Below are 71,189 nucleotides of genomic sequence, written 5' to 3'. Positions count from 1 at the left end.
GCGATTACCTTTTCATCCCCTCTTTGTCGAAGTCTTGAACCACTTCGGCGTGACGGTCAACCAGCTGCACCCGAACTCCATTCGAAATTTGGTGGGGACAATCTCTTTATTTTGCGAAGAGAGCTTTCCTTTGGACATGGAGATTTTTTCTTCGATCTTGATGCTTAAGAAGCAAGCAGGTCCCCTCCCCGGGCGTAGGCGGGCATACTACCTGTCTCCTCGCCCGGGCTTTAAGCTTTTACATGAACTCCCCAACAAGGTCCCAGCATAGAAGCGGGACTATTTCGGGGTGCAAAGTGTGCTGGGGTGGCCGTTTCAGACCGCTTGGGGGATGGCCGCTCCTGACTCCGGGGTCACGCTTGACAAAGAGACGGCGAAGGGCCTCCGGAAATGGGCGCGGCTTGGGCTGAAGTGTCAACAGTATCTGACGGAGGCCAAGCTCATTGCAGCCGGCCTGAGCTCGGGTAGGTTCTTCACTTAGAGATTATGTCTTGCTGTTTTTCTTGCTTTTTACTGATGGCGAACTTCTTTTCACAAGTGTGATGGATTCTCGAGGGACCCGGGGTGGGCACTTGTTTCAAGGCATGAAGAGGAGAAAGTGGGTTGCCAAGCGAACTTGTGCCGAGATGCCCCGGGATGCGGAGCCCGAGGTGCCGGACTATCCGCCAGAAGATCTGCCTAGGGAGCCCGAGATGGTTCCTCCAATGCAGGAGCCGGCAGGGGGCCCTTATGCTGAGACTACTTACACAGGGGCTCCTACATACTCCGAGTCTACTCATACGCGAGCTGGGCCTTCGGGCTCGGGGGCCCCGGGGGATTTCAGGAGTGTGTTGTCGCTGACCCATGCTCTTCAAAAGAGTAAGGAGGCAATTTTCCCCGAGGAGGTCGCGGCGTGGACTGATCTCCCTCTGCATCAAGTGGCCTGTCGTGCCATTACCCATGCCATGGTGGTAAGTGTTCTCCCTTTTCTAGTGCTCTTTGGCTTTCGTTTTGTTGGTTCTTTTGATAACTCGGTTCCTTTTGGTAGGTGAATTCTTCTATTCACGCCTTGTCGGCTCAGGTGGAGAGGAGCTCGAGGCGGGCGCGAGCTGTCGAAGAGGCTCGTCGCGCTGCCGAGGAGGCTGCTCATGTTTCCCGGATCAGGCAGGTGAGGTCTCAGAGAGATGCCGAGGCCATGGGAGTGGTGGTGAAACACATGGCGGACTTGAGGCTGGATCTGCAGCATCAGGTCAAGTACCTTCAGGAGGACATCAGGGAGAGGACGCAGATCTTTTCTCAAGGTATCGAAGATGCCAAGAAGAAGGTTGTCGATGAGTACATTACTTCGTCGGGCTTTGATGATCTGATGGTGGATTTATACAGGAGGGGTTTTAAACTAAGCCGGTGGATGATCCAGAATACGTACCCCGAGCTCGACATTAGCGCCATATCCACTTCGCGCATAACTCAGGAGATGGCCAATGCTAGTGACGGTGAGCCAGACTCCGAGGGCGAGGCGGGGCCTTCGAGTATTGTTGAAGTGCCTTCTAATAATGAAGAAATAGCTCTGGGCTTGTAAATTTTTTTTTTTAAAATGTACTACCTTACTTTTGAAATGGAATGACTTTTGGTTAAGTGTTGGTTGTTCTTTCTCCCAAACTGAGCATATTTTGCCGAACTAATCATACGTCGAATCTATTTTCTGTCTGGGCTACCGCACTCGCGCGGCCTGTTTTGGTGGTGATTTTATCCACTTTGCTTGGTGGTCTATAGGTAGTATCGCCTTAGGTTGACGATGCTCCATGCTCGGGGTACCTGCTTACCCTCTAAGGTTTCAAGCTCGTATGCCCCCCCCCCCCGAGTGCTTTCTTTACTCTGTAAGGTCCTTCCCAATTTGGTCCGAGTTTTCCCACGCCGGGTTCGGGTACCATGATCTTACGGAGAACCAGGTCGCTAACACGGAATCTCCTCTTCTTTACTCTGGCGTTATAGTACCGAGCTACCTTTTGCTGGTAGGTCGCAGTTCGGATGTGCACGAGGTCTCTTACCTCATCCAGTAGGTCAAGGTTGGTGCATAACTCGTCTCCGTTTGTCTGCTCGTCGTATGCTTCTAGTCGCAATGTAGGTACTTCGATTTCCGCCGGAATTACCGCTTCGGTGTCGTAGGTGAGGTTAAAGGGGGTCTCTCCCGTAGCAGTTTTTTCCGTGGTTCGGTGAGCCCACAAGACACTTGGTAGCTCGTCCGCTCACAACCCTTTAGCTTGGTCTAGTCGTGCTTTCAGTCCGCGGAGGATGGCTCTGTTCATTACTTCTGTTTGACCGTTTGCCTGCAGGTGTGCGACCGACGTGAAGTTCTGACGAATTCCCATACTTTGGCACCATTCTTAGAACTTGATATCCTCGAACTGTTTGCCGTTGTCGGAGATCAGTACCCGAGGTAGCCCGAAGCGACATACTATGTTCTTCCAAAAGAAGTTCTGTATGTTTCGGGCTGTAACTGTTGCCAAGGGTTCAACTTCTATCCACTTTGTGAAGTAGTCTACTGCCACCACTAGGAACTTTCTCCCACCTGTTGCTGGTGGGAATGGCCCCAGAAGGTCGATGCCCCATTGTGCAAAAGGCCATGGACTGGTGAGGTACTTGAGGTCGGCAGCAAGCTGATGGTGGATATTGGCATGCTTCTGACACTTGTCACATTTTCTGACGAGCTCGATGACCTCTGCCTTCATCGTTGGCCAGTAGTATCCTTGTCGAAGTGCCTTTTGAGCGAGGGCTCTGCCCCCCAGGTGTCCGCTGCACAAGCCTTCATGAGTGTCGCAGAGTACGAGCTCGGCTTCGGCAGGTCGCAAGCAATGCAGGTAGGATCGTCGGTACAACCGTTCGTCTATTATGACGTATTTAGCTGCCTGGCGCTGCACCCTCTTGGCTGCATTGCGGTCCGCAAGGAGGGTTCCATCTAGCAGGAAGCTCACGAGTGGGTCGGTCCAACTCGGCTCTGCTTCAAGAACGGGAGCGACCTCTTCTGCCCCATCGAGAATGCTGGGCCGAGGTAAGTCCTCTATGTACACAGTTCTCATGGCGTTGTGACTCGTGCTGGCTAGCCAGGACAGGGCGTCGACCTCAGTGTTCTCTGACCTCGGGATTTGCCTGATGCAGTGTGACTGGAAGTTGAGCAGAGCTTCCTTTACTTTTGCCAAGTATGCGATCATAGTGAGCTCACGTGCTTCGTACTCGCCTGTAACTTGGTTAACCACGAGCTGGGAATCACTACAGATAACTACGTGCTTTGCTCCGACCTTGTGTGCTAGGTTCAGCCCGGCTATCAGTGCCTCGTACTCCACCTCGTTGTTGGATGCTGCGAACTCAAAGCGTAGTGCGTATTCCAATTTTGTTCCGCTCGGGCCGCATAGCACTATTCCAGCCCCGCTGCCCTGCTGGTTCAAGGAGCCATCTACGTGAAGGATCCAAGGCTCCTCATCCCAGTTCGCGTTTGGCCTAACCAGGAGAGATGCTACATTGGCTGCTACTTCACGGGGTTCGGACTCTATTGGCTTGGGAGCTCCAAGCTCGCTCGAACTAGGGATCTCGTGCTTGACTAGCTTAGGGGCTTCGAGGCTAAACGTGCACTTGGTGATAAAATCTGCCAAGGCTTGGGCCTTAATAGCAGTTCTTGGCTTGTACTGAAGGTCATACTCGCTGAGTTCGATGGCCCATTTCGTCAGTCGACCGAAAACCTCGGGTTTGAGTAAAACTTGCCTTAGAGGTTTGTCAGTCAGGACGATGACGGTGTGAGCCTGGAAGTACGGGCGGAGTTTCTGAGCTGCTACCACCAGTGCGTATGCTAGCTTTTCTATCTGCGGGTACCTTGTCTCTGCTCCTTGCAAAATTTTACTAACATAATAGATGGGTCGCTGGACCCGGTCTGCTTCTTTTATTAGTACCGAACTGACCACCTCGTCGCTTGCCGAGAGGTACAGTTCTAAGACTTCGCCCTCCTCGGGCCGGGCTAAGGTTGGCACACTAGCGAGGTAACTTTTTAGCTCGTCAAACGCGAGTTGGTAGTCTTGGGTCCATTCGAACCCTTTGCCTTTGTTTGCTTTGAAGAAGGGTAGGCAGCGGTCTACTGATTTGGACATGAAGCAGCTTAGGGCGGCTATGCGGCCGTTTAGCCTCTGAACTTCTTTTACTTTCCCGAGTGGTCTCATATCTAGGATGGATTTTATCTTGTCCGGGTTGGCTGCAATACCGCGCCGGTTGACAATGTACCCTAGGAATTTTCCCGAGGTGACACCGAAGACGCATTTGTTAGGGTTCAGCTTCATGCTAAATTGACGCAAGATTTGGAAGACAAAATCTAAGTCTTGTATTAATTCTTGTGAAAATTGTGTCTTGACAACCATGTCGTCTACATAACTTTCTATCTTCGTGCCAATTAAGGGCCGAAACAACCTATTTACAAGTCTTTGGAAGGTTGCCCCGACATTTTTTAATCCGAAGGGCATGACCTTGTAGCAGTACAGGCCGAACTCGGTTATGAAGCTGGTTTTTTCCTCATTGGACTGGTCCATCCTGATTTGGTTGTAGCCTGAGTAGGCGTCTAGGAAGCATAGCAACTCATGTCCCGAGGTCGCGTCCACTAGACGGTCAATCCTGGGGAGGGGGAAGCAATCTTTCGGGCAAGCTCGGTTCAGGTCGGTGTAGTCGACGCACATGCGCCACTTGTCGTTTGCCTTTTTCACCAGCACTGGGTTGGCTACCCAGCTCGGGTAATGGACTTCTCTTATGAAGTCTGCTGCGAGGAGTTTCTCGACCTCCTCATCGACCGCCCTCCAGCGCTCTGGGGCTAAGTTGCATTTCTTCTGTCTAACGGGTCTGACTACAGGGTCAGTATTAAGTTTGTGAGTTATCAAGCCCGGGCTAAAACCGGGCATGTCGGCCGCGGACCAGGCAAAAATATCTAAATTTTGAAGTAAAAAACTCACCAGTTCGGTTCGTAGGGGTTCCTCGACGGAAGCATCGATCTGAAATGTGCGAGCTGGGTCTGTAGCCGAAGTCGGGACTGCGGCCGTTTCCTCTGTGGGCGAAGCTCGTTCCTTGCCTTGTTCCGCAGGCCGCTCCAGTTCGAGGTCGTCGGTCACCTTGGTTTTTCCCTTTAGGGCGGCAACATAACACTTGCGGGACTCGAGCTGGTCGCCCCGCGCTACCCCCACACCGAAGTCTGTAGGGAACTTCATGGCCAAATAGTAGGTGGAGACCTCCGCCCGCAGGATATGCATGATTGGCCACCCAATTATGGCGTTGTATGGGGAGGGGGTCACGACCACCAGGAAATCATGGTTGAGTCTGACCGCACAAGGCCATGTGCCGACTTCCACAGGTACTGTTATTTTTCCGAGGGGCCTGACTTCTTCTCCGTTGAAACCCACCAGAGGAGTGTTCGCGGGCTTCAGCTCGCTCCTTTGTAACTATAGCTGGTCAAATGCTGATTGGAAGAGGATGTCCGCTGAGCTGTCCGAATCTACGAGTACGCGTCTGACCTCGAAGTCGTTAATCCTTAGTTTAATGACGAGCACGTCATCGTGGGGGTAGTGGACCCATCGCGCGTTGTCTTCCGTGAAGAAGATTGGTTCTTCGTTCTTCGGTCTTTTTGGGGGGTTCCATTCCTCGAGGGCTGCTTCGCGAACTGAAGTCCGGGCTGCTGCTGAGGTGCACCCTGCTACTACCGAACCTCCCACAATTACATGGATGGTTCCCCGAACTGGCCTCTCTTCCGGAGGCTGTCGCTGCAACAGTTCGGCAGGTCTGCTGCTAGACTCGGGGGCATCCTTTTCGTGCTCCCCTTGCCGACCTGCCTAATTGTTATTGTTGTTATGCTGTACAAAATTCCTTTAGTATCCGCGACGGATGATCCCCTCTATCTCGTCCCGGAGATTATTACACTGTTCGGTACTATGACCGTGGCCTCTACGGAAACTACAATACAAATTCTTATTTCTCTCGTTCGGATTTCCCTTTCGGCGAGGTGGCCACTTAACGTATGGGGCGTCCTTGATTGTCATTAAGATCTCGGTCCGCCTCGCGTTTAACGGCGTGTAATCTGTCCGAACTGCTAGGGGAGCCCGGAACGATTGGGTCGGCTTTGGCTCTCGGGCCGGGTTTTTTCTATCGACTGGGTTGGAGGGCTCGTCTTCCCTCTTTCTTTTCTCATTCCCGCTCTCGGTTCGTTGGTTGATTTCTTCCTCTGTCCTCATGAACTTGTCCGCGAGCTTGAGGAATTCGGCCACGGTTGTGGGCTGGTTAGCTACCATGTGCCACTTGAACTCTTTGTGCGTTACTCCTCTCTTGGCCGCCGCAAGCTGCACCACGGGGTCTAACCGCGGTATCTGTAAGCATGCTTCATTGAATCACTTGATGTAGCCCCGGATGGATTCTCCTTCCCTCTGGACTACTCCGAAGATGCTTTCCTTTGTTCTAGGGCACCGTTTGCTGGTGACAAAGTGTGCGGTGAAGACCTGCACGAATTGGGCCCAGCATTTTATCGACCCGGGGGCCAGGTTCCTGTACCAAGTGCGGGTTACCCCCCTGAAGGTGGTGGTGAAGGCCACGCACATGCACGATTCACTGGCCCTAGCGAGGTGCATTTGGGACTGGAAAGCGTCAACATGGTCGTTGGGGTCGAAGGACCCATCATACTTGTCCAAAGGTGGGAGCTTGAAATCCCTAGGCAAGGGGACCGCCAGGAGTTCTGATGCGAGGGGGGAAGAAACTGAGAGAATTGGGGCAGCTCCTACCTCGTCCGAGCTTGTCTCTTCCTTGCCTCTGAGCTCTGACCGGACATGGGTGGCAGTTCGTCGACTTCGCCGGCGCCTTCGTTGAGTGGGCCTGGTACTGGCGCTGCTGGCCTCTGTGTTGCCGAGCTCGATGGGCCCGGAATGCTGGTGGTCTGCTGCCAGGATGCCGAATCGGTTTTTCGTGAGCGGGAACTCGGGCTTGGAGCGCCGAGGTGCCGACCTTGCGGGCGAAGTTCCTAACCCGCTTGCGAGCTGCGAGGCGGAGATGATTTTTCTCTCTCTTCGGCCTGGGGACGAGGCCTGGCTGTTAGGGGGGTTCTGGGGCCGGGAGGCCTTTCCCTGGTGGGGGCGTCCATCCTGTGGGGAGGCCTTAACCGGCCTCGGAGTAGGGTGCCGAGGTGGAAGTGGTGGTTGGTTCAGCGATAGTTGGGGGAACTGTTATTGATAGTGATATTGGGAGATGTTGTGCAGTACTTGGTGCTGATAGTGATACCTGCATGCACTGCATCAGGTCGTCCAACCAGTTTTGGCTGGCTGCCAGGGGGACGGCAGTTGGTTCAGAGAAGGTTGTCTGAATAGGGGGAGGAAAGGGGATGCTCATGGCAGGAAGGTTTACGGGTGCCACTGCTTGTGGCGCATTCAAGCTAGGGATCCCATCCACCGAGAGGGGGATGGTGAATTGTCCAACACACACCACGGGGACTTGAAGTTGTTCCTCGGTGGTGTTTGTCTCCGTGCCACGTCCAGCGTTGCTGGAAGAAGCCATGAGTGTTGGGTTTTTTTTTTGAAGGAAAGAGGTTATGAGAGTTTGGAGGGAGGCTTTTTGAAGTGTTCCCACAGATGGCGCCAATTGATGGTGCGCAATCCGGCCGGTCTTAGCTATCAACAACCTTGCCTCTGAACTGAGCAGCAGGGAACCTGAAACGGAGAGGATGAGGAAGCTCCGGGAGGAACTCGGTGTAAAGGCTCCGAAGCTCAAGTTAGAATCCTTCAAAGGCGAGATAAAACCAGATAGCGCAAAGTTTGCATACCTCTTCTTTGGGGGGTGGAGAGCCTTTTATAACCACCTCGCGCACTCACTCCTAGACTTCTGTCAGGTCGGGTATGATTACTTCCGTGCTTCTGCCAGTTCGGGTGTCATCACCTCTGCTGGGGCAGAACCGTCACTGCTCTTTTTGTCGGAGCCGTCTCTGTAACTGGAGATGGCGATGGCAGGTGACGGTGGCAGGTGACCGTTGAAGTGCAGCCGTCAAGCATTAGATCCCAAGTCAGTCAAGTGCGCCGCCCCTGGATACAGACTCCTTCGGTGTCAGGTACGGTGTGGTTTGTCCAGTTCGATGCTTTGGAGGCGAAGTGCTTGGAGCGGTGTGCGAGGCGAAGTCTTGAATTCGAATAGGGGAGTGTCCCGAACTGCCATGAGACGGACCAGTTCGGGTCACTGCTTTGTGTGGCTCGAGGCCAAAGGGAGAGTTTGGGCTCCTCGTAGGGAGTTCGAGCTCTTAGTAGGGAGGTCGGACTCCTCTTAGGGAGTTTGGGCTCCTCGTAGGGAGTTCGGGCTCCTCTTAGGGAGTTCGGGCTCCTCGTAGGGAGTTCGGGCTCCTCGAAGGGAGTTCGGGCTTCTCTTAGAGAGTTCGGGCTCCTCGTAGGGAGTTCGGGCTCCTCGAAGGGAGTTCAGTCTCCTCGAGGGGAGTTTGGACTGCTAGTTTCTTCCCTTTGGTGTTTGCACCCTGGGTACACTGCTTCAAGTGCCGAGCTACTTGTTTTTTGCCACGTGGCGTGATTGCGAGGCCGGGCCAAATCTTCCTTCATCATGACCTATTTTTGTTTTAAATTTTAGCTTATTTTATTTGATTGTAATACAAATGAAGTAAATTAAGACATGAAACAGAATAAAGTAAAACCCAAAACAAAATTAAATGAGAATTTGCATTTTTTTCATTTGCACTCCCATGCATTTGTACTAGTGCAAATAAATTTGCACTACAACCAAACACAACTTAAGTTTTAAATTTTGAATAATCCCACCCACCTTAATAGGAAATTCAAACTTATCTTTAGATATTTTGCTTAACCAAATTTAGGAGAATGGGATAAAGAAAATACAACTAATTATAAGGTGAAAGAAGGGTTATGAATGTTAAGATTGATTGAGATGGGGAACATCTCCCATGAATTACAACATACAAGTACGTGAGATATTTCCAATATGTGGGTGTAATGTCATGTGGGGTTGGTATGGGGAGCCAATCCAAACTGCCAAAAACCTATTACAAGTAATCATACTCCCAAGATGTTTTAAATAACATGCCAAGAACAAATAATGAAAGATTAATTGTTCGTTTGGATCTGGTGTAACGTTTTACATTGAATCGTATAATAGGTGACCGTTACATTTTGAAAATCGTGATAAAAATGTGTAAAGTTTTACATCAATGAAGTCGATGTATTTACATCGATTATCGATGTAAAACTTTATGCTTGATGAGGTTTTACATTGATTCACGATGTAAAACTCCACTCAATCCAAACGCCAACAAATTTAAATCGGAGTGGAGTTTTACATCGATCTTCATTTACACTCCTTCCAAATGCCAACAAAACCGAATCGATGTAAACTTTTACATCATTCTTGATTTACACTGATTCCAAACGCAATCTAAACAATCTTCAGTCTACTTCAACCTCATAGCATGTTATATTGCATCCACATACAAATTAGGGGTGTTCATAAAAAACGAAAAATCACATCAAACCAACAAATGCAATTAGCCGAACCAATCAGTTTAGTGTTTTTGAAAAAAACAATGGACCAATTATATATATAGTTCTTGCCAACTGGGCGGAGCCAAGATGGAATGATGAAGCCACGCAATGAGATCTGAAACCAAGAAGAAAGTCAGAGGACCGAAGAGTTATCCCCGGGTAGGTACTTCGACGCTCAAGTTAGTAGAAAGCAGTAGGTGGTCGAACCGAGCAATTGGAGAGTAGTGCTGGTCCGAGTAGGGTAATGGTATGGGAGTTAAGAGTTGGCCCCCTTACCTTGAGCGAGAGATATTTTTTACAGCCAAAGATCAGTGTCCTGGTCGGATGAGGATTCCAAGATTGTCGGGATGAGGTTAACCGCCGAGGTCTTTGGGATAAGACCTAATCCTAAGCGGAGTTGTCCCCATCCACTCTCCTGTCTTGGTCGCGCTTATCCTCATGACGTGGCGCCGACGTGGTTGAAAGGATAAGGTGGGGCCATGGAGGTGACACGGTGCTCACGTGGCCGAAGAGTTAAGCTAGGCCACGGAGATGACACGGTGCTGACGTGGCCGAGGAGATAAGGCGGCCACGTGGCATTCAGAGCTAGCTCAACCATAACCCGAACACTACTCCCCCAGTTCTGAAGTCGAGGAGTGAAGTGCTCGGCCAAAGTGAAGCGTAGAAGAGTACTTCGGTCCTAGGTTGAGGAACTTGAAGTTGATTTTGGTTGAACCGGCTGATTCAATGCTGGTCCAGTCCCTGAGATGGGTTGTCAAAGGCATCATTTCGCTTCCCGAGATTGTACACGTGTGGAGAGCAGTCGCGTCGATTGGCCTCCCGAGCTTGTTAGAGTGGCGTTTGATCTACGTCGTTGATCTCTCTTTGATTTGGAGTGCTGGGAGCCCTATAAAAGTAGGTAAAGAGCATTTCCCCTTTGTCATTTGCAAAAGAAGTCACCTGGAGAGCTCGGCGAGGTGTAGTTTTCAATGCTCAGTGTTTACTTCAATTCTACAGCTTTCCGTTCTTCGTGCTAGGTAAGATGTCTTCGTCATCCTTTCGTTCTTCTTCCACTTCTTCTGCTTTTTCCTTTGATTACTTTGCTTCTTGTTCTGAGTCCAAGCCGGGGTCTTTCACCAAGGCTGTCGTGCTCGATGTTCTTTAGGCCAAGGGTTGAGAGGCTAAGGCTGAAGACTTCGATGAGGTAGATTATTAGAGGGTTGCCGTGGCGGGACCGTCATCTGTGGAGGTCAAGCTTCTTGCGCAGGCTAGCCGCCAATTTGGGACCATCCCTTGTTGTCTGAACCCTAGGGATATGGCTCGGATCTGAGCTTTATACTACATTCTAGAGGATTACGAGCTTAGGTGTCTGAGGGCTGGTGAGAGACCCATAGATGCTTGGCCAAGCGAGCTTTGTGTGTATGAAAAGAGTCTAGAGTCTGGGATTAGGTACCAATTGCACGAGGGAGTAGTTGAAGTGTTTGAGTGGTACTAAGTACTACCAGTGCAGCTGATGCCAAACTCCTTTAGGTTCCTGATTGGTCTGATGACTTATTGTTTTGTCCACGAAGTCGAGATTACTTTGGGAATGGTTTCCTACTTTCTCCAACTGAAACACCACCAGCAGGGATTCTACTACTTCTCGGCAAGGCAATGCATTAAAGTGCTTGTCGGGGCCTCGTCCTCAGTGAAGCACTGAAAAGAGAAATTCTTCTTTGTGCGTTTCCCTGGAGGTTCACCCCTTCCGCCCACGCTCCAGGTGTTGAGGACTAAGGTGTTGCAACCCGCGTTGGCTCGGCATACCGAGGAGGAGAGGGCGGCTATAGGCATGATTGAAGAGGTCAACGTGATGCACTACACGTCCTTCTCGATGTTGATCCACACCAGGATGATGAGCAGGGAGGCCAATCCGTTCCATTGCTAATTATGAAGGTTGAAAACGTAATTCGATTAATGCTTTTCACCTCATTTAATCCCCTTTCATTAACTCTTTACTCTTGTATTTATTGTATTAACTCCCATTCTCTCTTATTAAATCCTATAGTTAAGTTAATTTTTCACTAATAAATGCTACTAATTAGATCTATGTCCAATACTTTTAAAAATATAAACCCATATATTTTAAAACTTACTCAAAAACAAAATCATTCTTTATCCAAGTGATGACTAAGCAATTCAACTATTCAAAATGTAATTGGCCAACCGATGAAGTCATAGTTAGATAATAAAACTTTTAAATAGAAATAAATATAGAAAATTACAAAAATGTACAGAAAATAAACACATTTATGATATTTTTTATTAATCGAATAAAAAAAGTGTAATAAACAAGAATTATTTTTATTGATGATGAAAATAAAATACATAATCTAAAACTAACAAAAAAAGAAATTATTTTCCTATTTGGTAGAGATCAATAGTTCAACTTTTGGGTCAAATATGTCAACCTTTAATGTCATAATTAAATAATAAAAATTAATAAAATATAAAAAACAAACAAAAATAAAAATACATAAATTTTATAAAAAACATTTGGGCACATGTATAATATCTTATATTTAACATATTAAACAAAAAATAAGTATAAATAATAGTATTATTTTTACATACATGGAACTTTCTTTTGAGGAAAATATTAATAAAATTGTGGAACTTTTTTTTGAGTAAAATATCCATTTTTTTAATTTAATCCTTATTTAATTGTGAGGTTTAAAATATAGTTTAAACTATAATTTTCACCTCATTCAATTCCCCTCTTTAAAGCTTACATTTTCTTTTTTTTATAAATAAACAAAAAAGTATACACTAAGAAGATAAAACATTACAAAGAGAATAGTCCAGCCAAATAGGTAGGTCTACCAATGATACCCAAAACTTTGTAGTCCAATATGAGGTGCATATGTAATCAGATCCAGATTTTGCAGTCTACATCCAATTAATTGTGAAAAATAAAAAATAAAAAAAATAAAAAATACATGAATGTTATAGAAAAATTTGGATATATTATTTCTATTATTATCATCATCTAAAATTGCCATGTGCAAAGCATGTGCACACGTTTACTAGTATATATATATTGCATATTTTGGGGGGTAAAAGAGCCTTTACATTTTACACATGTAAGAGCATTTTTTGGGGTATTTTGGTCAATAAGATTATAATTTGTTGGCAACCAAACACTAGCTTTGTTGTTGACAGTTATTGTTACATGGACCATCCTTCAAAGTGTACAAGGTGGGGTATGTGTTTTAATTTAGTACTAGCCAATTGCCACCCCCTTGGGCAACCACACCCATTATTTTGTTTGGGATCCATTACGAGTACTGATGAATTAGGTTAATTTCCCTTGCTTGTACATAATTTTTTATTTAATTTAGGAGATTCAATCAAGTTTAATTTATAATTAATCTCCCGTTTTATCTAAAAGAGAACCACATAAGTTAATGAAGTGAAAATTTTTTATCATAAATCCTTTATTTGAATTAAGAAATAAAATAAAAAAGGTTGGTCACTACAGGTGTGGTCCCACATCATCTGGAAGTGTGGAGTACAAATACATACAAAATGCAAGATTTTAAACTCTACAAATTTGTATTTATACTCCTTCCGGATTGAGCCATAGGCTTAATTTGGAAGGAGTACAAATGCAAATATGTAGTGTTTTGCACTCTACATATTTGCATTTGTACTCTTTCCAAACTGAACCTTAGGGAATGGAGGTAATTACTCTCTCTTTTTTCGTGAGGGAGATGGACTGTCGGGTGCACTCTGTGGGGAGTCCATCCGAACTTCAAATGTCTTGGGCTTATTGATACATATCTATGTATCCATGTATTAGACTTGCTACCAAAAGTCTAAAACTCTAAATTGTTCACTCTCGACCAAAAAAATGTAGGGTGACCTTGGATGATTCGTTTATGGGCTCATATCTTCTACTAACAAGTTGTTCCCACATCTCTACCCACGAGATATTACAGCTCTGCATTGGGAATATCTCCGTTGCCATTCTTGGGGAGATGTTTCCAATACACAGAGGTAGTAGTCTGTGGGTAGGGATATAGGAACAACTTGTGGGTAGCAGATCCCAAGCACCTGTTTACTAGCAACCTGTCACTTGTTTTGAATAGTCAAAATTTGTTTGTTAGGCTGTGTTTGGTTGCAGTGCAAATTTATTTGCATTGATGCAAAACTATAACAGTGCAAATGTTTTGGGTGTAAATTTTGATTTATTTTTGTTTCAAATTTTGCCTTACTTTGTTTGATTGCAATATAAATGAAGTAAAATAAAACTTAAAACAGAATAAAATAAAATCCAAAATAAAACTAAGCCAGATTTTACTTTTTTTTTTATTTACACTCCCATACATTTGTACTAATACAAATAAAATTACACTGCAACCAAACACAGCCTTAGGAGCATTCAGTTTGGGTCTGGTCATGGTTGATCCGATCGTGGTGATTCAGTGGGGTTAGCGTTAGATTTGGATATATTATGTAAAATGTAGACTGTGTCTGGTCCAGTTCTGTTCCAAACCTACGAATTATTGGACCAGATCAGTTTTAGACTTTTAGTTCCCCCGTCACCGTTGATATCACTTGGTAACACATTGATGTTGGTAGATATTTTTAATATAAATTCTTGTGCACTCGTCTTAAAAGCTGAGGCGCATAAGAAGTAAGAAAGTATGATAATGATAAAGCAAGAAAAGAAAAATTAAGAAGAACGTTTTTGTAAGAAAAAAAAAATGAACGTTAAAGAATGTCGAAGGAATCAGCAATAACATCGGATTGTGATGATTGCTATCCACCATTTATTCCAATCTAACGGATGTTTCTCACGTTAGACTGTTAGAGTTAGACCACCAGTAATTGAGAGCCCCGAAGCATTTATTTATTTTATTTTATTTTTTATACTTTATATATAACACGCGGTTTTCTTGACGTTTGTAGAATGCTATCCTGCGCGGGACCTGGTCTGCGTCCACCTACTTCAGGAGAGAGCAAAAGGGCTTAGGCTAGCCGCTAGCGTGCGCCAAATCAAAATATTTTTGTCAAATCAAATGGCAGATAACGCGTCTTTTGAAGATTTCAAGTTCAACCATTTGTGGATGAATCATCTTCACAAGCAAAGGCAGATTAGGATTTCAAGTTCTTCTCCTTCCCCGAGAGAGAGAGAGAGATATTCAGGAGAGATGATGATCAGACCAATAATTAAATAAAAAACGCAGAAACTAATGCGTGGTCACAATGGAAAGAGACAGTCTGACAGAGAGAAGAATATGAATTCTCGCTACTTCAGAGAATCAGAGGTGCAAGGATCAACTGCAACAGATTGAATCGTCTATAAAAGCCAATCTCTCGCATCCGATTTTTCTTTGTTGACCCCATCTCCTTCAAAAGCCAACTACTCTTCCGTGCATTCCCTAGTAATTACTTTCCGTTACTCCATCAACAATAACCCAAGTAGAAGAAGAAAGAATAAGAAGAAATCTTGGACTTCGACAGACGTTCACGATGATGACGATAGAGGGAACGATGGATAGGGCTGTATTGGACGATATCATACGAAGACTTCTCGAAGGCAGAGGAGGGAAACAAGTCCAGTTATCTGAGGTTGAGATCCGGCAGCTCTGTGTCAACGCCAGACACGTCTTCATCTCTCAGCCTAATCTCCTTCAGTTGCATGCTCCCATCAAGATTTGCGGTTTGTTATTGTCTCTTGTTTCTGTTCCTTTCCTTTCTATTTGGGGAATTCGTGGCAGAATTCAATTTGATCTCTTTGCTTCTTTTATCATTTTTAGTTGCTTTTTTTTTTTACTTTTGAGAATTAAAGGTAACTGGTTTTATTTATCTATCAATAATTGTCTTAAAAACTAGTCCGGATAAGAGTAGATATTTATGGTGGTGGATATAATTTAAACATAGATTTCTTTAAGCCTTTCCCCCAATTTATATTCTTCGGGAAATCAATTTATGTATAGGGCTGCGATGGGGGCTTTGAACAAATTGGGTAAATTTAAGTGACATGCATCCTCAATTCTCCCGTGTTCGTTGGATCAATGAGGCATCTGTCAATGTCAAGGGGTTTCCTGGCTCTTGAGGCGAAGGTTGTTGAATTGGAACTCTGGAAGTGGGTTTGCGTTGTTGGAGATATCATATTGCCAAGTTAGCTGTGTTTGTAACTGGGGCGTTGGGTTGAGTCTGTGTAGAATATGGTGAAGGTTTCTTCCTTTATTTTATTTTATTTGGGTGTGAGCGTATGCACGTACACGGAGAGAGCATTGCTTCTGTCTCCATTACAGCAATGAAGTAGTGGTTATACAGCCAATCATGAATGACCAAATCTATTATAGTGGAATGGTCAAGAACTAGTATGGCGTTCAGTTACATTGTGCTTTTGAAGAGAGCTTTGATCTCTAATATTTTGGCCATATTAATATCTGTTTGACTGTTTATATGAGATAAGAGGGAAAATGGTCTGATTGGTCTCTAAGACCAATCTGCAATTTCCAAAAGAACCCAGATCGATAGTGGCAGGTTTATAAAACTTCCTTTTTAATTTCATTGTCTCCATGCATATATATTATTTTGAAGTCTTTTAACTTTTGAGTGAGGTAAGGGACAAGGGAGAGTGTTATTTCACCCCAGGTCTTAAACAGGACCTTCAACTTGACCTGGGGCAGGGATAAGTGAGAATGCTGTTTGACCCCTTATTGGGTTAAAGGTATTTTACCTTAAATAGGAGTCTTAAATTGCCTATCGAAAGACAGGAGTTTTAATTCTTTTTAGTTCATGCCATATATACCTTAGATCAGGACAAACCATTTTACAGTACCCACCTAGGAAACTGCCTATACAAAGAATCCGCATGATTGAATCATTTTTTCCCATCTGATTCTTGGTGTAGTTTTACAGTTAGTTATATAGAGGATATTTAGTAGGTCATAATCATTTAATCAGTTCGATTTTTGGCCCAAATAATCTCTTGGGTGGATCCTTTCAATGTTAGATTCTGATCATCTGTTAAATATGTAATTACATGGTTTAGTGCTTGAGCTGAAAGTCATTTCTTAGCCTGAGCTTCTTGCAACATTACTCCTATCTATATTTGAAAATCCCTTGTAAATTACCCACACAAATTGTAATAAACTGAACTGACCTGCAAACTGGTTCTTAATGAAAATTCTTAATGAACCAGTTCATTATTCACTGGGTCGTGTAGTGTTTAAGGTAAATATCATCTGGACATTGTTTGAATGCTTGAAATGGTGCTTGACTACCTTGGCCTTTCTTGCAAGATCACCAAGTCTATGCCGTTGGTCTTCTAAGATTTTTCTTTTTATTTGTTGTTGGAGCAACCCTGAGGCAAAGGATGGACTGGCTTGTGGGTCTATTTGATGGATTCATGTCACCATTCTAGACTTATCCCTTGTACTTCATTTAATAACATTTGTTTTGTTAAAAAGATAATTTTTCTAGTAAGTTTTTGAATTTCTAATGATGTGAATGATGTGAAGAATAAACATACTGAAAAACATTTTTATAGATTAAAAGGAAAGAGGAAAACCAACAATGGAGGATCTTGACCAAGGTAATGAATATGTTAAGAGATAGTCATTGCAGTCCTGTCATTGTATTTAGAACATTAGTGAGTGAAGAAATGAATTACACTTGAGATTATTCCAACTGCTCAAGTTTACAACATAATGGGCCAAATACAAGCTTCAAAATTTTCTTAGCATGGTTATGAAAAAAAAACACATTAATGAAAGTTGATAACAAATGAAATGGTATAGGAATGAGAGAGGGATGGTGCACAGAATAAGACACCACAAAATATCTAAATGCTATGTCCCAGTTGAATGTGCATAATTTCATGATTGGGTAACTGAGAACTTAATGTGATTACAGCAACTTTCTTGACCTTTTGCAAATGGATTAGGGTTCTTAGTGCACCTAAGAGTTTTTGGCTTGTTTAGGGTGGTCTTTGCCTAGGTAACTAGAGATTAAACCAAAGAGACATTATTCTAAGGTCATATTTCGACTTGTATCATATTCCACTTTCCACCAAGAAGCACACCTTAAGTGGTCCTCTCAACCATAACATGTATGTACCTTTCTGCTGCTTCTTCCTATTGCAAGCTATTGAGTTTGCTAGCCATTTGGGATGTTCATTATTTATCAGAGAAATTGAACTCAAAACTAGCATATTATGTGTAGTAGCATGCAAACATGGAGATACTAGCTTCATGAATAATAGTAGCAATGATGGTTTATGCATGTACAAACATATTAGGTATAATATCTTTGCTATATTCCTGCATTTCATTACACTTCGTCTCTCTAATACTGCATACCATTCATAGGTGATATACATGGTCAATACCAAGACCTTTTGAGGCTTTTTGATTATGGTGGCTTTCCTCCTGCTTCAACGTATCTTTTTCTTGGGGATTATGTTGATAGAGGCAAGAAAAGCTTGGAGACAATATGTTTGCTTCTGGCATATAAATTAAGGTATCCTGACAAAATCCATCTCTTGAGGGGAAACCACGAAGATGCAAAAATCAATAGGATCTATGGTTTCTATGATGAGTGTAAACGAAGGTTTAATGTACGACTCTGGAAGATATTCACCGATTGCTTTAATTGTTTGCCTGTGGCTGCACTTATTGATGAAAAGATTTTGTGCATGCATGGGGGTCTCTCACCAGAATTACATAATGTCAATCAAATAAATGAAATCTCAAGACCCACAGAGATTCCAGATAATGGTCTCCTTTGTGATTTGCTATGGTCTGATCCTGATCCAAGAATAGAGGGATGGTCAGAAAGTGATCGAGGTGTGTCATGTACCTTTGGAGCTGATAGGGTTGTTGAATTTTTGGAAAAGAATGACATTGACCTCATATGCCGGGGCCATCAGGTAAGCAACCTTTTCTTTTTTTGGATCAATCACAACCTTCTATTAATCTCCTAATCTTTGCTCTATTCTTGGAAAACATAAGATTCTCCTTGAGCAGGCTGTACATATGATTTTCCAATTGTATAACTACACAAAACACTGCCAAATGGTCTCACTTAGGATGTCTCCTGTGTCACAAGATCAATTGAAACAATAGCAGAAGATCAATAGAAACCATAAAATCTTTCCAAACCTTTTTCCAATTTTCTTGCCATTTCATTGCATTCTTTCTAGCTGTTCAAAAAGAATGTGATATCTTGATGACATGAGCATCATACTTTTCCCTTTTTGGTCATAGGAGGATACACATCCAATGCTGATTCTTAGCATGCCTCCTAAATGAAGAATGTAAGCTACACAACATGTGGATAACATTTACCAAATAAGGACTAATTCTTTTTTCCTATTTTTTCCTTAATAACCTGCAGGTGGTAGAGGATGGATATGAATTCTTTGCTAAACGGAAATTGGTTACCATATTTTCAGCTCCAAACTATGGTGGTGAGTTTGATAATGCAGGTGCTCTATTGAGTGTTGATGAAGAGTTGATGTGTTCTTTTGAGATATTAAAACCGTTTGAATATATACTAGCACCAAGCAGTTCTAACAAATCAGGAGTCACTGCTAGGAAGGTACACCATTTGACTTCATTTCTAATACTTGATCAACTATATTCTGTGATGCAAAATGTTTTATTGTTGGCTGCTTTTTTTTTCCGTATTCATCTAAAATTCTGATTTGTACATGTTACTTCTTTGGCTAACAGTTACCTAAAGGTGGAAAAGTTTGAAAATTGATATTCCACATCAGAGTTCTTTCGGTTAAATTGGGGGTTGAGGGTTTAAATGGTTTTGGATCTAAACAAGCCTTACTACCCATCAAGCGGCAACCAGAATTTGTAATGAGATTGAAGCTTGTCAATAGGTGAACTTCATTGGAGTGTCATACAATTTGTAAATTTACCATGCACAGAATCATCTGTACAGGAACTGAGAGTTTTAGCCGGATTACCTTTACAAAAGAGTATGCCCAAATTAAATTTATATTTGCTCAATTTTCTTGATCTGCTATTACTATCCAGCTTGCGGGTACAGATTTGATGCCAAATTCTGCATGACTCCTTGGTCATTTGGTTTGAGAAGAAGCATAGTAACTCCATGCTCGCTGCCCCCCACCTTGATTAGGGTTCTGTTGGTTGCGTTCTGGATGCTATGTTGCAACACTATTCATGAATCCTTCCTTGCAGTAATTGTAGATGCCTTGTTTACAGGTTGTACCAGCATACGACTCTGTCGAGAAATTTGAACCAACATGTGTAAGTCAGCTCTTTTTAATTGAATTATTAATGTAAAAGTTCATGTTGCCAGTAGATGCATGGCTTCAACAGACCATAGTCCAGAACTTGCTTGACTCTATCCTGATCAACCAATTATAGCCATAATCACAAACTAGAAATACAATGAGTAAACTGAGTGGACTTTAATATCTTTTTCACCAAACACTGGCATGCTCAAAAATTACATAATCTAATCCTTGTTTTTCCGTAAAGATCAGCTTGTGGGCTTCATTTAAAAATCCCCTCCCAATGCAGAGATTTCTTTTTCTCCAAATACAGAGCTGGGATGAAGTAGGTCATACCTGATGGGAAATATAAACGATCGATCACACGGTGCAATGGAGTGGGTTGATGCAAGGAGTAATAATCCATCAAAAGAAATGTTGCTGATAGCAAAATTTCGATATTGTAGCTTGTAGGGTATCGTTGAGGTAACAACTTACAAAGAAAATTTTCAAATATTGACCTGGACTTGCCCTAATCCATCCTCTTGATTTAGTTTTCTATTTAATGATGAAGCTGAATCCCTTATTCCCCCTTGGAAGAAACTATAATTCTTAGTTGGCATGAATCAACCGTCTGTCTTTCCCCCATTGTAACTTGTTAAGATAGCAATTGGGGAGAAATATAAGCCCTCTGCCTTTAAAATCCCCGTAATTTTTATTTGCATCCCACTTATATTTTGGCCCATCTATCCATATTTATTAGTCCTCGGCGTCTTACCAGTGTCAAAAAGTGGGTATTAAGGCTGGGGGTATTTTAAGGGACAGGTGTAAAAAAAAAAAATTCAAGTCAAAAAGTGGGTATTAAGGCTGGGGGTATGTTAAGGAACAGGTGCAAAAAAAAATTTAAGTGCTCATTTAATATGCTTATAACGTCATGCCTACCTGATCCGAACTACTTTATTACATGCCCACCCGCCATCCATATAAATAAGGGAAATTGTCTAAAACTCACCATGAGTTTTCAGCATTTCTCTTAAATTTACCATAACTTTTCAAAATGTCTAAAACTCACTATGTCACTAACTCGACGTTAAACAGACTAACGGGTGTTAATATATTACTATTTTAACCTTCATAGCAAAATATAAAATATATACAAAATAAATTAACGGGTGTTAATATATTACCATTTTAATATTTAGACATGAAAAAAAGGAAAAAGTTCAAAAAATATTTTCAAATATAAAATACGTAAAAACATAGAAATTGTAAAAAATATAAAAAATATAGAAATTACAAAAATATAAAAAATTATAGAAATTATAAAAATTGAAAAACAAAATCAGAAAATAAAAGTTGTAGAAAAAACACCAAAAATTATAAAAAAACACAGAAATTATAAATAAATAACAAAAAATGCAGGAAAATTTATAGATTGTAGAAAATAGAAAAATGTAAAAAAAAAAAGAAATTACAAAAAACATTGGAAATTATAACAAAAGACCAAAAAAACAAGAAAATTGAAAACTAAAAAAGACCATTTTCCTCTAACTCACCACTCAAGGGTAATTTGCTCATGAAAATTGTTATTTATAATGACATGGACACCATTGTTAAGAAGCATTAATGGTGCACTAACGGAAGGTGAGTTTTGGAAAATAAAAACTTACTTAGATGGTGAGTTCTGTACATTTTGAAAAGTTGTGGTGAGTTTAAGAGAAATGTTGAAAACTCATGATGAGTTTTAGACAATTTCCCTATAAATAATGATAGTTTTAACAGAAAAGTCTTTGCGCCCCTCCCCCCCCCCCCCCCCCCCCCCCCCCCCCCCGCCTTTATATTTGACTCTACCCCTAATTAGATGCAAAGTTTTTGTTTGTAGGAGATCCCATTGCATGAACAATGACAAGGTCAATGTCCTTAGCCCAAAAATTAAATTTGTTAGATTGAATCCCACGAATCAGATAACCCAGATTTTCTTGTTCTGTTCTAAACCTTCTTATCATTCATGATCTCATTGTACATGATTCTCTTCAATTGTAAGAATTCTGATGAAAACATAGATCGAGTCTCGCGAAGAATAGACTAATCAGTAAAGAAAGATTCAAAATATCGATACGCTCGATATGCCAATAGGGGCGTATCGGGAAAATCGATACCCTTTTTTTTACTTTTTTTTTTTATTTTTTTTGAAACTGGTTCAGGGCGGCCGGTTTAGGTCTCCTCCACCCCTTGAACTGGTCAGACCCCCGATACACCCACTATAGGGGCGTATCGGAGGGGTCCCGGAATGATACATATTGGCCGATACCAGCCGATACGTGTTGATACTTTGAACCTTGCAGTAAAGTAAAATGTTTCATTTGTCTTTCAGAAACCAACCAAAATCAAAACTCAATAAAATTTAGGGTAAAATACAAAAACCTCCCCTAGACTTTTAAAGAATTTGACAAAAACCTCCATTCCATCACTAACCCAAACAGAAAATGTTAAACCGGTGCATCAATTTTTTTGAAATGTTCATTTTACCCTTTTGTAAGCTAGTTTATATACTTTTACTGAAATACCTCCATTTGAAAAGCGACCAAAAAACTCCCTTTGACCTATTTATCCTTTTCTAATCCCTAAACTCAACTGTACGAGGAATGCAACTCTTTGATCCTTCATCCAAACTCTATCAATTCAAGAAAAGAGTAATCCTTGTCATTTTCTTCCTCCTCTTTCAATGTCCCTTCAAACTCCATCAACTCAAGAAGAGGCAACCGTTGATTCTTTCACTGCTGAATCCGTCTCTCTCTCTCTCTCTCTAGCTCACTAGCTTGGTCTCTCGATTGAACAAAACATGGCAGGAGCTTCATCGAAGTTTACTCTGAGAGCAATAAAGAGGGTCAAAGTGGCGAAAAGTACTATGAAACGTGCCAAGGATGAAAGCGCTTTCACTAGATGCTATGGTTCATCTTTTCAATCAGTAGTTCATCTATTATTTAATTGTTCTGTTCGTCTGAGATTTTTGGGCTATCATAATGTCTATTTGTTAAGCCTTGCGATTTGTTTATGCACATCTTCATCTATTGTTTCTCGGTTTCTGGGAGGAAGTCTGTGTAGTATTTTGATTCAATGCGGATTTGTTTCTAATGTCACTAAATTGTTACTAGCACTAATCAAGTACTAGGCTTGAGGCAGCTTCTTAATTTTTACTAGTTAATGATGGGAGTTGGGTTTCTGTTGATTTTTAGTGAAGAAGGTAATAAGGATGTCCCCATGATGCTTATCGATATGCATAGTTGTAGACCTGAAATTTTGTTGCTTGCCAAGTTCAGCAGTTTCAAACCCAAACCTCCACTAAACTTTGGAATCTTACTTGTGATTTGATTGTTTACAAGCTCCAGAAATCTGATTTTGTTAGTGTCTAAAAGCATTGATAGTGGCCCATAGAGTTGATTTGAGTGGAGATCAATAGAGGAAAGCGCATATGGTAATGCAATTTCTAGAATGTTCAACCTAAACTGATTGTATGCGAGCTTAATCTTCTGTAAACTTGACATGTTTGTGAGGAAATTTGAAAACCCACCTTGAAGAAAATTGTTAGAGAGGTCAATGGAATTCAAAGAAACCCCATTGTCCCAAACATAGAATGTTGCTTCTTTACTTGACCGGAGTAAACTTCAACGGTGAAAGAGTCAACGACTGCCTCTTCTTGAGTCAATGGAGTGAAGGGACATTGAAAGAGGAGGAAAAAAATGACATGCTTTTTAGAATTACTTTTTCTGGAACCGATAGATTTTGGATGAAAGATCAAAGAGCTGCATTCCTCGTACGATTGAGTTCAGGGATTAGAAAAGGATAGAAATGTCAAAGGGAGTTTTTTGGTCGATTTTCAAATGGTGGTATTTCAGTAAAAGTATATTAACTTACAAAAGGGTAAAATGGATATTTCAAAAAAAATGATGCACAGGTTTAACGTTTTTCCGTACAAAAGGGAGTTTTTTTCAAATTCTTTAAAAGTTTTGGAGAGGTTTTTTTATTAAAATGAAATTAAAGGAAAGAGTTTTATGATTGTTAGAAACTTCCGGGGAGGTTTTTTCAAATTCTTTAAAAGTTTCGGTCATTTAATAGCTTATCCATGGAGCTTACAACTTATTCAATTGGGCTTGCGCACAAAAACAACTTCCTCCAAGCATCTTTTGGATGGTTCAGTGCTAGCAACAAACCAACCTAAAATGGAGGTCTTCGTGACTCTGGTCCAGCAGGAATCTTCCGAATGAAATAGATTTATGCAACGGCTTCTGGCACTGCATGCATGAGTTGAAAATGCGGAAAGCTTTCAAGTCATGTTTAGTACAACACCGGAAAGCCAAAATAGATTTACATGATCCCAAAAGTCATTTCTTCTTCAAAGCTTCTCAATCAACGCAAAAGCCCTTACCAGTCAGTTATGAGTTATGACTTTATGTAAATGAACCAGGTTTGGAAGTTCTGACATACCAGAAAAATTTATAATCAATCAACCAGCATCATATAATGAATTTGGATTTGGTCCACCTGTTCGTTCAGTTGTTGGAGACCTCAGCTGGGCTACTAGTGGGCTTCACTTCACTCGACCTAAGTTGGGTTCAGTGAATTAAGCTTTCTTTGGAGCAGCAAGTTATCTTTACTCTCAAAGTCTCTAGAGTCTAGACCTGACAATCAAGTTCGGCCGGGGTCAAGGCATTTTTCAGGTCATTTGGGTCAGTCGAGTTTTGGGTTGGGCCGGCCAAGGCTATTCCCTAATCCTAAATATTTCAAGTTAGGCTTGACCCATGAATGCCCAAATTAAGGTTATTGATCAAGTGATCAAGTCAACAATTTGTTATAAAAAAAGTGAGTTTAATCATCAGGTTCAAACTATTTGAATGGTTCAACCATCTACGTCAACACTAATTTGAAAATAGATGACCCGTGACTCCACCTGATTCAACCCGAATAAAAAATTGATTCAACCCAAATTATTTTTTGATTCGGGCTGGGTTAAGCCACTTCCTATGGCCGGGCCATTAGGTAGGCCCCTAACCCACTTTTTGACCGACACTTTTATCAGGTCTACAAATCTCAACTAAGGGTGTAACTTGGGCAGGACCAATCCGGCCTTGAATTTTTCATGGGTTAGACTTGGGCCCAAAAGCTTGGACTTTTTAATTTTTCAACCTGGGCTCAGGCTACAAATCTCAACTAGGGGTGTAACTTGGGTTGACTAAAACCCAACCCAGTCCGCCCAATTTGCACCCCTATTCTCAAGCTCTTAACTCGCGAGGCAAGATTCTCATTTCTCAGCTCTCAAGCGGGGTCACCCATGACCCTGAACCCATCCTCCTTTCGGGCTTGCTTGCCCGAAACCAGTTGCCACAGGTTCATTGGTTCAATATTACATTTGTTGCAACTCGCTAGGGATGCAAACAGATCGGATCGGATTCAAATCCGGATATACCGAATTCAATTCGACATTATTCATGTCAGACCCGATCCAAATATCTAATCGGATCTGATAGGACTTGATTTAAATTTTAATCCTATTAATAAGGCGGGTCTTCGGATATGATCCAATCCGATTGGTTTTCTTTAAAAAATAATAAATTCTTAAAAGAAAAACAAAATAGTGTACACTAATTTAAGTAAAATAAAAACAAAAAATACAAGTATCTTTAATTATTTTCATCATATATACATGTTTTTATAAAAAATAAATAATATAACAAATTTATAAAAAAATAATATAAAAAATATATTTATAAATATATATATATATATATCTGATCGGATCCTATTATCGATCCGAATTCGACCGAATAGGGTCGGATATCGTTTTGCACCCCAACGACTCGCAACTCGCAACCCTAAATACTGGCTTGAGTTCCGTCCCTCCGTTCGTAGTCCCTTTGAAATTCTGTCTTTCAGGTTCTCACATTAGCCTCTGATTTCTCGGATTCCAGAATTTTGGCGGAAAAAGGTGAAGACAAGAAGAGACACTAAAACAAAGTCCTAGATTAATAGATAAATTGCAGAGATGAGCACAAGCGAGATTCCTCCTAACATGACCATCTACATCAACAATCTCAACGAAAAAATCAAACTCGAAGGTGATTGTTCGCCCCATTACTTCCTCCCTCTCCTTCTCTGTTTCACACACTCACACTCAAAATCACACACGCAGACAGGGACAGTTTTCCTTTCCCCTTTACTCTGTAAATATGTAATTGATCATGATAAACTTTATTATTTTTATTTTCTCTGAAGCTTTCACCATACAAGGAAGTTTTAGCTAACATGAAATTTCTATCCAACCCCCTGCCCTTGCCCCACTTTGCTTACATCATCTAAATTCGCACAAACTGTTTAAATTTCAGAGCTGAAGAAATCTCTATTGGCGGTTTTCTCTCAATTCGGGAAGATACTGGAGGTTTTAGCATTCAAGACTCTGAAACACAAAGGGCAAGCTTGGGTTGTTTTCGAGGATGTTTCTTCCGCCACCAACGCGCTCAGGCAAATGCAAGGTTTTCCGTTTTATGACAAGCCAATGGTACACCTTACTTAATTAGTGACATTGATGGTTAACTTAGATGAATCCATGATGCGCATCCAACGTGGAAACTGAGGAGTTTCGTGCCCTAGATTTTTTAGAGTCTTAAGTTTTGCAATGCGGGGACTTCTGACTGCTTTTGAGCTCTAATAGCATCTAGTGGAATTATCTCTAATATACCTACCACACTCCCTTTGTGGGATTCCTTGGAAGAAAAAAAGATTGTCAGGTCAGGTTTGTGGAGAGGGTGGGAAGAGTTTTTTCTGAGATGTGGAACTAATAAATTATTACTTCCTATATTAGATATAGTGGTACAAGTTGGGAAAAAGGCTTTATTAGCTTCCTCCATGCTTCATTGTATGAATCACGACCATTATTATTAATCACTTTGGAACATTTTTCTATCCAAGAGGGTGGTGAATCCCAGGTATGAAGTAGGAGAAAATGATGTATTATTTTGAATGATGAGAACAACTTTGCCTTTTCGTTTTTCTTTTTTTTCCTTTTAAATACACTACAAGTAATTGCAATGAAGGGCTTACCAAGAAAAGGGAGAAAGAAATAACAAACAAAATGTTTTGGATCTGATATTCTTAGAGTTGGGAAAAGAAGCTGAGGTTTGAGTTTCTAATTCTCTTCCTACAGTTGTAATTATCTTCAAATAATTCATCCAACCCAATGATGCTGCAATGAGCTGAAGCTCTAAGTATAAAATGAGTCTTGATGAATAGACGTGAAGAAGATATGGCAACTCAATGTGCATACTTTGGCATATATCATGCATTGTTTTTTTTCCCCATAAAAGAGCTGGTTTTTAGATTTAAATAATGTTGTTGTGATATATGGGTAATTTTGTCATGGATATGTTTGGGCCATTTTATGTGTTTCTTTTATATCTATGCTCTGAAAAACTCTCCTGTAGGAAACTAAAATATGAGTCATCCCCATCTTATTCTTGTAAGTATCAACAGCTTAGTCAACCTGCTTCATTGTTATCGTAAAAAGTGTAGCTGTTACCACATGCTCCACAAAGAAGCAAAGTAGCTAAATAGAGAATCCCTCTCAAGTATGGTGCAAGATATGTTAGCTGAACTAATATTTATTGGTGTAGTTCTTCACCTGTGGGTACCAAGTCTAGGCTTGAAAATCCTATATACCTTTGGCTGTTGGTTAAAACCAAGAGCCTTTACTAAATCTCCAGCAACATGGAGTTGGGAACTTATAACATGGTTGTCAAATGCTAAGATTCCCACTTATCATGTGAAGGATTCTGAGAGTCTTTTTTTACCATGTTGTATTGTTGTTATATACCCAAGTTTGTATTTATAACAACACCACCAACAAAGCCTAACCACATGGGGGTTGGCTATACATGAATTCTGTTTCATCGTTCAATTCTATGTAGGGATATATCCATGGATCATGGTAAAATTGTGAGCTCTCAATTTTTTCCCTTCACTACTTCAATTCTTATTATTTTTGCCTATGCCTAGCTCTTCTACACCCTTCAAGTTGAATTACGCCTTTTCTACTTACTAGTGCACCAAGTGCAGTATTTGGTCTTCCATGCACATATCCAAATCATTATATTCTACTTTTCCTCATCTCAGCACCTAACAGAGCAACTCCTAAATCCCATGAATGTGTTTATACCCAAGTTGTATTCCACTCTAAAAATCCCATCTAATCATGACAAATTCAAGCATTCAACTAGTTGTCTGCTATTCGTTTTGAGAATAGTAGTCTTATCATTTCTGAATTCTCCAATGTACCAATAGTTTTCATTTTCTCAAAGAATACAGTTACTGATATCATGTGAATTTACCTTTGAGTTATTGCTGGTTGACACCTAATTCAACCAAACTAAATAGTCTTATCCCAACTATTTGGGTTTGGCTACATTTTTTTTCCTGAACAGGTAGGTATTGTATTAACATCTGTCAAAAAGATTTGTACAATCACCCATGTACGCTAAGAATCTTGTATGGTGGGATATAAATGGATCATGTTTTATTATTCCACTTTGTCAAGCATCATATCCTTATGGATGCACTTGTTTCTGGTACTGTTGTTTATCCTTGTGTCATTCATCCATTTCAACATCCTCATCACCACTATGTTCAATTCTTGGATGTCTTGATTTCTTATTGCGCTGCTTCTAGAAAGCCCAAAATAAAAATATTCCAGTCCCTCTGAGAAGTTATAACTTTTTTTTTTTTTAAGAGAATGGTAACTTGTATTCAAAAAAAGAGGAGAGGGATGTACATAAGAGGTGTACAAACAGGCTAAAAAAGCACAAAAAGAAGAGCCTGTAACAAACTGAGATGACAAAGAGTTGGCACTATACAAAAAGTCCCTTCCCAGTCCTTGCTTTGCTAAAACATTTGCAGTTCTATTGATCTCCCGGGGAAGTCATAACCAAATTTGTCGCGTCATTATTTGATTTTTCTTATTTATCTTTTATGTAAAAGACATAAAAGTAAAACCATTTTCTTATTCTGAAAAATACTTTCTTTGAAGATTAGCTTGCTGATGGATCTCACAATGGTAGGAATAGCACATTAGTCAATGGTCTGTGATGACTTTTAAGGAGTTACCATGGATGAATCATTAAGAGGATGGCAGATTATACCACGGTAACAAAGTGGGGAACCAACAAAGAAGTGAGGAATGAAGAACACCTGATTTGGGAGTTTGAAATTTAACTTTGATGGTTGTAATCTTGGCAACCTGGGGGTGTCAGAATCAATAAACTTATTATTATTCATCAAAAAAAACCTGGGGGTGTCAGGTATGGGAGAAGTGATAAGAAACCAGGACAGTAATATTCTTTTCAGCTTTTCAGGCCCAATTGGGCTAGGAAACTCCCTAAAGGCAGAACTGCTATCTTTAATCAAGGCTTAAAACTGATTACTATGAATGGGTGGACTGATGTGGAGGTGGAGGGTGACTGCATAACAATAATCTCATGGATGAGGTAACCGACCAAGGAGGAAATTCCATGAGTTATAGACCTTTGGTGAGACAAGCTAGTCTCTAGGCAGAAATTTGAATAGCTCATATAAATGGGTGCCTAGGGCTGCAAATGTATTGGCTGATACTTTAGCAAAAACAATGCTGTGAGGGAAAATCTAGTATGGGGATTACTAGGGCCGGGAGTGAACTTGTAAAATCTTGTTTTGGTTTTTAAATTTTAGCCACAGCTGGCTTTGTATCCTGCATCCTGATACACGGATTTCGGGTAGTCAAGAATTTTTGAATGAATATAAATATTTATTTCTGTTATTTTTAAAAAAAAAATCCTTAGTCTGAAAATCTTGGAAAATTATCTTAATACTCCATATACAAATCATTTATTGGGTGGCATTTTTCTTTTCAAATCTAGTGAAAGTACACCATACAAAGTGCTAATGCAATCTGTAATTGAAAGTTCCTTCTTTGGGGTAGGTCTTATTCTTTCTTTGCCACGAAGTTGCAATTATAGAATCCTGATTTAGGTTTTATATGTGCCAGAAGAAGAAAAGGGGAAATTGAGTGTGTTATCCTACATATCCAGAACTGGCCCTGAGAAATACATATAATACCGAGAACATGTGAATGATATAAATATCCATATTACCTCAATAGCAACAAATAAAAAAGTATTCTTGGACTTGGAAGAGAAGGAGAGATTGAATGGTATTGAAGGAGCATTGTTTGAGCCTGACAAAGGGTCTAAAGGAAGGACTAAGGAGAGTGCTTTCAGTAAGAGGTTGGGAGGAAGGGTGGATCTTATAGAAGCTTTTGGGGTGTTCTGATGGTTAATGGGTGGGAAAGTGCAGTTTATTTTGTTAAAATTTAAAAGATTTGTAAGTTGGTGGTGATTTCATATTGGCATCGAGTCAAGGGTGTATTATGATTTTGTGAGATGATTTTTTGTCTTTGATCATGGATTGGCAGTGGTCTTTGGGATTTCTTTTTATATTTTATTAGTATTTTCTGGTTGTCATCTTTGGGATTTGAGTCTTGCATAATGCATAGTAGTGCTGGGGTGTGGTTTCGGTTTGGAGTTGGATGTTATTATATTGGGGTTTGCTTTGTGATGCCTATCACCTGAGATTTTCATTAATGACTAAAGGAATTAGATACAACAAGAAGTTGTGAGCAATTAGCATGCCCAAAATAAGGCAAGCCACCCAACCCTTGTTACAATTGTGCCCTATACATGTGTTGTCTTTGAACCCCTTGCTTAGCTAAACCATCTGCCAAACTGTTGGCAGATCTTCTAACCCAACGAACTTGCAAGTTTATGTCTTTTGACAGCCACTTAAAGTGCCTGTATTCATTCCTAAGCTGCCAAGTCACCCCCTCACCTTTGTCCAACTATCCCACAAGATTGTATCTCTCTTCTGTTCTTTCTTTTTATAAACTTTTTATTTACTATAAAACATAATGGATTTAAGGGGTAAACTAAACTTCGATGGTAGCAGCGAAGGAAATCCAGGCCCATCATTCTGGTTCTATTGGATGGTGATTCTAAGCTAGCTATCAGTTGGCTACAGAAGGATGAATTCAGTTTGTGGAAGTATCTAAATGAGAAAAAGAAAGTTAAACAGTTTACTCAAAACATGGAAATCAAGTTTCAGTGGACTAAGAGGACTAGAGGAGTGCCAATTCACTGGCCAAACAAGGGGCGGGAAGAGTCAATCTATTCTGGGCAATATTGTAAATTGAAATGTACCTTTAGGGAGGGTCAAAAGGTTTTACCCGTCCTCTTGTATCTTTTTCTCTTAATATCTCTTAATGAAAGTTTCTGTTAATTATTAAAAAAAAAAACATAATGGATTTAAGCTTTTCTTCTCCATAAAATGGAAAAAGAAAGCAAAAAATGGGGAATGCTATGATATTATTGATTTGACTAATGGTGCAGGCTTCTCTTGGTTTCCCATAAGGTTGACTTTATTGATTGGTTCCTTGTTTTGAAAATGTTTAATACTGTGAGCAAAGACTCTTTTGTAGATAAGTTTTGGGTCTTGGTGGTGATGATATGTAAAAGATGTCATATATTTTGTATACTCTTGTACATCTCTAATACTTTATTTTATAGAGAACTTCTCCATTAAAAGAAAAGAAAGGAAATGAAAAGAGAAATCATGTCTTTGCTTAACAACTTCATTTTACTCTTCAGTCCTTTCCTTCAAATGTGTTATGTTTCCTTCACACCATTTCTTAAGGAATTCAGTTTGTTATTGATATGTTTATTATCGGTGGAAGATACTCTCTCATTATTCTTGGTCAACAGATTTTCTTGTAGTTCAAATATGTTTTCTTTTTTCTGTAACATTTCCGTGTTTACAGCCATTTTATGATGAATATCTTGTTCTTGTACTTTTTTTTTAAGAAAGTAACGATTTTTGGGCAGGGCCTTCTTTCTTCTGTATACCATGATGAACATCTTGTTAGCATCTTACTGGGGGCATACAGTGTCCATATATTCAACAATTCTATTTGAAGCTTTATTATTAACTTTAGAAGTTGATTTTCATCTGTCATAACTAGTGCCCAAAGCATACTGAACTTTGACACAATACATTGCATAAATATGTAATAGATGAGTTCAAATAAATGCAGAGGATACAATATGCTAGGACAAAATCTGATATTATAGCGAAGGCTGATGGTACCTTTGTTCCTCGAGAAAGACGGAAGAGGCATGATGAAAGAGGTACCGTGGTTCATTTTGTTATATGTCCTACTTCAGCTCAATCTTTTCTATTTCAAAATGTTATCTGCTGCACACCCAAATCTTGATGCCTTAAGTCGTGTATAATCTGTTAATCTCCATTAATAGACAAGGTAGTATTTTGCCCAAATTTATATAGTATGTAATTGGATTGAATCCAGATCTAGGTAGATATAACTCATTGACAGCACCTAATGGGCATACAGATAGAGACCTATGGGATAACCACATGTTCAATTCCAGAGTCCATATCAGCCCTATACGTGGTTGACATGTGAAGATTCCTGGGTCATCTAGGGAAGCTCATTAAACAACCTGACTAGCCAACCTGTCTCGGCACATATATTTTTCAAAATGAATAATCTTTTAGAATACTGCCCAAGTAATCTTTGATGGTCATATTTTGCTGAAATATATAAAATGAGTCAATAACCCAGAAGATTAAAATGATTAAAGCATCCTTTCTATGCATGGGCTCTCTTGTACATGCTCTTAGTACTTTCTGAGTGATACAATTATACTGTACCTTCTTAAAATAAAAAAAAAATTAAATAAGCTTTGCAGCTAACCCTTCAATTTCATTTCTATATGGTAATTTTGTTGGCTTTAGGCACATAGGCATAATAACAAACCATAACGTTTGTACACTTGAACTTATCCAAATTTAGTAAGTAACCTTCTTCCCCCTTTCCAGATGAAATATGTCCATGTTGCTTTCGTGATCCTTCACTAATTCAAAACCAGGATACAGCAATGCAACAGAACTTTTGATAATGTTGTTTCCTATTTTCTCCATTCTGTGAATTTTGTTATGCAAAATCTATCCATCTTAGGTTGTTTATAAATTGATTTCCTATATAGTATTTTCACTATTTTGATTATTGAGACCTTTATGAAGATGTAGTTCTTCCTCTATGCAGCTGAGAGAAAGCGAAAAGAACAACATGATGCTAATCAAGCTGGATTGGGTCTAAATTCTGCATACACTGGTGCTTATGGTGCTGCACCCCCTGTAAGCATGTCTCGAATACACCTCTCTTTCAGTTTTCTTTTTGTTTGAGGCTTACTTGTCAAACATCAATGTTGAAGTTTAACCTAGTAAGACATTCCATACAACATGGATGGACAAGTATGCCCCTGCTTAGGTGGTTGTAAGATACATAAACATAAACATAAGAGAACAATACAAGCCCATGCCACAATCCTGACTAATAAAAACAAGTACATAGTAAAAATAAAAACAATCCCAAGCCCATATAGTTAAGTCCCACAACACTCGCCCTCAAGCTTAGGCTGAGCATAGGTATCTGTCATGCCCAGCTTGCACAGAACCTCTTGAAATCTCAATCTAGTGAGCCCCTTGGTAAACACATCTGCTAGCTATTTTGCAGAACGCATGTAAAGAATACAAAGGTCTCCAGAGACAATCTGTTCCCTCACAAAGTGTCTATCAATTTCAATATTGTTCTATCATGCTGAACAAGATTAATTGCAACTTGATTGTCACAATATAACTTCAAAGGTCCAATCATATGTGTCCCTAATTCATCCAAGAGAATTTTGAGCCAAAGTAATTCAGCAACTTCATGAGCCATGGCCCTATACTCAACTTCAACACTTGATCTAGCCACTACAGTTTGTTTCTTGCTTTTCCAAGTGACTAGATTTTCTCCTACAAGTGCACAGTATCCTAGTGTAGATCTCCATCACCATGAGAACCTACCCAATCAGCATCAATATAAGCCTCTAAATCAACTTTATTGTGTTTCTTGAACAATAACCCCTTTCCAGGACAGGTCTTGAGATACCTCAAGATCCTTTCAATTACCTTCATATGTGTGACCTGAGGAGCTTGCATGAACTGACTGACTGACCACATGGACTAAATAGGCAATGTTAAGTCTGGTGAGGGATAAATAATGTAGTTTACCAACAAGTCTTTGATATCTCTCTTTGTCAAGATATAATCCTCCATCACCTTCTTGTAGACAATGATTATCCTCAATAAGAGTGCTGCAAGTCTTGTCCGCAGCTTCTTTGTCTCCTTCAGCAACTCCAAGCGTATTTCCTCTGACAGATTAAATTCCTTGATTAGATCTAGCAACTTCAATTCCTAGAAAATATCTTAGAGATCCTATATCATTGATCTCAAATTCTTTGTCTAAGAAGCATTTCAACTTCTGAATCTCACTCGGGTCATTTCCAGTGACCACCATATCATCAACATACATAATCAATGTTGTTAGCTTTTCTCCATTTTTTTCTTGTAAAATAATGTGTGGCCAACACTGCTTTGTTGGTATCCAACTACCTTGCACACTTTTCCTCTCATGTCATTACCTTGGAGGCGGATCCATGTAAACTTATTCTTGCAAGTCTCCATTCATAAAGTCATTTTTGTCATCCAATTGATGTAGTTTTGAGAACTTTGCAGCCAGCCAGAGTAACACCCGAATGGTATTCAATTTAGCAATTAGAGCAAATTTCTCTTTATAATCAACACCCTCCTTTTGGGTGACACCTTTTTGCAACTAGTCTAGCCTTGTACCTCTCAATAGATCCATCAGCCTTATTTTTTAAAATATAGACCCATTTGCACCCCACAGTGTTTGACTCTTATTCCTTTTTTCCTGTTTATTGGTAATTGTGGATGGTGCACTATTTCCTTCCCGAGGCCATTGATTTTGTCTGGCTTTAGGTCACATTCTCTTGAAGTAACTAAATGACTTGGGAATGTGCATGGTTGGTGATCTGAAATGTTGGATTTTTATTTTTTTTTATGCAAAATGAATTTTACCTCAATAAAGGATCCTGAAAACTGGATTATGATGATTACTGTGCATGAAAGAACTGAAAAAGTTTATTGCAATTGGAGGAATCATTTGAATCCTTGCTGATGCAAAGTATTGCTTTTCTGCCACTCTTGTCTACTTATACAGATGTCACATATTATTGGCTTAATGGCTTTTATGCGTTGGAGTAAATCCCACAAGAACCAAGTTGCTCTAATTTCCTATTTTATATGACAGGAATGACGAGGCACTGGGATCTGATTTGGTTACCTCTTTTATGATCTAAAGATCTAAAGAATTATTTGTTTTCTTGCTGATGCTTATTATAGTACTTATAAATTAGCTATACAATTGAACTTTGCTTGAAGACTTAAACCTTTCTTTTTTCTTGTTTAATTGCGAAGCAGCTATCACAATTACCATATTTAGGTGGGGCGAAGACCATGGTTCCAGAGGCCCCAGCTCCACCAAATAACATATTGTTCGTTCAAAATCTCCCACATGAGACAACTCCAATGATGCTGCAAATGCTGTTCTGCCAGTACCCTGGTTTTAAAGAAGTTAGAATGGTGGAGGCGAAGCCTGGGATTGCTTTTGTGGAGTATGGGGATGAAATGCAATCAACAGTTGCAATGCAAGGACTACAGGGTTTTAAGATTACCCAGCAGAACCCAATGCTGATTACATATGCAAAGAAATAAATACTAGTATTGGGATATTTCTTGTTGTCCTGGCTGTATTCTGCATCCACAGGAATAGACTGTTTCAATGGTCTTCTTGTCCTGACAGCAAGTGATGCTACAACTGCCTTTTCAATATGTTGTTATCATATACTTTGCACAGAATCGTGGAGAATGGATATATGTCCCTTGTGTAGGCCCTAGGGTGGTCTACCGTTTACATGCCTGGTAGTTTTTGATTGGACCTTGTGTTGGAGGACCCAGTAAACAAACCAAGATGGCAAGGCTGTTTTAGTCCATGGGGAATTGGGGATGAGTCCTACTAATGACTAAGGTAGGTCAACTGTTGGTCTTTTCTGTGTTTCTTTTGACTATTACATAACTACGTAAGGCAATTAGATCATTTTAATTACTAGATTATCCTGATTGCTGGTTTGTGCATTCTAATTTGGCATTGGCAAAATCGATTCCTGAGTTACCATTGATTTGAACTTTGAAGTGCAAATTCATTTGCACTAGCATAAATGAGAAGAGTGCAGATTTTGATTAATTTTTTCTGTAGGTTTTACGTTGCTCCAGGTTTTACTTCAGGCTTAGTTTGGAAGGAGTACAAATACAAATATGTACAGTACAAATCTATACAAAATAATATAAAATATAAAGTTTTGTACTCTACATATTTGTATTTGTATTCCTTCCAAATGGAGTCTCATTTGCAATGCAAACAAAACAAAAATAAACCAGAATTTGCTCTCAACTCATTTGCACTCTCATACGTCTGTCCCCGTGTAAATGAATTTGCACTGCAAACAAACCAAACCTGTGCGATAAAGTGGAGACTGGTTTAGAAAACTGTGCGATAATTTGGAAGACCCTATTCTTCCAAATTCAAATATATCTCAATGAATTTGGATTTCTCCATGGATCTGTGCCACCTACCAACCCCCAGGAAAAAGGGAAAAAAAGAAAAAATGATTTTCAAACTTTAGTATACGACACAACCATAGGCTTCTTTGTAGGTATCAATAATCAATGTATCATGTGAAATCAATTGATCTCGTGTTTTCTTTAATACTTGAGAATCAATAGGAATTCACCATCAAAAAGTCTAAAATAGATCTTACATAAGAGGTCGGAACAAATCATACCAAATTTCGGCGATACTGTTGTGGGTTCCATTGTTCCAATGCAGTGCAAAGCAATAGTAAATAATATGATTAGTGTATTATTTGCCATCTAATTGCAATTGAGGAAGCGAAGAACTGGAACGGATCCAACAAGAATACCGATACAGGCAACAGCACGAGCCACGATGTCCAAAGAAGAACTTCAGCGGTGCAACACTGCAACATACCTATTAGCACTTTTGGAAGGAGTACAAATGCAAATATGTAAAGTGCAAAACCTTATATTTTGTATCATATTGCATATTTGCATTTATAATCTTCCCAAACAGCAGGACAACCCACCCAATTGGATTTCTCAAATTCCACTGACACGATCGGAAAGTCGCATTCTAAGTGATCTGTACTTGTAGAACAACTACCCTTGACGTGCAGCAAGGGTGACATTGGACGCAGAAAATTGGAAAAAGAAAAGAAAATAAAATATTAATACAGTATTCCATGGGAACTTGAAATTTGAACACGCGGGTTGCTGCCCCGTTAACAACCGATGTTGCCATTGGCTGTGCAGAAGACAGATCCCCTGGATGCGGATAAGCCCTAGAAGCCCCCCCCAACCCCAAGTTTTCCAAGCTGAGCTCCAACCTCCGAGGCTGCAAGCCGCAACCAAACTGAAACAAAAACAAGGGTTCAATAGTAGTGTTACTTTAAGGTTGAAGGCAGATAATGCAAATATGTACAGGTTATTTAATAGGGGAAGGACCAAGCCGTGTTTGTGTTGCCACAGTTCTTTTTCTCTGCTTCAGCAGAGAGAGAGAGAGAGAGAGAGAGGGGTGGAAAGCATTCGGATGTTGAGCATGGTTTGGTGCCATATGGCACACATTTTCCTCCCTTGATAAAAACCTAAAGCGAATAACAGATGGCATTTACAAACATGCCTAATCATGTATAAACAGAATATTTTCCGGCTTTAGAAGGCCAATACAGGTAATCTAAAGTTAACAGATGAAAATGTGTTGAAATACAAGGTAGACCTTTATCTTCCACCCCCCTTCCTGTTCCATTGATTGACAGAAGACTGCTGGTTCATCTTAGCTTCCAGTCTCTTTGCAGTGCGTAGAATAGCTGCTTGCTTTTGCCGGTGGCTATAGCTCTTCCTTTTGCTGCACAGACCATGAAAGATTATTAAGCAAGTATCCTAACCAGATATATTGGAGAACATAAAACAATAAAGTTTTGTCCTTATTTTCTACATCGAGGATCATCTTGGGTATAGAACTACTATAGATGCACACAACGTTTAAATTATTGGCACAACACCCGGTACAGGCCAAATAGTATATCCATTTCCATAGAGACTGGCATGTGGCATGGGTGGAATGGGGTAAACTTTCATTCCAAACATGCCCATCAGTATCATCCATATTGTTCCGTATCCAACCTGTGACAACTTGTTGTTGATCTGCAAAAACACTTGAGGTCAAGGTTCAAAATATCTATACACCCGATACGCCGGTATAGGCGTGTATTGATAGCTTACTTTTTAGTCTTTTTTTTCAAATCTGATTTAGAGGGAGTGGTTTAAGGTCCAACCGGTTGAGACCTTGAAACGCCCCCTGTGGGGGCATATCAGGAAGCCCCCAATACAATATGTATCGGCCGATACATATCAAAATTCTGAATCTTGCTTGAGGTCTTCCGCATGTTTTTCATTTAATCCTTCAAGATTTAGTAGGTCTACATATCAGTATTTGAAATGCAAGGACATATTGATTATTGTTGGATCTGTGATGTTTTTGCTTGCTTGTAATTAGTAGATCCATGGATCTTTCACCCCCCACCCCCCAAAATGGGAAAATCCAAAATTTATAAATAATTTATTTTAAATGATTTTGATGGTAAGAAAGAACTATAAGATTGGTTTATAAATAATCTATCAAATCTATTGATCCATCAACAATGTATGTCAAGAAAATGATTTTTTTATTTTTTGGTAATTTACATAAGTACAAATAATATAAAAACAGAATAATTGTTTTAGCAATTAAAACTTATAAATTGCAAATGTATCTTAGAAACTCTACTGGTCTAATAAAATTTTAAATTATGATTTTTTTTAAATTATTAATTAAAATTTTATCTAACTTAAATAATTTTCAAGAAGTTATATTTAGCTATTTAGCTAACATATTAACATGAAGTCCACTTATTTTTTTGATGATTCACAAAAGTAAAATAATAAAAATAAAAAACTTGATTTAATAATTGATTAGAGATCACCCGAGAGTGAGAGAGAGAGAGAGAATCCAAACCGTCCAACCCTTCCTAGCACAAGCACACACAATCCAGAAAAGAAACAAAAGAACACACCACTCTCCACCCTTTAAAAAAAAAAAAAAAAACACACACACACACAATCATACAGACTAACCCAATGCAAATTGCTTCAAGAAAACACCCAATCCAAAGAAACAAGGTTGGACCTCACCGGAAATTTATATTGTTTGATAGATGCTTCAATTTGAATCATAGCATTCATTTCCTAAATTGTAATACTTCGACTAAGTGCAAAGCACACACAAGAATATATCAACATGCTAAGTAACCAACATAAACCAGCAGGCACAAGGATTTCAAATAAAAGGTGATGGTTTGATAAATAGAGCTGAGGAAATTATGCCTAACTTTCTGAGCACTGTAGTCTACCTTATAAACAGAAGCCCTGTTGTAAGCACCATGCCTCCCACTGCCCATGAAACTCTTTTACTAAATGGCATTTCCCTTACCCACTGCTGAAAATCTTCAAGTACCCCTGAGTTTTCATTTTTCTGGGGCACCTGAGATTGTGAAGTCTTCCATGAATCAGCAATAGAGTCCAAACTGGCCTTTCCTCCATAGCAAGAAGGCTGCTCAGTGCTCTGATAGCTATCTTCAGATGGTTTAACAGCAAAACCTGCAAGGCGACAGAGCTCTGTACCATTAGGGGCCCATTCAGAAGCTCTTCCACAAATAAATTCACTTAATCCGCATGGAGACAGAACCTGACATTGGAAGAATAACATCTAATCAGAATATTGAATTCACAAATAAGTATACAAGTCCTAGTACCAACAGGTTAAACCCTAAATACAGATGTGAACACTGTAAAAAGTAAGTCAACCAGATGACTGGAACTATTCATTCTCAACCATCCAAAAAACTTCTCATAGCAGTCCAAACAAAAGATTCCACATAGATGATTACAATCATTTTTAGAGCCTATTTTCCATTCATCTTAAATGCAACTTTTCACCCTTGTATTCTATCCCTAACTTGCTACAACTGGCATACAATTCAATATGGCATATTTTTATATGGAAGTGCAATCATAGACATTGATATACCCATGTAGTTCCAATTTTAAAGTTTCTAGGTAACACGCATGCTTGTTATATGCACTTATTATCAAAATCTCCAAATGGATACTTTACACTTCCTAACCTACAATTAGACCACCCACCAACCTGGGTCTTTACATCCATAGAGAAGTAGGCATTAGAGCAAGCCTGAAAGACTCTATCACAAAGAGAGGCACATATAAGAGGAGGTCCAGGCTGGACACCAACACGTGGATCACAAATAGAACACTCCAACAACTCCCATAATTGCAAACACTCTTGGTTGGCTTCCCCTGTAGAAGCCAGTCTTCTAATTGAAAGCAAAGCCGGATGTGTCTGGGCTACATCACAACATGTTTTTCTACGGAATACCCGGCAGAGGGTCAAGTCTTTCGGACCCTTGGTTGCTTTTCTTGGAGCACTCCCTTCAGATGAGAATGGAGGGAATCGACCACCTTGGGAAATGCACACTCCATCAGGTTTTCCTGCATTCCAAAAAATTCAAAGAAATTTCTAATTAGAAATATTACATCGATTGGAATTCACTACGAAAAATTGAAACCAACATGAGCTCTCACAGAGCTATTTAGGATTTCTTGAGACGCTAAGAGGTGTTCAAACATGCATGCATACATGAAAATAGATGTATGGCTAACAAACTAAATTGGAAAAAAATGCAATGCAGATGACTGATTGTTTAGTAAGATTTGGGTAGTGTGTAATCAGCAGCATGTAGGGGTGTCAATTGGACTGGATTTGGTCCAATCCGATCCAGTCCAATGTAAGTCCATTATAAATGAACCAGGTCCAATCCAAACCTATGAATGTTTTGAACCAATTTGGACCGGTCCAATTCAATGTCTGGACCATCCAATCTGTTCAAATTCATTTTGATTTAGATTGGTTTCAACCCAAACCCAGTCCATTGACACAGATATTCTTATCTTATATCAATGGACCAATTATTGGCTTAATCCAACCCAATCCAATATAAATTTGTTACGGATGGACCAGGTCTAATCCAACCTAATAAATATCTTGGACCGGATTGGTCCAATCCAATATGTCTTGTTGGTCCGTCCAATCCATTCAAATTGACTTTGGACTGGATGGGATTCAAAATCAATTTGGTGCTGTTATTCTTATCTTAGTTGCATGCAACTAGCCACGTGCTTTCATTGCAGGATTTGGTGCTGTTATTTATTATTGTAAAAGTAATTTATTTGGAGCATTTTTGAATTTTGAAAATACATTTCTGTGATTACATTATTATTGCCAATGTAGGTGCTTTCTGACTTGGCCGGCAGATGGCATGTGAGCTTATTCTAGATCAGATTTGTCACTAAGAGTGGTCCAACAAATCAGTGTCTTTCATAAAGAGTTAGAAAATTGTAAATAATAAGTGAAGCCCATAATCATGTTTATTTCTTTCTAATAGACAGCTTTAACCTACCTTTCAGCAAAGTTCCTACAGGGACAGCAATATGACCCTTTGGCAACCCTCACACAAGCAGGGCTCACCCCCACCATGCCATTGTTGATAGGCCGGTGACTAATAGTAGTTTGATTTGGAACTTCAACCTGAGGTAGCTTAGTCTGCTGGTTGGATGATAGCATTTTTTCTGCTCAAATAAGGACTTCAAAATAAGAAGGGAAAAGGCTGAAATATATAACTGACAGAGCCCCTTCCGTGTAGATTTTCATTGAAAGCATACAATGTGGTACCAACTCCAAGAGCCAAGAAGCCAAGGTACCTTCAATCCATTGTGTTTCCATGTGGTCATGGATAATCCAAACTGACACCAGGATAAAACCCAAAAAGTTACATGACAGACTTAATCATATCAAAAATGAGTACCATGCAATATTTTCTATCTGAACTGGAATATTTGTTTTTTCAGTTAGTACTTTAGTACTTCTTTTCCAGTGTTTCCTTGCAAGTAAACAATCTTCTACAGCGTTGCATGGATATATTGATTTAATTGTTTTATGTTGATTCCTGACCACAAAAAGTGTAGCAGTGTACATACCAATTACCATGCAGCTGCATCAGCGTAATTCATGTGTAATAAAAGAAAACTCTGATAGTTTTACAAACCACCGTAGGAGATTTGGTCGCCATTCTTATATATCTCTTACATTTGAAAAATTCAAAAACCTTCAGAGTGAATTTGCTAAATTAAGTGTAATTCACTGAAGATATCAGCTTTTCAATCAAAATTAGACACTGGCAACTTATTCCAAAATCATCCATACAGTCATCTTGCAAGCCATCGTAAAGGACTATTCACTACTATTTGTCGCGGGGGAGGGGGAGATGCCCACGAGATAAAGCGAGGTTAGGATTGCAAATTTGCAATGCGACCTGACCATTTGAGCCATTTGCCCTAACTAATGTAAAACTTGAAGCATTACTTTTACTTTTACTACTAAAAAAACTACGAATAAAAATCAGCAGAAGGGACTCATCAAACAAAGTCTGAGAAGGTTAAAATTCTCCTGTCATCAGTGATTAAGCAACCTAACAAAATTAGATTCGTAGAGGATCTCATCTGTATATTTGAAAAAAGCAGTCTAATTCAAAAGGGTGAAGTATGGAAGCTTCTTACTTCATAAGAAATTCGTTAGCGAATGGGGGAAAAAGGAATTAGGGTTTACAGGAATAACAAACAAATAAAAAAAATCCATCAAATGATATGGTTCCCAGACTATGGATGGCACTGGAACTTGGAAGCCCTAAGAGAGAGAAAGAGAGAGAGAGAGAGAGAGGGCTTCCTTACCAATTGAAGAGGGGATTAGAAGGACGAAGAAGAACAGCGACAACAAAAGGCCGCAATCCATTGTATCATTGTATTTGGCGCCCGCCGGCAGCATAAAAAAGGGAACAACCGTAGCGTAACCAGTCCACAAGCAGATTTATCTGTAACCAGATGCAGCTCTGTTTTATGTTGAATGCCCGAATCGAGTTCCAGTGACAGACGGGTCTAGAACTCCAGATTGAGATTGGTCTCTTCTCTTTGAGCAATGAGCATTAGAATGCTGAATCGGGTCTCTCTCTTCTCTTTGACCAATTATGAAGTTCCACGACAGTAATAAATTCATGGGCCCCATAAATGATGCGGACTTATATTTAGTAAAAATTCTCAATAGTTATTTAGGCCGATTGACAATTTAGTACCCAAACTTTAAAATGCAACAATATATTAGGCAAACTTTCATTTTATCACAATCTAATACTTATATATATCAGGTCAAAAATTTTTGAAAATATCAAAATTACCCTTAAAAATAAAATATATTATTCATCGTCTTCTTTCTCAAAAGAAAATAAAACAGAATCCAAAGGGTTGGCCGCTAGCCACCACCATGACCAGCGGGAAGATAAAGAATTTAAGACCATCCGTCTAATGGAGCAAAGCAACCATGGCAGATAGGGACACTGACTACATTTAAGCCCTTATGATGGTTGCTTGCTTCATCAGCTCGGTCTGCGGTTAGTCGCAACTCATGCTACCTAATCCGCTCGCCAGGGGCAACTTCTATAGTTGCACTTTCACTGCCCACAGATGGCTCGAATATACTACCACCCTCCATCCAACTGCGACGATGGAGACAATCACCACCAGCTCCCTGGTCATCCCTCACAACGGTATCGCCGGTGGCAGCAACGCCATCCCAACCCAAAGAGATATCTTTCACTTGTCACAACCAACGGCCTCTTTTGCAACCTTACTCCCTCATGAAGCAATTGGTCGCAGAAGCACCCAGAAGAAGAATAATCCCATTAACCATCTTGATGAACTTGATTCCTTGAAGTGTGCTCATATTGCATCCCATAGGGTGCGTTCTATTTTCTGTGCAATCAGTGTAGATGAATGAGCCCACAACCATGCCACTGAACCACTCAAGCTCAGTGTTCCATTTTGAGGAATACATGGCCACAAAGACTGAAAGGGTGAATAAGGCTCTAGACGAGGCTGTTTCTCTGAGACATCCACTCAAGTTACATGAGGCCAGGAGGTAGGTATTCATTGCTGGCCGGCAGAAAGCACATCTGCCCCATCTTGTGCATCGCATCCTATGAGTTAGTGGGAGGGGATGAGTCGCTGGCTCTTCCCGTGGCGTGTGCAGTTGAGATGATTCATACCATGTCACTCATACACGATGGCCTCCCTTGCATGGACAATGATGATCTGCGACGAGGCAAGCCCACCAACCATAAGGCTTTTGGGGAAGCCATAGTTGTTCTTGTGGGGGATGCACTGCTTCCCCTTGCCTTTGAGCATGTCGCGTCTAGGACCATTGATGTGTAGCCGGAGCTTGTCGTTCGAGTAATGGCCAAGCTGGGTGCAGTAGTTGGGTCTGACGGACTTGTGGTAGGTCAAATTGTTGACATTGCCTGTGAGGGTCAACAAGTAGTGGATCTAAAGGAATTGGAGTACATTCATGTTCACAAAACTACAAAATTGCTTGAAACTTCGACCGTCTATGGAATGATATGGGTGGAGGAAACATGGCCGAGGTGGAGAGGGTGAGAAGGTATGTCAGGTGCATTTGTTTGCTGATTCAGGTGGTGAATGATATTCTGGACATTACAAAGACTTCGAAGGAGTTAGGGAAGACGGCCGGCAAGGACTTCATTGTAGTTCCATGGCTATCACCTTCGATACCACAGACTTGATTCTTTATTCCGTTGTATAACTAGATACATAGTTTGGAAGAAGGGAAAAAAAAAGAAAAAAAAAAACATGATGAAATAACAATGGAAAGATGCCATTTTTTGGGAGAGTTCTATTTCATTCTGTTTTACGGGGCAACTTCTGTAGTTGCAGTAAGTGGTGAAGATGATGGAACGTTGGAGTTTGAAAATGTTATCTTTTTTCATTTGGGATTCATTTGATAAAGAAAATTAGGTGAAACTTAAAAGGTATTTGTGTCTTTTTCTCATGATACTTAATGGTGAATTAACGCCAGGTATTAGATTATCGCAAAATGAGAATTCGAGTACTAGATTGTGGCATTTTAAAATTCTGGTACTAAATTGGCACTCAACCTAAATTATAAGTACCTATTGAGAATTTTCCCATATATTTAATACGAGTCTGCGATACACCCGAAGCGTGAACCCTCCGATAAAAGGTGTGCACGTCACCAACTTTATACTCATGCTAACGTTAACGGGATTCAAACGTTAGTTACTTGAATCCGGTTGAACCGGACACAAAAGGACAAATAAATATGAAAACCCATTATTTGAAATTTGGGATTTCTTTCGAACTCCCTCCCAATTTCTTTCTCCTCGAGCCCTAACCCAAAAGTAGCATCCCACCGGCGTCCGTAAACGTGGAATCGACTGGCGGAAAAAAATCAACCAACAGCAAGCCTTCTTGTCTTCTGCTTCCTATTCTTCTTCAAATCTTCTTCTCTTCTTCTTCTTCTTCCTCTTCTTCAAATCTTCACTTGTTCTTCTCTTGTCAACAGATCGAGGTCCATTGTTCCGAAGCCGGCGGTCACCAATCCCCAGAACGAAGGTCCATTGTTCCGAAGCCGGTGGTCATCAATCCCCAGAACGAAGGTCCACCGTTGGGGCAGCATGATATGGGATGATAATTTTGCTCTGAAATTTATTGTTTTTCCTGTTCAGAAGCCTAATGCCCTTACTGTATCTCTAGCGTGGAGGTAACCTCTCCCTCTATTGCTTTTCTTTCTCTCTTTAATGAAGTTCTTCTTTCAAAATAACTAACTAACTAAATAAATAAACAAACAAAAGCATTCCCATTCAATTTTCATCATCTATATCATATTTATCTGAAAACATATGTGGGTCTCTCATTGGTGTTTTGTTGTTAATGGAATTTGTATAGGGTTTTTGGGATGATGCCATGATGGTTGATTAAATTTTCCTACCTATTTCTATTTGATCTGGATAATGGAATTTGGTCCTTAGAAAGAAGTCATATCATTGATAAATCTAAAAAAATAAAAGAGAGTTGGCTGTTAACCCATTGGGTTGCATGGCCGATACACATTAAGAACACCATGAGGCAAATAAAAATGTGGACATGAAGATATACACATGAATTGAAAAAGAATAAAATGGAAAATTTTATTCCTCTCATTTCTAAATCTCTTTAACCATTTTCCTTGGTTTGTATCATTTAGGCCATCATCTATGGTAAACAAAGTCATTCTTCCTCATCATTCTGCCCATCCTGATGCAGGATTGGTGCTTGGTAGGGCCTACAGTGCTGGGTCTAATATAAAATTTGAGTGAAATTTGAAGATAAAATGATTTAATTTTGGTTTAGGTCTAGCATTTAGATTAAGAGTGAAAATAGATTTGGGTTTGGATTAATGATTATTTATGTCTATAATGTCTGCTATTCTCACTCTTATATCCATGTTTCTTCTGAGTACCTTCATAGATGTTCTGACAAAAGAAAGGGATTTGGTGGTTCACATCCATCGCCCTCAATTTGCAAGTATTGCATTGAAAGTTATTCATTGTGTCCATTTTGCCATTTTTGGCAAAATGAACCAAGAGAGACGCTTCATGGTTGCAACTTCAATTACTCCAGTGGCAGGTTGGGATTGCACGACACTCTGAAACACAGAATTGCAAATTCAGTAGGTTGTGATATTTGAAAATGCACTGATTGTGATCAGGCAGATGTAGTATCAAAACAAACCAATGCCTTGCTAGTTACAAACTGATCATTGAATTATCTTGTAGTGTATCATGATTTTTCTCATTGAATTATCTGGGTCCTATCCAATTTCTAATTTGCCCTCTAATTTTGTTTAGGTTTTATGAATTTGCTCTTAATACAGATCTGGAAGCTGTCCAGAGGACCCGGGGAAGAGGAAGATGGCTTTGCATTTCATTATATTTTTGGCTTCGTTCAGCCATACTATGTAGAAGATGATAGGCTTCGTGCAGTGTGTTTGTTGTAATCATATAGTCTTCTCTCTTGATGAGAGTTTGTAATTTTAATTTTTCTTTACAAGGCAATCTTGCCCAATCTGGTTTTTGGTTGTATCTCAATAACAATACATTTAGCTATGCATTATTATGGTGTATGCGGCTTCAGTGGGATCATTGGGCATGATTATATTTGTTAGAGATTGGTGCATCAGAATATAAAGGAATCAGATCATAAAATGTAATCAGGACCTGGAAACCAGTCATGGCTTAGGGGAGAAGTTCTTTTATCTGTAAATCCACTTACACTTCCCATAATGTGCAAAAGGCGTGGATTCTGAAAAAATGCATGACCTACGCCCTTGTAATGTTGAAGTATCTCTTTTGGGGGCTGAAAGTTTTTTTAAAGAACATGTGAACTGAAACAATGCAATATCTTAATGGTGTGGTTAAAAGTTACTGTTTTGTGAATGTAGACCTTCATGTACTTACAACCCAGATCACATAATTGTGTTATTTTCATTAAATTGAGGAACTTACACGTGGAATTAAAAAAGTAGATAAGAAGAAATGATAAAAGGTTCACATCTGCTACTAGAATGGTGTCAAGGGTTCACAAAAACTCCTTCACATACCTAATGAAATGAGCGATTACAAAAATAGACATAACACTTAGCTGCCTCATTGTTAAGTGTATAAACACCTTCTATCACATCCAAAAAGCAACAAGCCTCACTAATTCTTATAGATACACAAGAGAATAAACCCAATTATGAAATGAGTGGTCTTCATCTCTTCAATATGTAGTTGGTCGGAAGATAGCAATGATTCCAATATTTTTAAACGATTATCCATGTCAGCCACCAACTTGTCAAGCTCATCAATTTGGGTTTCTAGATCTTATTGGTTGTGCATGGATGAAATGCCATCATCCTCAAGGCCTTTTGGAACTGTGCACGCAAAATAATCATACCACTTCCCATTTGGTTTGTTTGCCTACATGGATGCAACATATTAGTCAACAAATATCCATAGAAGATTCTCTAATAGCAAAAATTTAGCATACTCTAGTAGATCTAAATAATTATCTTCTGGCAGATTTGATTATTTCCCATGCTTTGAGATGAAATTCAGTGTTATTTGATAAAGATGTTTGCTATTTTTTCAATTTATATACATGTTTTGTACATTAAACTATAGAATTAACTAATAACTTAATTTTTGTTCTTTGCAAGATTCCATCTCAAACTCATCACTTAGGGGCTCATTGTCACCTAGAATCAACAACCATGAACAACATTAAGTGTATATAGCACCTGGTGTTGACCTTTATGGAATTTGGCCAATTGGCAAATACAGATGATAGCAGTGTAGCAAACATATGAAAATTCATATACAAACACTTTAAACTAAGCCAATTAGGTTGTAGAGTGTATCTTATCTAATTCAAGTTGGCCAATTTGTGGATTCATTGAAATGAAATGTTCCCTCTATTTACCATGAATTTTGCATCTCTAGTAAAGTGTGCTGCAGAACTGAATGACCCTCATATCTATCCCTCATCCAAGAAACCACAAAAGCTTAGAATTTTATAGAATATGGTCATATTAAATATATTTGTTTCAATAATAAGTTCTACACTACAATGACTGCACTATTTTTCTTTTTATTTTGGCGAGTTAAGGGAAGATTTATAATCTACCATAGACCACCGGTTGGTGTTGGTGTTGGTCACCGGTGATCTAGTAATAGGGCTCAGGTGATACATTGGGGAAAGTGCTTGTTCCAATGGTGGACCTTCGTTCTGATGACTGATAACCGCCGGCTTCGGAACAATGGACCTTCGATCTGTTGACAAGAGAAGAACAAGTGAGGATTCGAAGAAGAATAGGAAACAAAAGACAAGAATGCTTGCTGTCGATTGATTTTTTTCTGCCGGTCAATTCCACGTTTACGGACGCCGGTGTGATGCTTCTTTTGGGTTAGGGCTCGGAGGAGAAAGAATAAAGTGGTTTTCATTTCTATTTGTCCTTTTGTGTTCAGTTCAACCGGATTCAAGTAGCTAACGTTGGAATCCCGTTAACATTAGCATGAGTATGAAGTTGGTGACGTGCACACCACCTATTGGAGGGTTCACGCTTCCCGTGCACCTACGGGTGCATAGAACGCGGATTCATTTAATACTGACATAAAATCTTATCATTGGTTGTACAGCCTGCTGAACAATTAAAGTGTTCAACTAAACCTTGTTCATCTTTCTCTAGTTTGGACCAATGTTATCAATCCATGGCCGGATTGGTAAACCACCACCTGGCCATATTTTCGGGTCTTTTATTTTTACCTCAAATCGTTTATTTGTAAAAAAATTAAAAAAAAAAGAAACAAGTTGACTTAACCAACAATGATGACCCGACCAGTTGAATGGTTGAACTGTATGACCCGGCCAACAGGTTATAGGTCAATACATTAATTCTCATTTTTTGGTTTTCTTTATATTTTTGCTATTTTTTATCATTAAAAACAATGACAATAATTATCATTTATCACAACTATTTTGTTTAAACGATAATATATCATATTAGAGACATTTTGATTTATAATATCAATCAATGTTTTCAACCTGCAATTGACCTTGTTGGTCGAACCGTTCAAATCATCACCTGACCAGAATTCTGGGTCTAATTTAGTCAAGACCCATCAGACGGTCGAAAACCGTTGAATTGGTCAAGAGCTGTTCAACCCAGCCGGTTCGACCATTGACCTGTTCAACCCGATGATAGGGTTGTAGGTTACACTCAATGCATGCAAAACTTTCGAAGGGTATAATTTTACACTTCAATGTTCGATTGGGGTGATTTTTTTGTAACTTTTCAAGATTTGTGCATCCCAAAGAGCCATAGGCACCTTGCCCTACTATTTTTCACGAAAAAAACTCTTTTTTGGCCTTAAATTACAATTTTTAATATTTTTATAAATAAAAAATTAAAAACATAAATTAAATATAAAATAATACATATAACATATGTAAAACATAATAACATAATTATACATTATTTATTGCTAATATATATATATATGTATGCATGGCTTAAATAATGATGATGAATTGTAAATTCAAGTCTTTATTCACGTTATTCAAATACATATCTCTTGCCATTAAAATGACGTCTTCTTAGTATTAGGGAATATTGTGATGAGATTAATCTTGTGTTAAGATGTGATAAGGATTAGTGAGAGTTTTAGTTTGATTAGGTTTATCTTTCTCATGTAAATCTCATATTCAGAACTAGTGCATTCTATTTTCTCATTCTATGATGTTTAATACTTGGCTGACTTTGAGACAAATTGGAATTGTTTTAGGGAAATACTAACAGGGACTCGTGTGATGCATGGGCTTTGTTAAATGAAAGTTAAACAATAAAAGCACATAAGAGTAGACAATTGTTTTATATTTTAACATTTTAAATAATTAATAATTCGATATGCCCGATGCGCCGATAGAGGCGCATCAAGCTGTATCGGTAGATTTTTTAGTTTTTTTTTTCAAATCCGGTTCAGAGGGGGCAATTTAAGGTCCATCCACACCCTGAATCGATCAAAACCTTGATACACCCTCTATAGGGGCATATCGGGAAGCTCTCGATACGATAGGTATCGATTGATACGTATCAATACTTTGAACTTTGGTTTAACCATTGAACCACATTACAACTTTGTATTTTGTATATATATATGCACTGATGTGGTATGGTCTAAATCGTTTGACCCGGTTGATCGAACCGGTGACCTGCAACCCAAAGGCAAAAATGGTTCAGCCTCTGGGTCGGTTTTTAAGACATTGATATCAATAATTGAGCTATTAAACATTTGGACCTAACGGTCCAACCCAAGGTTCAAAATATCGATATGCCCAATGCGCCGATAGAGGCATATCAAGCTATATCGGTAGATTTTTTAGTTTTTTTTTCAAATCCGATTTAGAAGGAACAGTTTAAGGTTCATCCACACCCTGAACCAGTCAAAACCTTGATATGCCCTTTATAGGAGCATAACAGGAAGCTCCCAATACGATACGTATCAATACTTTGAACTTTGGTCCAACCATTAAACCACATTACAACTTTGTATTTTGTACTAAAATTGCATAGATGATGACCCTTAAGCTCAATTTGGAAAGAATACAAATGCAAATATGTACAATATATATATATATATATATATATATATATATATATATATATATATAATACAAAATATAAGGTTTTGCGCTCTACACATTTGCATTTGTACTCTTTTCAAACTAAGCCTTAATGAATTTGTATGCTTCCAGGTCTTTCACCATATTCATGTATATTGAGGTTCAGATTTTGCCAGGCCCTAAAGAATGTAAAGCCGAGTCAAGGGTGGAAACGTGGAAAATCCAATTGTCCATACTCCATAGGAGCATTGTGAATTGGTAAATTTCTTTCCCATAGTTTATACCAAGGTTCAAAGTAGGGTGTATTATCGGTGCTTTTTTTTATGTTTTATTTTTATTTTTTCAAAACTGGTTCAAAGGAGTCGATTTAAATCCCGACTACCCTCTGAACCATGGTCTGACCTGATACAACCCCTATAGGGGCATATCGGGAAGCTCCTAGCACAATATGAGGTCGATTTAAATCCCGACTATCCTCTTATCTCTTAAAGTACAATCATACAACTTTTTGTTTTCCAATGGTACACCTAGAAAGACAAACGAAAACTCTCATATATAAAGTCAAAACAAATGTGATAATTTTTAGAATTCAGAATTCAAAACAACATTTTTTGCATTCAGAGTTCAGAGGAAAGAAAAGTTCACCAATACCAATATTCCTCTTAATGTAATTATTCTTTCAAATGTCAAGCTTCAAAACAAACAAACATGCCCTTGGTTTATACCCGTGTGGCCCAATAATAATTCTCCTTACCTTCATATGACACAATAGATTTGGTGAATTCCAAATGTTTCCGTTAGATTGCATGGCATCCCTACTAGTAAGTCTCACGTTAGATTGCATGGCATACCTACACGGTAAGTCCCACGGCTTTCACCTGTGCTACTGCTACATGAAGAGTGACAAATAAGGTTAAGTTGCATTTGGAAGCAATGTAAAACATCATCAATATAAAAATTTACATCAATTCGGTTTTGTTCACATTTGAATGGAGTGTAAATCAAGATCAATGTAAAACTCCACTCCGAATGAAACTCTACTACGCAAAACCTGAATTTAAGAACGTCAATATTTCACTCCACTTTCTCACATTTGATTTTCTTTTCTTCCTAGTGGGAAAGGAATATTAATTTCACTGCTAGTACAGTTCTCACCTCTAACAGCAGAAATCCTTTTTGCCCTCTTCTTTTACCTCAAATGGAGGAAAAGGAAATTAACTAACAATATTATAAAAGCTACAGAAGAGCCGACAATTACACCCTCTCAAGTTCTGTTACATGTTTGTCTAGCTGCTCTTTCAACTCTTTCCTCCAACCTTCAATTAACCTTTCTTGCTTTTTGATCAATTCAGTCTTCAGTCTCATCTCTTCCTCCATCGCTGCAATCTCCTGGCAAAACAGAAAGAAAGAACCGAGAAGATTAAGAATCCTAATAGATGTTTCTCTACATTTTGGAATACATGCACCCATGCACACATTAAAAACTAAGATTTGATATTCAAATAGATTATACCTTGTAAAATACTTGCTAATGAAAAAAATCAAATCTCTCTTCATTCTCTCTCTTCCTTCATGGAGTTTAACATTCCCCTTTTTGGTAATTTGAGAAGAATAATACCAAAGACAATTTTTTATTTCTTGCACCCCTTACAAATGCATCTCATGCCACACGTGTGGAACATTGCGTTATGGGATGGCAATTGGCACCTGGCCTGACAAATGAATGGCCAACCTGAAATAAGGCAATGTTCTAGCTGTTGTGTAAGACTGCATAGTAAAAGAGAAGTCTTATTCTTAGCATTCCTCAGTAGGTCCAGTCCTCTTCTGTGGATGCAGACTATTTGAATTCCTGTGATACGCAATTGAGGATATTTCAATTGTGTGGTTTAACTGTTTAAGGTTTATATAAGAAACTTGAGTGTGCTTTGCTAAGACTAGAAGAAATCCAACAAGCATCCAATTGGCTTTTAATCAAGAAATCAAGAAGTCATGAAGTATGCATCACGACCACAAGATAATAGGTTTCAAAAATATTTCTAATGTGCTACAGCTCCCCAGACAATACCACATATTTCTGCCACAAGCAGGAATCCTGTGGGCAGATAGAAAATGTCTATCAGATAGAAGACCCTTTGGATTGGCCATGCATTTGCTCCCACAGTCCAAATCAGCCTATAATTGAAGTAATTGTCAGGCTACATTACCTATCCAAACTTTATTCTTTTATTCTAGAGAGAGAGAGAGAGAGAGAAACTTCTCTGGTTACACCCATGAATCATTGAAATCATACAGCCATCCAGTGTAGCTGCATAGCCTCTCAATATGATCCTGTTTTCAGGGGAAAGAGGTATTAAAATTTTGATTACCTTTCGAAGTGTCTCTTCCTTAGTAGGTTGATCTTCATTTTGCAAACCAATAAAATAAAGCTGAAGCTTTTTGGCTGCCTCCATGAAATCTCTAGCATGCCTCTCTACATCAACTGTAAGCAACCACAAGATAAGTTCATTATATACTTGTACAGACACATAAGTTGAGGTTATGCACTTCAAAAAGACATTCACATACGAAGAGTAAACCACATATGCATAACTCCCCATCCCCAACTCTATGTACAGTAAAGCTCATTTACTAAAAAGAACCAAAAAAAAAGGCCAAAACCAAACAAAAACATGAGATCCAACTTCAAAATCTTGCTTCTCTTGAAGTTTATACCAGTATTATTACTCTGGAAACTTCCATTTTATCAAAATCAAATATACTTTTATGATGGTTAAATCCACCAATTGATAATAAGCCTCCAATAACCCATCAAGTTAAGTCATACAAGAACAATAAGTTGCAATAACTCACTCCACAGTTACACTTGGTGTTTTGGTGAACAAGATTAAAGTCAAAAAAGATTATTTGTAATATCAGGTTCAAACATCTCAGAAAAATCAAACAAATAAAGGGTGCCCATATATTACTCTGATGAGAGGGATGGGGGGAACGATCTATAGCTTGGAGCTCTCTTGCTGGGAGGCATGGAAGTAGTGCAGCTTCTAATGCCATGACACAGGCGATCATGTCCTCCCTTGGTGTTGATGATTGCATCTGCTGATCTACTTGATCAAGTGGCTGTCGCTCTGCCATTTCCTTCCCTACTGTCTTGTGCCTAACCTTGAAAACAGAAAGTTTTCTCTCTCTCTCTCTCTCAAATGTAATGAAGAGACCTCAATTTTCTGCAATAACTATAAAAGAGATTCAATTAGACCAGTAAAGATTTTCTCTTTTATATAAACAACACTAATAAAAACTTTTTTATTGCATCGGCAACAGTGATGTACAAATGATAAAAACAGCAAATGCTGACCCCACTAGTTACAAGTCAAAACCAGAACAGAGTTATAGATATACCTCGGTCCAAGCATTCCACATACAATGTTGTCCCTGCCCAGTTCTGGCCCAAACATCAACTAGAGTATCGGTTGCTCTTAGAGAAAATCTGAATGATGCATTCAGGTCCTCGTCCATAGAGGAGTAATTCCATCACAAAATTTAAGGTTGTGCTCACAGCAGAGTGGAATTTGGAAAAATATGTTTTTTGGGCTTCAATTCCACATTTTAGCACAATTATAAAGGGCTATGTCCAGGGGTGGATGATCCGTGCCATTGTCATATAAATTTGGCATAGTTGAGGTGATTACATCGATTGGAATTCACTACGAAAAATTGAAACCAACATGAGCTCTCACAGAGCTATTTAGGATTTCTTGAGACGCTAAGAGGTGTTCAAACATGCATGCATACATGAAAATAGATGTATGGCTAACAAACTAAATTGGAAAAAAATGCAATGCACATGACTGATTGTTTAGTAACTTAAAGATTTGGGTAGTGTGTAATCAGCAGCATGTAGGGGTGTCAATTGGACGGGATTTGGTCCAATCCGATCCAGCCAATGTGAGTCCATTATAAACGGACCAGGTCCAATCCAAACCTATGAATGTTTTGAACCAATTTGGACCGGTCCAATTCAATGTCTGGACCGTCCAATCTGTTCAAATTCATTTTGATTTAGATTGGTTTCAACCCAAACCCAGTCCATTGACACAGATATTCTTATCTTATATCAATGGACCAATTATTGGCTTAATCCAACCCAATCCAATATAAATTTGTTATGGATGGACCAGGTCCAATCCAACCTAATAAATATTTTGGACCGGATTGGTCCAATCTAATATGTCTTGTTGGTCCGTCCAATCCGTCCAAATTGATTTTGGACTGGATGGGATCCAAAATCAATTTGGTGCTGTTATTCTTATCTTAGATGCATGCAACTAGCCAAGTGCTTTCATTGCAGGATTTGGTGCTGTTATTTATTATTGTAAAAGTAATTTATTTGGAGCATTTTTGAATTTTGAAAATACATTTCTGTGATTACATTATTATTGCCAATGTAGGTGCTTTCTGACTTGGCCGGCAGATGGCATGTGAGCTTATTCTAGATCAGATTTGTCACTAAGAGTGGTCCAACAAATCAGTGTCTGTCATAAAGAGTTAGAAAATTGTAAATAATAAGTGAAGCCCATAATCATGTTTATTTCTTTCTAATAGACAGCTTTAACCTACCTTTCAGCAAAGTTCCTACAGGGACAGCAATATGACCCTTTGGCAACCCTCACACAAGCAGGGCTCACCCCCACCATGCCATTGTTGATAGGCCGGTGACTAATAGTAGTTTGATTTGGAACTTCAACCTGAGGTAGCTTAGTCTGCTGGTTGGATGTTAGCATTTTTTCTGCTCAAATAAGGACTTCAAAATAAGAAGGGAAAAGGCTGGAATATATAACTGACAGAGCCCCTTCCGTGTAGATTTTCATTGAAAGCATACAATGTGGTACCAACTCCAAGAGCCAAGAAGCCAAGGTACCTTCAATCCATTGTGTTTCCATGTGGTCATGGATAATCCAAACTGACACCAGGATAAAACCCAAAAAGTTACATGACAGACTTAATCATATCAAAAATGTGTACCATGCAATATTTTCTATCTGAACTGGAATATTTGTTTTTTCAGTTAGTACTTTAGTACTTCTTTTCCAGTGTTTCCTTGCAAGTAAACAATCTTCTACAGCGTTGCATGGATATATTGATTTAATTGTTTTATGTTGATTCCTGACCACAAAAAGTGTAGCAGTGTGCATACCAATTACCATGCAGTTGCATCAGCGTAATTCAACACATGTGTAATAAAAGAAAACTCTGATAGTTTTACAAACCACCGTAGGAGATTTGGTCGCCATTCTTATATATCTCTTACATTTGAAAAATTCAAAAACCTTCAGAGTGAATTTGCTAAATTAAGTGTAATTCATTGATGATATCAACTTTTCAATCAAAATTAGACACTGGCAACTTATTCCAAAATCATCCATACAGTCATCTTGCAAGCCATCGTAAAGGACTATTCACTACTATTTGTCGCGGGGGAGGGGGAGATGCCCACGAGATAAAGCGAGGTTAGGATTGCAAATTTGCAATGCGACCTGACCATTTGAGCCATTTGCCCTAACTAATGTAAAACTTGAAGCATTACTTTTACTTTTACTACTAAAAAAAAAACTACGAATAAAAATCAGCAGAAGGGACTCATTAAACAAAGTCTGAGAAGGTTAAAATTCTCCTGTCATCAGTGATTAAGCAACCTAACAAAATTAGATTCGTAGAGGATCTCATCTGTATATTTGAAAAAAGCAGTCTAATTCAAAAGGGTGAAGTATGGAAGCTTCTTACTTCATAAGAAATTCGTTAGCGAATGGGGGGAAAAGGAATTAGGGTTTACAGGAATAACAAACAAATAAAAAAAATCCATCAAATGATATGGTTCCCAGACTATGGATGGCACTGGAACTTGGAAGCCCTAAGAGAGAGAGAGAGAGAGAGAGAGGGTTTCCTTACCAATTGAAGAGGGGATTAGAAGGACGAAGAAGAACAGCGACAACAAAAGGCCACAATCCATTGTATCATTGTATTTGGCGCCCGCCGGCAGCATAAAAAAGGGAACAACCGTAGCGTACCCAGTCCACAAGCAGATTTATCTGTAACCAGATGCAGCTCTGTTTTATGTTGAATGCCCGAATCGAGTTCCAGTGACAGACGGGTCTAGAACTCCAGATTGAGATTGGTCTCTTCTCTTTGAACAATGAGCATTAGACTGCTGAATCGGGTCTCTCTCTTCTCTTTGACCAATTATAAAGTTCCACGACAGTAATAAATTCATGGGCCCATAAATGATGCGGACTTATATTTAGTAAAAATTCTCAATAGTTATTTAGGCCGATTGACAATTTAGTATCCACACTTTAAAATGCAACAATCTATTACCCAAACTTTCATTTTGTCACGATATAATATTTATAAATAACTGGTGATCTCATATGCGATTTAAGATTTATGAAAATATTAAAATTATCCTTAAAAATAAAATATATTACTCATCATCTTTTTTCTCAAGAAAATAAAACAGAATCCAAAGGGCTCGCCGCTAGCCACCACCATGGCCAGTGGGAAGATAAAGAATTTAAGACCATCCGTCTAATGGAGCACAGCAACCATGGCAAATAGGGACACTGACTACATTTAAGCCCTTATGATGGTTGCTTGCTTCATCAGCTCGGTCTGCGGTTAGTCGCAACTCATGCTACCTAATCCGCTCGCCAGGGGCAACTTCTATAGTTGCACTTTCACTGCCCACAGATGGCTCGAATATACTACCACCCTCCATCCAACTGCGACGATGGAGACAGTCACCACCAGCTCCCTGGTCATCCCTCACAACGGTATCGCCGGTGGCAGCAACGCCATCCCAACCCAAAGAGATATCTTTCACTTGTCACAACCAACGACCTCTTTTGCAACCTTACTCCCTCATGAAGCAATTGGTCGCAGAAGCACCCAGAAGAAGAATAATCTCATTAACCATCTTGATGAACTTGATTCCTTGAAGTGTGCTCATATTGCATCCTATAAGGTGAGTTCTATTTTCTATGCAATCAGTGTAGATGAATGAGTCCACAACCATGCCACTGAACCACTCAGGCTCGGTGTTCCATTTTGAGGAATACATGGCCACAAAGACTGAAAGGGTGAACAAGGCTCTAGACGAGGCTGTTCCTCTAAGACATCCACTCGAGTTACATGAGGCCATGAGGTAGGTATTCATTGTTGGCTGGCGGAAAGCACATCCGCCCCATCTTGTGCATCACATCCTGTGAGTTAGTGGGAGGGGATGAGTCGCTGACTCATCCCGACCTAGAACTCCATCTAAAAACATCTCCTAATCTTGTCCCTTGTATCTATTTATTTATTTCCATCTCTATCTCTATCCACCTTGCAAATACATGCATTTAATTTCTCATTAATGTATTAAGATGAATAAAATATATGTAAAATAATAATAAAAGAAAAAATAGATAGTACAATAAGACAAATACAGTTAATTAACTTAGTAGATTTAATTACTCTAAAATAATTACTATTATTCATTAAATACTTAAAAAATTATAGTTAATCAATTAATGTTAAAAATTACTCTTAATAATTGATAAGTAATTATAATTAATTAATTACCAAACATTTCAAAAAAGTAAAATGAATTATTTAAATTATAATTATTGTTATTTTAATTACTATAAAATTATACACAATAATTAAAATAACAATGATTGTAATTAAATTATTATTGACAATTTCTTAAATTATTAAGTATAAATATAATTAATAATTATGGTGTTTGTTATTGAAAATTACCATAATTTTTGTAAATTATGTTACTTAATTAGTTGAACTATTTGGAAAAGTAATTCAATAGTAAATTACCATATTTAATAAATCATTTAAGTAAATTATCATAGTAATTAAAATAATTTCACATTTATTTACTTAATTAGGTAAAATAATTTCATAGTAATTAAAATAATAGTAATTCAGCTCAACCCAAGCCCAACCCTTAGAATTGGGCTTGAGGCCCAAGCCTGAGGTCAAGCCAGATTTATCCAACTCGAGCCCATCTGACACTAAAACTTAAGACACTTGGGTTGGGCTGAAGCCTGGCCCGTTGAGCTTAGATTAATCACTAATTAAACACACACACTAAAATTTAGCTTATATATATTTGTGTGTGTACGTGTGCATGCACACAAATAATGTGTTTATATGTGCATGTACGTATGTATATAATTCGATTGGTCTCGAGTAGGGATAAAGTTAGGCTGGGCTCATGTTGCCCAAGGGCTAGGCCTAGGTCTAGTGCCAAAAATTAAGAAAGCCCAAACCTGGAACCAAAAAACCCAAGTTCATCCCATGTAAATTTGTGGGTTGGGTTGGTCTAGACTCAGGCTGGACACACCCTAGTTGCACCCCTAGATATAGGTCCTTTGTAAGTTTAGACGTACTACATACGAGTCCATTAGTTTGATGCCAATATGGTCCCGTATGTTATATAATGTGCAAATTATTTATCAACCATGTATTTTAAGTTAATTATTTAATTAGGTAACTTATTTATGTGGTTAAACAATCCTAATTAACTTAATCAAGTAGCATAGTTATTAATTGTTGTTACTAATAGAACTATGAAAGTTATAATTTTAATCCATTTAAGCCATACTTAAAATTTATAAAAATAATAAAAATTCATTCATATTTGTTATAAAATAATAATAATAATTTTTATTAATTTAAATCCTTCTAAAAATAATTACATTAATAAAGGTTTATACTAGGCCTATAGCCTAACTTAACCCATGATCACACCTAATTAAGAATGTCATAGGGCTCTTTCTATTTCATTTTATCTTAAAAAAAAGTCCATACATAATAAAAATAGAGCATAGGAGAGTAAGTATATCAACCTAATAACCCACAAAACAATTTTCAACTTAAATTAATGGCTCTTGAGTTTTCAAAATGTATCACAAAAAAAAAAAATACAATTGAAAGACTGCGACAAAGGTTGGGTTGGTATCAAGTTGAACCCTATAGGGTTGGATGGGTTGGCAAGGGTTTGATTGAACCCTAACCCGACCATGTAGGGCTGAGTCAAGATGAACTTATAGGAGATTACCATTTGGATGAGTCAAGTTGAATTTACCGTTTAACTTGATGCATTGACATCCTTATAAGAGATTAGTCACTCTTACTAGGGTTTCAATTTGGATTGTGGTCAATATAACTCAAAAATATAATATTTGATTTAGCTTAGATTGCCTTGGCTCAATTAGAAATGTCATAATGTTACTTCTCCCTCAATTTTGTGTAACAACTAACAAGCCTGTGCATCACACAGTCTCGACTAGTTTCTTTATAAAAACGTTGGGATGTCTTAAAAGACATGAGCAACCTGCAATGTGCAAAAAATTGCAACTTGCAAGTCATTTTATTTGTCAGGAAAAAACAATTGTAAGTTTTTTTTTTTTTTTCTATTCAAAAAAGAATCATGAGTAATAGGCTGCTTGGTTACTTAGTTACAGGTAGACCTATTCATGGGCCAAGTAGCCCGATGGCCCAGCTCGTTATTTTTTAGGTTTAGACGAAATTTCTGGCCCATGGGCCTGGGCTCGGGCTTTAAATGCTAGGCCTGATAATTTTTGGGCTGGGCTTGTGATTTTTCAAATAAGCCCGGCCTGATACTATTACATATAATAAAAAAGTACCTGTGTTATATATAATATATATTTGTTTCTTAATTATTAATAAATATTAATTTACTATTAGGAAATATATATTAATTTATTAAATTATTACTAAATTAATATAATATTAGTTTATAAAAGTACATTGAAAATAAGACATTTTGTGTATAGATCAGGCTTCGGATTCGGGCTCGAGCCTGTACATTTTCTATTGATAAAGAGGCAAAGCTTGGCCCGAGTTACAGGTATAAATAATGTGGGCTACGCTAGGCTCAGACCTCGATTAAATTAAGCCACACAACAAGAGCTATGCACAGCCCAGCTCGGCCCATATCACTCTTGGCGTTAGGACATGAAGGAAGGGGAGCATGAACCCACGCTCAAAGTTTTAGAAACACCCTTTTGTATGTTGGGGTGACAGGAGGTGGCCCTCATCCTTAAGGCTGTATTTGGAATGAGTGTGAATGCAAATATGTAGGGTGTAAAATGGTTCATATAAGGCTGTGTTTAGTTGTAATGTAACTAAATTTGCACTGATGCAAAACCATGGCCGTGCAAATGATTTGAATGTAAATTCAGACCTATGTTTGTTTCAAATTTTAGCTTATTTTGTTTGATTACAGTACAAATGAAGTAAATTAAGATATGAAGCAGAATAAAGTAAAATCCAAAACAAAATTAAACAAGAATTTGCATTTTTTACATTTGCACTCCAATGCATTTGTACTAGTGCAAATAAACTTGCACTGCAACCAAACACAACCTAAATTGCAAAATTGGGTTAGTTTTGCACTGACAAATTTACCTTCTTACCAAACAGACTTTTAGCTGTAATAGATGCAAACATGAATTCCAATAAAGCATATATATTTTTTTTAATCAAAAGTCCATTTGAATACAAATTTACTTCTTTTTTATCAATGTAAATATGCATAGTCTGTCATTTGTCAATGTATAAATGTAATGTTGCCAAACACTGGCAAAAGTGAACCAAAATGCAAATTTACTCTGAACCAGAATTTACACATTCCATTTGCATGGTTTCCAAACGCAGCCTAAAGAATATCACCAAGCAAGAAACGAGATCTTCTGAAGGTAAAAAATTCTGAAACCAGATCTTCTAAAGGTAAAAAGTCTATAAACACATGTATGTTAAATTTATGGGAAAATGTTTTTTGATGCATGATTGGATGGATGTTCTCGCTTTTAGAGTGTTTAGGACATTCTATTTTATCGACAAGAGCTTGGCTGTCCAAGTTTCACAATTTAGACTATCATTAGGGTTCATTTTGTTTGCCATAGAAGTTCATCTAACCAGGCATCCAGCACCTATTACGTGAATTATGAACTAACTAGACCTAACAAAAAGTTGGCCCAACCTTCAAGTCCAACCCAAAAAAACAAGGTCAGGGTCTCATATACTACCTGAATTCAAGAATTGAGTAAAGTTAGGTCATGGCAACCCGTTTACCCCATTGCCAAGTTTAATTAGGACTATTTATCTATTGTTAGAAATTTTCAAGTTTTTTATTTTATGTTTAGAATTTTAAGGTTATTTCCTTTAATTTTGGAATTTTTTTTAAGTCCAATTATTTTTAGTGTTGACCCAAATTGACTCATGGGTCAACTCTAACCCGAACATTTAGTGTTTAGGTCCAGCATTTGCTGATACCCAACCCGAACATAGCCCACCTAACTCAATTGTCAGGTCTAGAACTCAAGGTTCAAAATTTCGATACGTATCGAACTGTATTGGTCGATACGTATTATACCAGGGGCTTCCCAATACGTCTCTAGTGGGGGTGTTTCGGGGTCTTGACTAGTTTAGGTGGCAGATAGACCTTAAATCAGTCCCTCTAAACCAGATTTGAAATAAAAAAAAAAGCTATCAATACTGTCTGATACACCTCTACTGTGTATCGGGCATATCGATATTTTGAACCTTGCTAGAATTAATGGCCTAAAGGGAAAAAAAGAAAGAAAGAAATAGTCTAGTATTGGTACATCATAATATGGAAGTATGGCACACTTTTTATTATTTTTTTTAGCATTGAATCACTACCCTTTGCTAAGGATGGCTGGATGGCAATTCCCCCTATAAATTCGGGGCCCTGCCCCGCCCCGCCCCGAACTGGGCAAGTTTTCCCTGACCCTAAACAGGGACGGGGAAAATATTTTTTCCCCGAACTGGGGACAGGGTAGGGACAGGTTTTGTATATAATTCCCCGAATCCAAAGATAAATTAGTAAAATATCTCTAGGTTTAATATTGATATTTAAAATATTTCTAAGTTTTTCCCTAATTTCTTAAAACCATAGGATCCCATAATTCTATTTTTGAATTACCCCTAAAATATTATAATCCAATTCCTAAAATACCCTCAAATTCCTTTATCCTATGTGTAAATTGTCCATAAAATAGATTATTTTTAAGTAGTTGCCTTGGAGCAAGGAAATTCGAGGATTCCCCATCCCATCCCTAAGACAAATGAGAAAGGGGTGCCTCGCCCCGTTGCCATTCCTACCCTTGGCCCTTAACCCCTATAGGGGCCCTATTTCAATTTTCTTTGTTATACTACAATACTTTTTTCTAACAACATTAATAACATTCCTCAAAGGTGGGGAGAGATGAAAGATCACTTTGGCTGTTTAACAAAAACAGCCTATACTGTTTTGGGAGACTTTACACATAACACCTTAGTTAATTCGGGCCCCATTTGTCATTCCAACTAAAAAAAGTATTGAGTATAAAACTTAAAATCACAGCACTCCTAAAGGTAAAAACTTAAATCAGCGTGATAGCAGAGCTCTAAACCCCATCTAGCGTGCGACTACCCAGTTTAATATGGCACAATGGGTGTATAGTATTTGAACTTCGCTTCTATCTTTTTTATTAAATTTTTTTTTTCAAAAATAGGTCAGGTTAGGTTTTTAGGCCCCTCTATTACCAGCGGGTTACACGTGACCAAATTTTGACTTTGGATGATGATGGTGAAAATTAATAAAAAATAAGAAAAATATTTAAAATCTATATGACATACTAACATTGGCATAGGAATATATGATAACCTGACTTAGCCACTCTTTCTTCTTTTCTTCTTTCTTTTCCTTGCTCATGTAATTGACCGTGAGATATCTTTTGTGGGTGATCCGGACTGTTGAACCATTGAACCGGATAGGGAGTAATGAGTCATGAGTCTAAATAATTTTTTTTTGATGAATTTTGGGCTTAAAATTTGTAAACTTCGCATGCATCCTAAGGCCCCAACCCTCTTTTGCCTAGTACCTTACCTTGTTCTTTTTCCCTTTTGTTTCTTTTTTTTTTAAACCTTTTTTCCTAGGGTTTGAATAGGTTGAGTGTTGAAGCCTGAAGGCAGTGGAAAGAAGGCCAATGTATTAACGCTGTCCACTTCAATCAATCTTTGGCGAATCTCTTAACACCAGCCGGCGGCGATTAATCATTTCTTAACATCGATGACTCCAATCTCTCTTAACTCTCTTAAGGCTATGTTTGGTCCGAAGGAAAAGGTAAGAAAAGACAAGGAAATCAATACAAGGGTTATAAAGGTTTTCTTACTTTTCCCTGCCCTTCCCTTCCCTATATTTTCCTTTAAACCAAACATAGCCTAAATATCAAGTTGTCAAGTCTTAATGCCGAGGAACTGCAATGCTGTAAAACTGTTGGTATTTTGGCAATTTAAAGGATGTTTGGTATAATGGTGTTGCATTTCTGTTGCATTTTGGGTTGATCAATATAAATTTCCATTAGATAGATGTTTTTTGTCTGAAATGTTTTAAAACCCTTTTGAGATATTTAATACAAATTATTTCTAACTAAGACATCAAATTGATGTTTTTCATACACACATTTTTTTTTTAATTAAAATGACATTTATATATGATGTAACGATACTCATTTCTCAAAGGATGACTTTAATCATTTTATTAAATTCTTAATGCTCATTCTCTTAGGTTAAAATCTATGAAGGCATCATACCGAAAGCCTTTGACCAATCACAACCCCTATGAATTTTGATGAGAACCAACTTAATTGGTTTCTACTTTTATGATGCCTTTTGATTGGTTGTAAAATTTTCCTTCCCGACATCATAGTTGTACCCTTTTAATAGTGACAACTCTAGAATTGGAGATGGTAATTTATCTTTTCATTTATTCTCTTATTTATGATTTGATATTAATTTGCATCGTTGTTTATCTATTGCCAGAAGTCCGAAAACCTGTTACGTTTTGTTGCTTTTGCGTATTCTGAAATATCTTTTTTTTTTTGCATTGATTCATTTACATGAAATGAGAAAAAATTGTGTTTTGCATAGAATAAAACTGAACACATTATTGTTGATGTAACCGTTTTTGGTCACGTACCATTTTTTGTGATGTATAAATTTTTTGGCTAAGTACCTCGTTGTTTGACCCGGTGGTGACGTGCCTTGGTGATGAGCTACTTGGTGGCGAACTCCCTAGGGGAGAACTACTTGGTGACGAACTGCTTGGTGGCGAACTACCTAGTGGCGAGCTCCCTGGTGGAGGGCTACTTGGTGATGAACTGCCGGGTGGCGAACTACCTGGTGGCGAACTGCCTGGTGGTGCTCCCTGGTGGCGAACTGCCTGGGGGCGAACTGCCTAGTAGTGCTCCCTGGTGGCGAACAGCCTGATGGCGAACTGCCCGGTGGCAAGCTGCCTGGTGACGAACTGCTTGGTGGCGAACTGCCTGGTAGTGCTCCCTGGTGGCGAACTGCCTGATGGCGAACTGCCTGGTAGTGCTCCCTGGTGGCGAACTGCCTGGTTGTTACGGTTCAGCACAGGCTTAGCCTTGCCTATGCTTGGCAGGCTTACGTTAGGGACATGCCCGTCATTTTCGCCTGTAAGATTTTTGGGAGAACTGATGTCATCTTCAGGCATACCACCAAAAGCTTAACGTACTCTTTGAGGAGGGGTGGTCGACCGCCTTGGGTGCCTAACCTTGGCACTCCTAGACCTTCATCCCCTTGCGGGGCGGCCCTGGTTAACGGCTAGCATGGCTACTAGGGTTCCTCATGGGCGCACACTTGCTCATGGGGACAGTGTTGGACCGGCACTGCGCTACCGATACTCAAGGGAGGCTTGGCATGTGGGCCTGGCTCAAGCATGTCCCTTTACCTTGCCAGCCCCTTGCCCAAGCTGATTGAGCTATCCCGTTGCCCCTAGCGCACGAGTGTGCTCCGGCCCAAGCGATTGCCTATCATCATGGCACACAGGTGCCTGTCATCATCGGCATACAGGAGACCCTTCACATCGGTGCCAAGTCACCTCATCGGCGCATGGTCGCCTTCCATTATGGTTATCCCCCTTTAGCACGTAAGCGGCGCCTCCCATGGACCGGTCTGAGCCAGGAGAGTGCCCCGGCCATTGGACTTGAGGTCATGATCCAGTGCTACTGACGTTGGTGGAGCCATCCCATCAGGCAACTCCTAGCCTCTAAGCGCATAAAGGCTTGTCCTGGCCTGCCTTGGCCCGGACGCCGCACGGGTTTCTTCCGCTGTAGAACTACCCTCGTGACATGGTCGCGAGCTACCTGGTGGCGAACTGCCTGGTGGCGAGCGGCCTGGTGGCGAACTGCCTGGTAGTGCTCCCTGGTGGCGAACTGCCGGTGGCGAACTGCCTGATGGCGAACTCGTCACTTGACTTGCTCCTAGGCGGTCTACAACTCAGAGGATGGTGGAGCTCCCTGGTGCAGCGCAACCCGACTACCCCCCGCGTGAGGTGATTTTCTCCCCTTTGTAGACGGCGGGAGCTGAGGGACCTGCGAGAACTGAATCAGAGGACCCGGGGGTATTTTCCCGGCAGGGACTCTCCGATGCCTAAGTTAGCATTCTGATTATAGAGGGTTTGGAGAGAAATGAGAGAGCTAGAGAGCGGGGGTTACTATCCTTTTTTTTCTCCCCCTTGTCTTTGGGGGTCGGAGTCCTTATATAGTGGTGCCCTCGCGGGTTAGGTGGGTGAAAAGCCTTCAAATGGTAAGACGTCATATCCCGTCAGAACCGGGGTACGGTGATGAACTCCTCGAGGTTGTCAGGCTGGCGCTTGTGCCAGGCGGCCAGATTTGCGCCTGGGCCAGGTTGTCAGGTCGGCGCCTATGTCAGTCGGCGGGTCGGTGTCCGGGCCAGTTTGCCAGGTCGGCGCCTGTGTCTGTCGGCGGGTCGGTGTCCGGGCCAGGTTGCCAGGTCGGCGCCTATGTCCGAGTCAGGTTGTCAGGTCGGAGCCTGTGTCCGGGTCAGGTTGTCAGGTCGGCGCCTGTGTCCGGGTCAAGTTGTCAGGTCGGCGCCTGTGTCCGGGTCAGGTTGTCAGGTCGGCGCCTGTGTCCGGGTCAGATTGCCAGGTCGGCGCCTGTGTCCGGGCCAGATTGCCAGGTCGGCGCCTGTGTCCGGGCCAGGTTGCCAGGTCGGCGCCTGTGTCCGGGCCAGGTTGCCAGGTCGGCGCCTGTGGCAGGCTGATCTGGCCAGGTCGCGCAGGCCGCGTGCAGGTCGCCCGTGGGCCGCATGCAGGTCGCGCCAGGCCAGCCAGACCGGTGCCCGGGGGGACACCAACTTGGTAAGTTGTTGCCTGGGTGCTTGCCTAGTTGTCACGAGGTGCCACGTGTCACAATTTTACTGGAGTGCCAAATCTACTCTCATCAATTGTGTTTACATCTTTTGCATATTCTGAAAACATCTTATTTTTTTATCTACAAAAAAATAGGGTTTTGACGACGTTAGTTTCGCGACGATTAAACGAAACGTCGTAAAACATTCCACTTTTAACGGCGGCAATGACAAATATCGTAGAAAACGAACCTTTGTCAACGGTTATATAAAACTGTTGGTAAAAGTTACATTTTACGACGTTTAAAATAACGTCGTAAAAACTCTTTCCCGCCAACCACCTTCCTGCCATATGTTTTCGGTGACGTTTGTATCAAACGTCGTCGAAACACAACATTTGATGACGTTTTGTTTTGAACATATAACAACTTTTATTTTAAACGTCACTAAAAGTATTAAATTTTTAGTTATTTATGCTAAGTAATGTTAATCTATTATTTCTACTATTACCACCACATATCATTGTTATTATTACTATTACTACTATTATTATTATTTAATTTTTTAAATTAATTTATTGTAAAATTAATTATAGTTAATTAGATAATACATATAGAAATACGTTTATATATTAACTGATAGTTTTAATTTTTGCAAATTATTTTTAAGTTTTATAAGTATAACTAATGTTTTGAAATAATTAGTTATTTATTTTTATTAGTTTATTCATTATTATCAGAAATTCATATTCAAGTATCAAGTATACTCTCATTTTAATTAAAATTATTTTGAATATTAAAAATTTTAAATATATCCATATTATAGATAATTATAATTAAAATAATTATACATTAATTGTAGTAATGATAGGTAAATAAATAGGTGGAAAATATTTACATTTGATTGGTTGGTTGTAAAAAAAATGAAAAATAGTAGGTAAAGCAACCCCAATAACAATTATTAATTAATTAAATGTTAAATGTTATTTTAATTAATTAATAATATTTTCTATTATATTATAATTGTTATTTTATTGGCAATCATTAATTAATTAACTAGTTTCTTTATTAAGGGTGAGTGTTCAATTTGACTCCGGATCTCTTGCCCACGCCTACCCACAATACACTATCCCCCATGAATTGGGAACATCTCCCCCTGCATAACACTATGTAGAGGATGAGATGTTTGTTCTCCATGTATAACTGCGATAAGCATGGGCAGAGTTCTCGTGGGCAGGAGATCCGAACTCGTTCAATTTAGGTGCATGACTAGGCCTGCAACTTGAAAAATTTGAGAAGGGTTGGATTAGGATAATATTTAAGGTAAAGTTAGAGTTAAAAAGTATGAACCCAACCTAATTGGAGCTTTCAAGTTGAATTAATGTTATGATTGAGTGTTCCACAACTCAAGTTGGGTTTGGTTTACCAATACTTGACATAACCTAGCCTAACTTGCACTAGGGCAGTCAATGGGTTGAGTACAAATTGATGGACAAAAAATCAATTTGGGTCGGTTTCATGTCCTAATACATTATCCTTTGAGCAAGCCAATTGTTCCGAGAACCGGTTAGTTCAGTTATAGGTCTAAAAATTGTAAACCTTGTCGAGCCCAATTCAGTTATAGGTCCTTAAAATTTCTTATCGGGTCGGTTTCAATTCCAACTGGACCCAACCCATTGACATCCCTAACTTGCACCCCCTAATTACAAACCATGTCAAGCCGGATTCAATTATAGGTCCTTAAATTTTCTTATCGAGTCGGTTTTGATTCCAACTAGACCTGATCCAAACCCAATCCATTGACAACCCTAATTTGCACCCCCTAATCATGATCCATTAGGGCGTGCTAATAAAAAAATATTGAATAATAGTGGAAAACATAAAAAAATTATTAAAAATCAAAAAATTCTAAAAATCATATATCTTAATTAAAATATTAAAAATAATAATTATATTTTATTGCAAAAAATACTGAATAACAATGATTGGAGAACCCATCCTCGTCAGGGATCGAGGATGGGGGACAAATTTTATCCCCAAAGGGGATCAGTTACAGAGATGGGGTTAATTTTAGAATCGGGATTGGGGACGGAGAATATCATCCTCACCCCGAACTCACCTCGTTGCCATTCCTACTGTAAACCGTATTTAATATTAATACTAGCAAGGACCCATGCGATGCACGGGAAAATATGAAAGATTTAACAATTTTATTTTATATTAATTAATATTAAATTAATAATCAAAATTTTTTGTTAATTAACTAAAAGTATTCAAAGTTATTGTTAATATCTAAGATTTTAATAACTGTATTTTTATTTAATGTTGATTTACAGAAAATAATTATTTCTAATTTAATATGAATAAATAATTTTAATAAATTTAGTTTTATTAATAATTTGTAGTAATTTTAATAATTGTTATTATTTTTATTATTTTAAATAAATTTTTGATTAAATTTAAATAAATAAAAATAATTAGAAAAACTAACAGTTTTATTAATTTCACTAATAATTAACAATTATATAGGAATGACAACGGGGTGGATTCAGGGCAAGGCACCGACATCCCTGTCCCTGCCCCATCGTTAAGACACTTTATCCCATTCCCACCCTATCCCCAATGTCAAGCGAGTTCAAGGCAAGGCAACCACTCCTCAATGTCAGACGAGTTTAGGGGCAAGGGACCCCACTCCTCATCAAGGATGGGGAGTCCTCGAATTTCCCCCGCCCTGTCCCCAGTATTGAGCAAGTTCAAGTAGAGGTGTAAATCAGGTCATGTTGGGCTAAGTCTTGGGCCAGGTTGGGTTGCAAACCAAGCCAAGCTATGAGAGGTCCATTTAAAAAAATGAAAAATATGTTTATATTTTTATTTCATATGATTTTTGATGTATACAATTGTTTATATATACAATTAGACCTATTTATGTGCCAGGTAAACCGACGGCCCAGCTCGGCCTAACCTGCTATTTTTCAAGCTTGGACAAAATTTTAGGCTCTTGGGCTCGAGCTCGAGCTTTCTCAAATAAGCATAGACTGATACTATTACATATATAAAAAGGTACTTATGTTATAAATAATATATATATATATACTTCTTAAATTATTAATAAATATCAATTTACTATTAGGAAATATAAATTAGTTTATTAATTTATTAAATTATTACTAAATTAATAAAATATTAATTTATAAAAGTATAGTGAAAAAAGACATTTTATGTACAGATTGAGCTTCGGGCTCAAGCTCGGGCTTGCACATTTTCTATTGATAAAGTGGCCAAAACTCTCAGATTAATTTGCACAAACAGGTGAAATAAGCATCTATAAAACTTTTAGTGACGTTTAATTAAACGTTGCCAAAAACAAATTTCTCAATAAAATGTATCACTTTTGGTATCTATAAACGTCACCAAAACTCTCAGATTCGACGACGTTTGTAAACGTTGCGAAACTTCTTAGATTCGGCGACATTTATAAACGTTGTCAAAACGCTTTGATTGGCGACATTTGTCAAACGTCGTCAAATGTTTCGTAAACATCGCTGAAAGTTTTCACAATGTATATGACTGCAACATTTGCGCATATGTCGCCAAAAGTTTTTTGCGACGTTTGGGTGGTAACGTCGCCAAAAAACGTTTTTTTCTTGTATATATTTTGTTTTTTTAAATTTGAGACATTATTCTGATAATCTAATTGATTTATAAAAATGTTCTTTAAACATATATATAATAATTTTAACTATTTTAATTATAATATTACAATCAAACCTAAATGGTTGAACCATTGATCCGAAATCTAGGGCTCAATTA

At 39.0% G+C, this 71,189-nt stretch overlaps 4 protein-coding genes, 1 long non-coding RNA gene and 1 pseudogene across 11 annotated transcripts; 4 read left to right on the top strand and 2 right to left on the bottom strand.

The window, feature by feature from the left end:
• Window positions 1-14,549: 14,549 nt before the first annotated feature.
• On the top strand, window positions 14,550-19,863 carry LOC104598919 (serine/threonine-protein phosphatase PP1 isozyme 9). Its single transcript, XM_010261213.3, has 4 exons — window positions 14,550-15,216; window positions 17,879-18,438; window positions 18,906-19,109; window positions 19,244-19,863. The coding sequence occupies exons 1-4, from the start codon at window positions 15,027-15,029 to the stop codon at window positions 19,265-19,267; spliced, it is 978 nt and encodes a 325-aa protein (XP_010259515.1). The 5' UTR covers window positions 14,550-15,026; the 3' UTR covers window positions 19,268-19,863.
• A 5,717-nt stretch (window positions 19,864-25,580) lies between these two features.
• Window positions 25,581-35,925, top strand: U1A (spliceosomal protein U1A). Of its 2 annotated transcripts, none has more exons than XM_010261215.3 (5): window positions 25,581-25,871; window positions 26,139-26,311; window positions 31,922-32,015; window positions 32,954-33,045; window positions 35,233-35,925. In XM_010261215.3, the coding sequence occupies exons 1-5, from the start codon at window positions 25,799-25,801 to the stop codon at window positions 35,524-35,526; spliced, it is 726 nt and encodes a 241-aa protein (XP_010259517.1). In that variant the 5' UTR covers window positions 25,581-25,798; the 3' UTR covers window positions 35,527-35,925. The 2 variants fall into 2 exon arrangements, with proteins under 2 accessions (XP_010259517.1, XP_010259516.1); XM_010261214.3 differs by having other exon boundaries at window positions 25,658-25,871; window positions 35,230-35,925.
• A 968-nt stretch (window positions 35,926-36,893) lies between these two features.
• On the bottom strand, window positions 36,894-57,163 carry LOC104598923 (folate receptor family protein). Of its 3 annotated transcripts, none has more exons than XM_088900722.1 (5): window positions 57,070-57,163; window positions 40,133-40,491; window positions 39,336-39,670; window positions 37,664-37,792; window positions 36,894-37,300 (listed from the first exon to the last, which is right to left on the bottom strand). In XM_088900722.1, the coding sequence occupies exons 1-4, from the start codon at window positions 57,161-57,163 to the stop codon at window positions 37,666-37,668; spliced, it is 915 nt and encodes a 304-aa protein (XP_088756848.1). In that variant the 3' UTR covers window positions 36,894-37,300; window positions 37,664-37,665. The 3 variants fall into 3 exon arrangements, with proteins under 3 accessions (XP_088756848.1, XP_010259519.1, XP_088756847.1); XM_010261217.2 differs by lacking the exon at window positions 57,070-57,163 and adding an exon at window positions 42,787-43,075; XM_088900721.1 differs by lacking the exons at window positions 36,894-37,300; window positions 57,070-57,163 and adding exons at window positions 37,481-37,532; window positions 42,787-43,075.
• Window positions 43,878-44,687, top strand: LOC104599061 (heterodimeric geranylgeranyl pyrophosphate synthase large subunit 1, chloroplastic-like; annotated as a pseudogene).
• LOC104598922 (uncharacterized) lies at window positions 45,234-47,073 on the top strand. Its single transcript, XR_016084293.1, has 2 exons — window positions 45,234-45,685; window positions 46,812-47,073. It is a non-coding gene; the product is annotated as an uncharacterized LOC104598922 (long non-coding RNA).
• Window positions 52,021-57,210, bottom strand: LOC104598921 (mediator of RNA polymerase II transcription subunit-like protein). Of its 4 annotated transcripts, XM_088900725.1 has the most exons (6): window positions 57,070-57,207; window positions 55,741-56,083; window positions 54,523-54,827; window positions 54,093-54,356; window positions 53,493-53,605; window positions 52,021-52,515 (listed from the first exon to the last, which is right to left on the bottom strand). In XM_088900725.1, exons 4-6 carry the CDS (start codon window positions 54,256-54,258, stop codon window positions 52,381-52,383), a joined length of 414 nt encoding a protein of 137 aa, XP_088756851.1. In that variant the 5' UTR covers window positions 54,259-54,356; window positions 54,523-54,827; window positions 55,741-56,083; window positions 57,070-57,207; the 3' UTR covers window positions 52,021-52,380. The 4 variants fall into 4 exon arrangements, with proteins under 4 accessions (XP_088756851.1, XP_088756850.1, XP_088756849.1 ...); XM_088900724.1 differs by lacking the exon at window positions 55,741-56,083 and having other exon boundaries at window positions 57,070-57,209; XM_088900723.1 differs by lacking the exons at window positions 54,523-54,827; window positions 55,741-56,083 and having other exon boundaries at window positions 57,070-57,210.
• Window positions 57,211-71,189: the final 13,979 nt, after the last annotated feature.

Source organism: Nelumbo nucifera, chromosome 3 (assembly GCF_055504915.1).
Source record: "Nelumbo nucifera cultivar China Antique chromosome 3, China Antique-T2T, whole genome shotgun sequence".
NCBI classification, from domain to species: domain Eukaryota; kingdom Viridiplantae; phylum Streptophyta; class Magnoliopsida; order Proteales; family Nelumbonaceae; genus Nelumbo; species Nelumbo nucifera.
This window is presented reverse-complemented; position numbering and strand designations above follow the sequence as displayed.

Bases quoted from the DNA above. Each gene is read 5' to 3' on its own strand.
- LOC104598921 (XM_088900723.1), bottom strand. From the start codon at position 54,258: ATGGCAGAGCGACAGCCACTTGATCAAGTAGATCAGCAGATGCAATCA. The intron at 53,606-54,092 runs GTAATATATGGG...GGTTGCTTACAG, and splicing joins CCCCCATCCCTCTCATCAGA to TTGATGTAGAGAGGCATGCT. The intron at 52,516-53,492 runs GTAATCAAAATT...CTGTTTTGCCAG, and splicing joins AGGAAGAGACACTTCGAAAG to GAGATTGCAGCGATGGAGGA.
- U1A (XM_010261214.3), top strand. From the start codon at position 25,799: ATGAGCACAAGCGAGATTCCTCCTAACATGACCATCTACATCAACAAT. The intron at 25,872-26,138 runs GTGATTGTTCGC...TTTAAATTTCAG, and splicing joins CGAAAAAATCAAACTCGAAG to AGCTGAAGAAATCTCTATTG. The intron at 33,046-35,229 runs GTAAGCATGTCT...TTAATTGCGAAG, and splicing joins CTTATGGTGCTGCACCCCCT to CAGCTATCACAATTACCATA.
- LOC104598919 (XM_010261213.3), top strand. From the start codon at position 15,027: ATGATGACGATAGAGGGAACGATGGATAGGGCTGTATTGGACGATATC. The intron at 15,217-17,878 runs GTTTGTTATTGT...TACCATTCATAG, and splicing joins TGCTCCCATCAAGATTTGCG to GTGATATACATGGTCAATAC. The intron at 19,110-19,243 runs GTACACCATTTG...TTTGGCTAACAG, and splicing joins CAGGAGTCACTGCTAGGAAG to TTACCTAAAGGTGGAAAAGT.
- LOC104598923 (XM_088900722.1), bottom strand. From the start codon at position 57,163: ATGCTGCCGGCGGGCGCCAAATACAATGATACAATGGATTGTGGCCTT. The intron at 40,492-57,069 runs GTAAGGAAACCC...TTTGGAATGCAG, and splicing joins TCTAATCCCCTCTTCAATTG to GAAAACCTGATGGAGTGTGC. The intron at 37,793-39,335 runs GTAGACTACAGT...TGGTCTGTGCAG, and splicing joins ACAGGGCTTCTGTTTATAAG to CAAAAGGAAGAGCTATAGCC.